The sequence below is a fragment of the Antechinus flavipes genome, chromosome X (assembly GCF_016432865.1).
Source record: "Antechinus flavipes isolate AdamAnt ecotype Samford, QLD, Australia chromosome X, AdamAnt_v2, whole genome shotgun sequence".
Taxonomy (NCBI): Eukaryota; Metazoa; Chordata; class Mammalia; order Dasyuromorphia; family Dasyuridae; genus Antechinus; species Antechinus flavipes.
Genome location: NC_067404.1, coordinates 9560091 through 9632179, shown reverse-complemented (window position 1 = coordinate 9632179; position 72089 = coordinate 9560091). Strand labels below are relative to the sequence as shown.

General features: G+C 39.1%; 1 protein-coding gene and 1 pseudogene across 1 annotated transcript; both read left to right on the top strand.

Annotated features, from left to right (window-relative positions):
* The first annotated feature begins 15677 nt into the window (after positions 1-15677).
* Positions 15678-16390, top strand: LOC127542748 (kelch-like protein 15). Its single transcript, XM_051968519.1, has one exon. It carries the CDS (start codon positions 15757-15759, stop codon positions 16225-16227), a length of 471 nt encoding a protein of 156 aa, XP_051824479.1. The 5' UTR covers positions 15678-15756; the 3' UTR covers positions 16228-16390.
* Positions 16391-43154: 26764 nt separating this feature from the next.
* Positions 43155-44817, top strand: LOC127542747 (kelch-like protein 15; annotated as a pseudogene).
* The last annotated feature ends 27272 nt before the right edge of the window (positions 44818-72089 follow it).

Genomic DNA, 72089 nt, shown 5'->3' with positions numbered 1-72089 from the left:
TTAAAATACTCAATACTCAGAAAAATCCCAAACTACATATTGCCCATGACAAAAACATTTTCAAAAGGATGAAGGCAACAAAACAAAACAAAACAAAACAAAACAAAACAACTATTATCCTTGGAGTCCCTTTAAATAATTGGATCAATACAGTTAATTAAAGCTTCCTATTTTCACATAAAAGAATCTGAAAAGTTCTCAAAAACATCAATTAAACTTTTTGAAATAACCCTTTCAAACTATAGATCGCATTTTTGATCATATTCTTTAAACAAGAAAACCATTATGTTTCAAAGAAACAAATATTCAATCAATTAACACCTTGTAAAAGCAGCCTGTCCCTTTAAAAGATTAAACTGCTTTCTTCAGCAGTTTGGCTGCAGCATGAATAAAGACCCCTTTCCACTGCTGTCCTTCCCCCCACTCAATTTCCTACACAGGAATCTTTCTCAAGATTTAGGCAATCAGTTTATTTCTTTTCTTTTTCTAACTTATTCCTTCTTGATATCATTCAGGCTCTTAATTTGCTCCTACAAATCAATCTTTCATAAATCTCCTGCATTCTCCTCTCCGGTTCCCTTCAAAACTTTTAAGATTCACAATATAGTGAATAACTAGAAAAACTTCATAAAGCATAACTTATGATGTTAACAAATTACTCAATATGTTTCAGAAGGTAACATACTGAATCAAACTAAATACAGCTGTCTTTAAAAGTTTTTTTTTTCCTTTCTTCTGCCAGATTTCTTCTCACAGCAATTAGCATCTTATCTCCAGAGCTTTTTATTGCTCAGGCCAGGCTAAGCTTGCATTTTATTGCTTTTTTTCCCTCTCCTCTAACTAGAGCAGGCTGTTTCTTTTTTTCCATTCTTAAAATAGACAATTTTTTTTCTTTTTCCTCTTTAGTAATAAAGGTATCAATATTCAAACAAATTCCAAGATCTTATACTCAGAATAAACAAATCTAGCATGCAAAGGCAATAGCAAAATTATTTCCCACTAATTTCAGAATCATCTCAAAGTTCCTAATCAAATTTTTTTCTCCTGAGTTTCAATCATATAAGGTTTTATTGACTTTTGCTCTATCAGGCTCTGAAAACTCTTCAGCCCAGTTTTTCCTTACTTACAAATTAGTACATCAGGTTAAAAAGTTTAAAATCACAAGCAAATTTTCAAATAACCAATCCCCAAATTTCTTAATCATTGTTCTTAAAACTTAACAGAGCTTTAAAATCAACAAAACAGACTAGAGGCTTTTCCCAGGACCTCCCTGAGAAGTTTGTTTCACCTTGAACATTCTTTCCTTCCAGAATCCAAAGGGAGCTTCTCTAAACTTCCAAGCCCGTTTAGTGTGTTTCTCTGCCTTCCCAGAGAATGCCTAGATATTCCATTCAAAATCCTTTTCTTTAAATGTTGGCACACTGCTCTTCTATTTATCATTTTTTAACTTTCCAAACTTTCAAATCCCTTTCAATCTATGTTTTTATTACCCCCTTTTCTCCCTCTTCCCCCTTCTCCCCACAAAGCTGAAGCTGTTAGCCAGAGGTAGAGGAAGAGAGAGAGAAAAAAAGATTTTTCAAACTTATTTTCTTGCTCGATCTTGAGAAGCCTAAATTAGCTCCCAAATTACTTTACCGTGATCTAAGACCAATACATTCCAAACCACTCTTGAAGAATTACTATTCTGAATAAATTCCACCTCCCAACAATTCAGGCTGATATTTTTCTAAGCCTGCAACACAGAGGCTGAATTCTTATCTCTTATAAGCTTGCTAACTTTTTAATACAGAACCCAAAATGCAAAGCAAACAAACATACACACACAGACAGACACAGAGCTCTATTTTTCTTGAATTCCCTAGCTAATGCCCTGATACAAATTCTTGGACTGCTTCTATACCACCCTGGATCCAGTCCAGGTGTTGGCAGAGGCACCCCCTCATGCCCTGCAAGCACCCGGGCACTTCTTCAGGAAAGTCCTTTATCATTGGGGTCTAAAGCAATTCCAACACAAAAACAAATTTAGGAGGGCTAATCCCTTGGGGTCTCCCTTGACCCAGTCAATAGACCCCCAGACTCCTGAGAGCAGTTACCTCAAGTTTATATGTGTATATATCTTTCAGGCTTGTGGTGCTGACCATCAGGACTCTACTTCCTTCAGTCTTCAGTCTTCAATTCTACTTTCCACTGAGTATCCCTGCCTTGGGCCATTGTCTAAAAGGGAGGGAGGCTGCACACCCAGAGCCAGAGACCATGGAGAAAACTACTCCATAGGCACCTGCCTGTCCCTGTCTGGGGTGCACAGCCATCTCTCCCAAAGACCCCATCCTGGAGAGCCCCCAACTGTTTGGGACAAAAAGACCTACCCAAATTGACTACTACAAAGATCACTCATAGAAAGCAGAATTATTAGAATCTCAAAAAGCAGACCCCATCTTGGTCTGTGAGCCAAATTTTACAGTAGGAGAGAGCCAGAGCTTTGAAAATGCTTACAGCTTTTATACATTTCAGACAAAGAACCCCCAAAATCCCACCCTCTATATGTTGTAATTGGTCACATAGATCTACTGTTCCCCTATTTGTTCAGTAGAATGCAATAGATAAGGTGATGTACGGCTTCTTTGGCCATGTAATCCCTTCTTTGGACGATGGAATATAGTATCTAAAATCATGTGACTCTGGAGAAGCCGAAACTGAGGCCTTTAAGGCTTCAATAAATTTAGCTAACAGTCTCTGATCCACATGTGCTTGATCTGTAAGTTCTTCACCTTTCCACACACCGAGTACAACGAAGTTCACATGCTTCTCAGTCTGCTTTCTTCAGGTTACTCCTTGGTATGTTCCATCTTCCAACACATTCATTGCATGACCATTAAAATGAGCCTTAGCTCCTTCTGGGAAGGAGAATTTCATACTTATAAGCTAATTGCTCATGAGCACTTCAAAGCAAAGTTTAGGCTCTACCCTACTTTACTATCTCCTAACTTTGTACAGGAAAGAACTACTTGTATCCCTTTTTATCTGGTTCTTCTGCTAACTGCTACTCTGAATTTGTTCAGAGACACTCTGTTGTATCTCTCACAAATAACTAGAACAAAAGGAAGCAAAAAAAGGAACTAAGAAACAAAACTCCAAAGAGAGGGAGGAGAAGGCATGAGAAGAAAAGAGCCATTGGGAATAGGGCTATGTTTAAATAATAACTGAAGTTACATGGTAGTAAGTTTTAGCCAAAGAAGAGAACAATCATATTTTTATAAATCCCTGACAGTATCAATCAAAAAGCTAATGTTCAGCACTATTTCTGCCCTAGGCACTGTGCTCATTGTTGGAGATACAAAAAGAGGCAAAAGATAGATGCTGGATCCTGCTGCCCTCAAGGAGCAGAGAAGAAAACAAAATTCTACAATGTTACTTTTAAGAAAGACATTTGAAATTCAGAGACATACACTAAATAAAACTGAGGAGATGAAGAAAAAACCCAATATAGTGTGCATGAAGTGGTTGCAAAAAAAGCAGACACTGCAATCATGGTTTTAATAAAGTAAAAATAGATATTGAAAAATAAAAAAGGCAAATAAGGAAACTACTTTATACTGACAGGAACCTTAAATAGTAAATCAGTATAACTCTATTTCCTTCCATCCCATTTATAAATTTTTCTTTTTGCCCTATTCCTTGTCAACAGTTTTTCTTCTGACCAATGCTACCCTCAGTCTTTCCTCCAACCTGTCAGCCCCCCCTCCCTTTTCTTTCTTTCCTCTTTCTCCTGCTTCTGCATAAGGTAAGATAAATTTCTATACCCAACTGATTGCTTATGTTATTCTCTCTTTGAACCAAATCCAGTGATATTAAGATTCAAAGAATGCTCATCCCCCTCCCTTCTTTTTCTCTATGGTAATAGGTCATCTGGGCCTCTTCATATAATATAATTTACTCCATTTACTTCCCCTTTACTCTTCTCCCAGTACACTACTTTGGACACCCCTTAACTTCTTTTTTTCTATCATAACATCAAAGTCAAGTTATACCCACACCCTCTATCTATATATACATAGATGTATACTAAATTATGTATACTAAGATACTAGGGAGTGGCTAACTGCCCTAATAAAGACACAGTTCTAAAGAGTTGCAATTATCATCTTCCCTTGTACAGATGTAAAGTTTAACCCTTGAAAATGTGTTTTTTCTTTCCTTTTTACCTTTTTAAGCTTTTTCTGAGTCTTGTATTTGAATATCAGATTTTTTGTTCAGTTCTGATCTTTTCATCAGAAATGACTGAAAGTTTCATATTTCATTGAATGTCCATCTCTCCCAATGTAATATTATGTTCAGTTTTGCTGGGATTCTTGGTTGTAGTCCAAGCTCCTTTGCCTTCTGGAATATCATATTCCATACCCACTGTTCCTTTTATGTAGAAGCTGATAATTCTTTTGTAATCCTGACTGTGGCTACTTGATATTTGAATTGTTTCTTCCTGGCTGCTTGCAGTATTTTCTCCTTGACCTGACAATTTTGGAATTTAGTTACAAAATTACGTGAAGTTTTCATTTGGGATCTCTTTCAGGAGGTGATTGATGGATTCTTTCAATGTCTATTTTATGCTCCATTTCTAGGATTTCAGGGCACTTTTCCATGCTAATTTCCTGAACAATGCTTTTCAGGCTTTTTTTTTTTAATCATGGATTTCAGGTAATTCTTACATTAACTGCTTTGGATCTATTTTCCAAGTTGTTTGAGATGGTTTTTTAAACATTTTCTTCTATTTTTCCATTCTTTTGATTTTGTTTGATTCTTGAGGTTTCATAGAGTCATTAGTTTTCATTTACCCAATTCTCATTTTTAAGGAATGATTTTTTTCAGGTGGCTTTTGTACTTCCTTTTCCATTTGGCTAATGTGACTTTTTAAAAATTCAGTATTTTGTTTTTCCCTTCAGTTATACGTAAAAGCAATTTTTAGCATTCATTTTTAAAATGTTGAATTCCAAATTGTCTCCCCTCATTCCCCATTGAGAATGAAAGCAATTCCATATAGGTTATACATGTGTTGTCATGCAAAACATTTCCATAATACTCATATTATGAAAGAAAATATAGACCAATAACAACAAAAAAAACTTTAAGAAAAATAAAAATAAAGAGGATCAGGGGTTAGCACAAAGACTGTCTCCCAGATCATCTCTTCAAGCTGTGGAGACCAATGGCCATGCTATTCTACTTGGATGACAGAGAGGCAGTCATATCAGAGGCTCACCATGCAGTAGAGTTTAAGGAAATGGACAAGCAACCAAGCCTAAAGGACACGCTTTAGGCAAAAGATTAATATAGCTCACTGACAAAGACAAAACTTGGACAGAATATGTACAATGACTTATCTGATCTATGAAGGATATTTGTTAAATAAAAAGCCACTTGTCAAGACTTGTCAAAACAAGGAAGTCCAAGCAGCGTGTAAAAGAAACATTAACCCTGGAGTACTGGGGGAGACTCTGGATATATCTTTGTGACAGTAATAGAGATGGGACTTCAATCTGACTTTTCTGACTCCATACCTTGCCATTGGACCCTGGCCTTCATCCTGAACAAAGCCTTTCTTTCAGATCTCTTATGTGTATTCTCTATCTGCTGCCTCAATACTCTCTTCACCTACTACTTACCTCAAGCCACCAAATGGGTACATGTGATCATAGACTTAAATCAATCTCTCTCTCGCTCTCATCAGAGATAAATAACATCATGTCAGCACCAAAGACCATGGAAACCTCTGCTAGATATCTTCTCAGTGAATCACCTAATCTAGTAACACTCACACATGCCTCACGAGGACCCTGCAGAGACAAGTTAGCACAACCACGGGCAGCTAGATGGCACAATGGATGGAGAGCTGGACCTGGAGTCAGACTCATCTTACTGAGTTTACATCTAGCTCAGATGCTTATTAGCTATGTGGCAAGTCACTTAACCTTCTTTGCCTTAGTTTCTCATCTGTAAAGGGAGCTGGAGAAGGAAATGGCAAACCATTGCACATCTTTGCCAAGAAAACTTCACAAAGAGTCAGACACAAGTGAAAAATGACCCAATCATAGTTAGACACATCCAGACCCACACTGGTCATCTATCATCACCACAGACAACAACAGATCCTGTATCATGATCAAAGAAAAAAGACAGACGCTTTTTAAAATCTGGGTCCAGGGTGATCACTTTTCAGAAAATGTCACAGTCATAGCTGTTTTGCTATGTTAACAGAATAATGAAAGACCTGGCCTCAAATGACTTTTCATTTCCTTTTCATAATCTAAATGTGATAGACAGTGATAAGATTGATGTCAAATTCACCAAGGTATTTTAAAATTTCAATTCCAAGTTATATGTGATATAACAATGCCTATCAGTAGTTTTCCACGCCGTGGGTTTTATCCATGCTTCTTTCTTCCCTACTAAAACAGAAATTAGTTATCCCTAGAAGGTAATAAAGGTTTTTGTGGAGCTTCAGGGCAATCTTTTCATACTATTCTAATTAACTCACTATTCTACTCACCACCACAATGGCTCTTTAGAAAATTTTCATCCCGCCTCAAACTTCCCATAGCTTCCCTCACCCTCAGCTGAAAACCTTGCCTCATGTTTTATTGAAAATATGGAGTTCATTCCCTGAGAGCTCCTTCAAGAAGAAGGTCCTCTTCCTTTCACACCACTCTGCCACTGTCTCCTCCATCCTGTCTCACACATATGGACGTGCTTACTCCTTATTGAGACAAATTCCCTTTACCTGCATGAATGTTCACCTTCCAGCCCATTTTCCCCAGAAAACTACTCCCTTTGTCATTCCCATTCTCTCACTCCAATACCTCCCCGTGTGCTGGCTGCTTCCCCTGCCTAAACCCATCTATGTCTCTCCCATCCTTAAAAAAAAAATTTCCACCTGGATCCATCCATCCCTCTGATTATCCTCCTATTTATATCACCTCACTTATATGGCTAAACTCCTTAAAAAGGCTATTTACAATATTCACCTCTATTGGCTTTCCTCTCTTCTTAACTCTCTATTGTCTATCTTTTGCCCTCCTTGTTCTACTGAAACTTCTCTCACTCATGTTGCTAACCATTTATTAATGCCAAATTCAGTATCCTTTTCTTGAGCGTCACTTTCCTGATCATTTTGCAGCCTTTTACACTGTGATTCATCCTTCTCTTGATACTTTTGTCTCTCCAAGTTTTTGGGATATTATTCTCTCCAGGATGTTTGAATATGCCAACAAACATTTGTTAAGTGTCTATTGTGCCTGGTATTGTACTAAGCACTGGAAATACAAGGAAAGGAAAAAAGACAGTAACTGTCTTGGAGCACCTCACCATGGCCATTCCTTCTCAGTATCCTCAACTGGATCTTCATCCAGATCCTGCCTGGCAACCATGAGTGTCCCACTGTGCTCTGCCTTAGGTTACCTTTCCTTCTATTTTGATACTCTTTCACTCGGGGCTTTCATCAGTCCCCATGAATTTAGTTATCATACCTATGCAGATGATTCTCATATCTCCTTGTAGTATATGAATCTCTCCACTGACCTCCAATCTTAAATCTCTTGGACATAACTACTGTGCATCCTGTAGAGGATGTAGAAAAAGAATTCCACATTTCCTTAATTGAACTCTTTCTATCACTTTATCCTCAACACTCTTCCCTTTCAAAATTCCTTACTACTATTGAAGTAGTCCTTCCAGTCACCCAAGCCAAAAGCCTAAATGTCATCCTTTACTCTTGATCTTCTCACCATCCCCTAAACAAACATGTTGCCAAGTCCTGTCACTAACACCTCGCATATATGCCATCTTATTTCTTCTGATAGTGCCAACTTGAAACCGTCCCTCATCAGCTCACACAATGGACTATTGAAACAGCTTTGTAGTTGTGGTCTCTGCCTCCATACATCATCATTCCAGTTCTTCCTACCATCAGCTCTCAAAATCATCTTCCTAAAACCGAAGTCTGACAATGTGTTATTCTGCCCTTTCTCTCAATTCCCTTCTGTTCCATCAAACTCAGAGCTCCCTATCAACCCAAGATCAAATATAAAATCTTCTGTAACATTCAAAGACTTTCATATACTACCCACTCTTGCCTTTCTAGTTTCCTTATACCTTACACACTCTCTCTGAGACCCCCTCACCACTAAGATGTATTTTTCAGTCCAGAAACATTGTCCTCTTAGCTGTCCCTAGAACAAGATCCTCCATCTAGCAAATCTGACCATTTTCTTTAAGGGGCTGTCCTCCACACCTTTTTTTTTTTTTAAATATTCTCCCTCCTTATCTCTGCCACCTGACTGCTCCAAATGTCATCTAAAATCTCACCATCTATAGGAAGCTTTTCCCTTTCCTGGAAATTTCTAACACTTTCCTTAGCTTGATTATTTCCAATATTTCCAGTGCTAACCATGAATGAAGAGATTGCACTAGCTCAAGCTTCCTCTAATAGTTTGTCCCAAAAGAGATACTCAGAGACTTCTGGACAGACTGACACTGGCCAAAGGAAGCCTTCTCCTGACTACAGGGTCTGCAGGGCCAAACCTTTTCTTGTCTGTTAAAGTCAAAGAGGAGAAAAATGATAATTATATACATAAAAGAGGAGACTTGAGAACACTATTTCTAGCCTCAAAAATTTTGGGGAAGAGTAGTGTTGATGATTAATAAAATTTGAGTTAGGCAGTTCCTTGTTTATTAGGTTTTGAATCAAATTGCTTTAGAACATAAACCGTTTGTTAAGCTCCTACTGAATGTTGAACAAGGTGTAAATCTGTGCAGAGGAGTGGTGGGGAAAAGAATGAAGAAGAATTGAGGTTTTAGGGAACAGTCCTGAGGCAAGTTCCAGAACTAGATGGTTAGGCTCTTTTCTCGTCCTTCCTATTTCTCTTGCTTTCCTTTGAATCATTAAGGACAGTTCCACCAAATTAGATACCCCTTGGGGAGAATAACATTGAATATATGAACGTGGATTTGTGGGATTCAGAAAGTGGAAGTGGGGTAGCCATTGGGGATATGTAATACAGTGCTTAGTACAGCTCTCTATACATAATAAGTGTTCAACAAATGGTTTTTATTCATTCAGACTGTCAGTCAATTAGTCATGACTAGCAGAACAGAGCTCTCCTTAAATAGATGATGAGTGTGGAACTGGTAAATAATAAGTAGCCCCAAGTATATTTCTCTGGAAAAATTGTAAAAGCAATATCAAAACCATCATGAAAATGCAAGTGGAATGAGAACTTGAGAAGAGGGAATTGCCATGGTAACTTTCTTGAAACTTTCTTGATGGCTATTTTTTACATTATAGGAATAGTACCTGGTATTTATCCTTCAGAATGAGCTCTGCTTCCTTGTTTTAAACAGTTAACAGTATTAGACAGTGATAACAATTTCTTTTCAAAAACATTTGAAGGAGAAATGGGGAGGTGGACAGCATGTGCCAGACAAGCGAACACCTTGTGCAGCATCTCCCCAGAGACCCAGATGGGAATAGACCTGCTCTGAACCTCACTGCCTGGAAAAGAACAGCCCCTAAAAGCTACCAGAGCTGTTTCCAGTTCAATCCCACCAGACATCATAGAGGGGAGAAATCATTGAGAATAGAGCCCACCCTCTTTAGTACTACCAGCACCAACTGCTGACCAATTGTCCCAGTACACACAAAAGCAACCAAGAGTCCTTATGTTGAGGTGTGAGAAATGAGGGTGAGAGATACTCAGACAGCAATGAGATCTCCTGTCCTGTAATGGGCTGAAACTGAGCAGATGCACTGAGGTCCGAGCACTTAAGGCTAATTACCAATTGGACAATACTCAATTAGTATATGCTTGGAGAAAGAATGGCCCTGCCCACTACTCTGTGCAAATTTTATCTGTTGTATAGGAGACTGGGGGGAGGATTTAGGGGGTAGAGTGAGAGAGCCAGAGTCACTGCTGGCGGATTTGAGTCGTGATTGCTCTCACTTCATATCACCATTCCGTTCACGTCCAAAAAGAATAAAGATGAAGGACTTTTGCTGATCCTGACTCCGGCTGATTCTAAAATATCCAGGGTGCTAATGCAGTCTTCACATTTGGCACCCATCGTGGAACCAAGGACTCTACTTTCACTGAAGAAGTCTCTGGTGACTGGGAAATTAAGTGAGTATTTTAATAGACAAACAGGGAACTTACTTTGTTAAGGGCTAAACTAATAACCTTTTCTGGCTGAAATGGGGCAGATGTTAGGAAAAGATTCTCCTCCACCCCCAGCCCCACCCCCACCCTCACCCCCGCCCCAAATGGGTGCTATAGAAAGCATGCTTAATTTGATCAAGGGACAAGGCTTAATTTTAACTTGGGAACAGATCGCTAGACTCTTGGGTACATTAGAATGCACATCCCCTTGTTTCTTAGAGAAAGAACAAATTTCACCAGACAATTGGAAGCTGGCGGGACAACTACTTTGTGAATACTACAATGAAAAAGGTCCTCGTTCAATTTCCATCGAAGCATTCTATGTATACAACATAATACAGTTGGCCTTAAAGAATCCTACAAGTTATAGAAAAAAGAAAAGTTTTCAGAACTGCCAGATGAGGAAGTCTAAGGAAAAAGAGGAAGACAATGAACAGATTAATGACTATATCCCCACAGGGCATGAGATTTAAGTGAGGTTCAAGGGTGTGGTGATTTTTCCTCTCACTAGGCAGGTTCAATCCTGCCTACTGAGCAGATAATTGACCCTCCCCTATCAACTCCACCTTCCAGGATGGAGGGAGGTGAAATAGTAGGAGGGACAGTGATGCCACCAGCACTTGCTCCCCAGCAACCATCCCCTCCTATGAGTAGATTGCAAAAGACAGTACTCAAAGCCACTGAGGATGAGAAGGCTATAGCTGAGTTAAAACTACAAATTTATCCTGTGATTCAACAGTTTAACTCTTCAGGTCAAGAAAGTAGAAGATGCGCTCCTTTTGATATAGAAATCCTCAAAGACCTGAAAAAGGCTTGCACTCTTTATGAAGCTACATCAGCTTATGTTAAGATGTTATTGCAGAATTTGGCTTATGAAATCTTAAACCCTAGTGACTGGAAATCTATAGCAAGGGTATTCTTAGAATCTGGACAAAACTTGTTGTGTTTTCTGAATATACAAGCCCAACAAAATAGTTAGAGGAGTTAATACTTCCATTACCTGTGACCAGCTAACAGGTGTAGGTTCTTATGCAGATATCTCAGTACAGATTAATTACTCCATAGCAGCATATGAGCAAATTGCTGCTGCTGCTATCAAAGTGTGGGCTTCCCTCCACAATAAAAATGACAAGGGTGAAGTCTTCACAAAAATAACACAAGGGCCAAATGAATCCTTTGCTGATATTGTGGGACATTTGCAGACAGCTATCATATGAACTAATGGTGAAAATACAGTAACAGAAATTTTGATAAGGCAACTTGCTAAAGAAAATGCTAAACAAAGAGATCTAACTCAGTTTCAATTGATCAATGATGGACAGAAGCAGCTACACCCAAAGAGAGAACACTGGGAAATGAATGTAAACTGTTTGCATTTTTGTTTTTCTTCCCGGGTTATTTTTACCTTCTGAATCCAATTCTTCCTGTGCAACAAGAGAACTGTTCGGTTCTGCACACATTGTATCTAGGATATATTGTGACATATTTAACATGTATAGGACTGCTTGCCATCCGAGGGAGGGGGTGGAGGGAGGAAGGGGAAAAGTCGGAACAGAAGTAAGTGCAAGGGATAATGTTGTAAAAAATTACCCAGGCATGGGTTCTGTCAATAAAAAGTGATAATTATGAAAAAAAAGAAAATGCTAATAAGGTTTGTAGAAGACTTATACTAGGACTACACAAGGATGCTCCTTTAGAGGAGATCATAAGACGCTGTGCACAGTGAGCATAAATGCCTTTTATAGCCAGGCTTAGATGCAGACTTCCCAAAATCCCAACATGGGAAGACAGGGTCCCTTTTGGCAAGAGACTTCCAGAGAGACTTGTCAATGCTTTCAATGTGGTAAAGTAGGGCATCTAAAAGCTCAATGTTGGCATAGAGACAGAATGAGAAAACAGGGTGGGAGAACAAGACTCAATACCCCATGTCCAAAATGCAATAGAGGCTTCCATTGGACCTCAGAATGTAGACTGATTCAGGGAAACAGGATGAGGGGCCCAGCTCCAGGGCCCCAGGCAAAAAATACCTGGGGCATGATGGCAGCCAATGGTGCACCCAGAGAGTGCCTAGAAGTCCAGTACCTAGACATGACCAATCAGCCAGGAAGCCATCTGATGGGAGAAAGGGATTACAATTGAGGAGAATAGAGTTGTATGCAGCTGGGACAACTGAGATACCCCCTGGAGAGGTGAAATCTGTTCCTCTCCAGCCTATGGATCTCTTGCCTCTAGGCACAGTAGGCTTGACCATTTCACCTTCCGAGAGTACGTATAAAACAGTGCCCATCCAGACAATGATGTGGGAAACTGAGGGATGTGTAGATAATATCCCAGTCACTAATACAGGTAGACAATGTGTGACTTATCACTGGGGAGAAATAGTAGCATCAGGTTTACTGATACAGACTCCTAATAAGCAATCTGGGGATAGTCGCCCAGATTCTGACTCCCAACAACAAAGTCCAGGAATATACTAGACAGCAGCTATAACAACTGACCGAACTATGCTCACTATCTATATAAATGGCAGACCATTGGAAGGATTGGTAGACACAGGTGCAAATCATACAGTCATTAGAGGTACCAATTGGCCCAGTCACTGGCCAAAGATTAAAGCAGACACCTACATGTCTGGCATAGGAGGATCAATAGCAGCTGGAGTTAGTGCTGCCCCTATGAGATGGACTTTTGAAGGCAAAACAGGAGTTTTTACTCCTTTTATAGTTGAAAAAATCCCCATCAATCTATGGGGAAGAGACATATTACAACAGTTAGGATTACAATCGAGTACCTTGGTTTTTTAGGCAAGGCTGCTGTTGAAGGCCTGCCAACACTTTCACCTGTTCCTATCCAATGGAAAACTGATACACCAGTGTGGATAGAACAGTGGCCCTTAGGTAGCAATAAAATTCAGGCTTTATTAGATATAATACAGGAGCAGCTTGAACAAGGTAACTTACAACCTTCTCTAAGTCCTTGGAATTCCCCAGTGTTTGTTGTAAAAAAGAAATCTGGAAAATGGAGGATGCTCACTGATTTAAGAAAAGTGAATGAACAGATGGAAACTATGGGAACTCTTCAGTCTGGACTTCCATCTCCTACTCAGTTGCCTAGAGAATGGCCTCTTTGGGTCATAGATATTAAGGAATGTTTTTATTCTATTCCTCTGGATAAGGAGGATATGAAAAGATTTGCAATCACTTTTTGTTTTTGAGACTGCTAAGTTGTTTTTTCTTCTATTTTTAAAATAAAATAAACAATACTTTATCTTGTTTTTAATAAAAATAACTTAGTTTATTTTATTATTTTTTATGGTTTACTTTTTTTCTCTGAGGCAATTGAGGTTAAATGACTTGCCCAGGATAACTCAGCTAAGAACTTTCTGATAGATTTGAACTCAGGTCCTCCTGACTTCAGGGCTGTGCTTTATCCAATACACCACCTAGCTGCCCCCATATTTCTTACTTTCAATGTCATTATTCTTACCTTTGATTTTCAGTATGTCCATTTAAAAAAATAATTAGAGATTTTTAATTATTCTTTTAAAATTTATTTTTATTTTAAGCTCATTTCCTTTATCAGTTCTACCTATGTTTTGTTGAAGTAAACCTTTAGAAAAAAAGACAATTTCTCTAAGGAGTGCTTTAATTGCATTTCCCCATTTTGAATATGTCGTTTCACTGTTAGAATTCTCTGTAAGAAAGGTGTTGATGTTTGGGGTAGCTAGATGGTGCAGTGGATAGAGCACCAGCCCAGAAGTCAGGAAGACCTGAGTTCAAATATGCCTTCAAACACCTAACACTTCTTTGCTGTGTGCCCCTTGGCAAGTCACTTAACCCCAATTGCCTCAGAGGGGAAAAATATTTGATGCAGGTGTGGTCCCTTTAAGATTCCTTTCTTTCTGATTCCCGACCCCTCCTAGTTGATGTAATTCTCAATCAAGGACCTTTTGATTCACAAATCCTGGTCCCTTTCAATTCCAATAGAAGATCTGGGCCTGTCCCAGCACCACCGGGATCTGAGCCAACTTGGGGCTACACCCACAGGCCCCTCTAGCCAAAGCTCTCATTATAAAAGAACCAAACTAGCACCCCCTCTTTGCAGAGGTTCCAAACATGCCAGCCTTATGCCTGGCATGCCAGGACCCTCTGTCCACTGGAACTCTACGTCCCGTGCCCTTTTTATCTCTACTTTTACCTATTTCCTTTACGTTACTTCCAAACCCCATAATAAACCTCTTTTATCAATCTAGCTTTTTGGGCTAATAAATTCCTTTATTGGGGACACTTGCGCTGCTACTAGACTTCACTTAACTCCGTATCCTGCACTAGACCTCAATTAAACCCTAATTTCATTTAGGTACCCCATATCTAGACCTCATCATATTGATTATTGTCTGTGGCTTACTTTTTGTCCCACAATTAAAACATGGAGTTTTCAGTTACTGCTCTGGACTTGATGTCACAGAGCCCCCTCCCCTCCCTTTTGCCTTCACCCTCTCCTCTGGGAAGCTAGCACAGTTCTGTGGTGATGTCACAATGATCACCCCTTCCACCTTCCGTTAGCTCTTAGTCTTGTCTCCAGGGTAGGGCGTTTGGGGCCCAGAGCAGCTGGAGGTCTGGGTGCTCCTCCCCGCCCCTGCGGTGCGGTTCCCTTCCCTTCAGCCTTTTTGCCCCTCCACTCCGTTAGGTCCATCTTACCGCCATCTTCGAGGCTGACGATCCTAACGGTCCTAACGGTCCTACTGGTCCTCAGTGTCTGTGAGAGAGGTAAGTTCCCCTTCCCCTGCTTTTGCCTTAGCCTCTCTATTTGTTCTCTCTTCTCTGCCCTCCCCCAAACTTTTCATGAAGCTCCCCTCTCCCCCCTTGGTTTCCCTTGGTGCTGAGCAGGATGTGTGTACGAGGGGGTAAAGGGTCCTGGGAGTATCAGCCCCTGGTGTGTGTGGTGGGGCGCGGGGAGGGGGGCTGCCTGTGGCGGGTGTGCGGGTACCTGCGTGTGCCTGACCGTGCCTGGGGCTTCCGGCCGCCCACCCAGGCTTTCTCTTGCCTCTTTAAGGGCAGTAATTTGCCCCATTCTCTCTGTCAGCCATAAGATTTCACCTGCAGAAAGAAAGATGGTGGCGCTGGCGCTGGGGGAGGGGACTGCGGGGCTGCAGTCACCTCAGGAGCCAGGGAGCAGGTTCTCCCTACGCTGGCCTCCTCCAAGGGACCCCGCCATGTCCTGGAGGAAGGGTTGTTTCTAGAGAAGAAGAGGAGGAGGAGGGTGAAGAGGGAGGAGGGAGGAGGAGGAAGGTGAGGAGGGAGGAGGGAGGAAGGGAGGAGGGAAAAGGAAAAGGGTGAAGAGGGAGGAGAAGGATTAGGAGGAGGAGGGAAAAACAGGTAGGAGGGAGAGGATGAAGGAGAAGGAAGATTCAGTCCTCATGGCCTATGGCTCTTCTCTCTTTGATCCAATTGGATCCAATGCAGGGACGCTGATTAATACCAGTGGCGGAGGTGCTGCTCCTCTCACAGACGCCAGCCCAGTCGTAACTGGACCAAGACCAGCAAGGTGACTCATGGAAGGGGACGTGCAACAATTTACTTCCTCCGTCCACGACGCCAGTGTCCTTGCTGGGCTCAAAGCACTGTATGAGGGGGGATTGCTTCTTGATGTCACCCTAGTTATTGACGACCAGCAGTTCCGGGCCCATAAAGCACTCCTTGCCACCCAGAGTGACTACTTCAAGAAAATGTTCACAGCCGAGAGCGGGGAGGGAGCTCAGGACAACATTCCTTTGCAGGGTCTGACGGCTACAGCCTTCAGCCATATCCTAAAATTCATGTATTATGGAACTATAGAACTGAGTATGAATACAGTTTATGAAATCCTGCAGGCTGCCATCAATACTAAACTTAAAGAAGTGGTGAATTTCTGCTGCTCTTTTCTCCTATCCAGAATCTCCTTAGAAAATTCTGGAGAAATTTTGAAATTCTTAGATGATTTTGGTATAACCATGGAGGGAGCCAGAGAGAAGTTGTTTTCATGAATTTTCATGCACTTTCAACCATTTCTGTTAACTTTGAAAATATCTCTTTTCCTAGAAGATCTTTTTTTTTTAACTTTTATGTCCTGTGTCTCACCTGTGATTTGCTTTCCCCCCACAGGATAGAAAAATTGTTTTGACATTACTCAAATTAAATTGACATCTAGTCATATTGTTATTTGTCTGTGCTTTCTTTACTACAGTGATACACAGTCTGTTCCTAAATTAAAACTTTCCCCTTTATTTGTTCTTAGACGTGAAGCTTTTGAAGTGAGATTTGTTTATTAATATAACAAATTAACAAAATCAGAAAAAATATGAAACTGCTAGGCATCATGGTATGTTATATCTTTTCAGGGGGAGTGAGGTAGTGGGGAGAATGTTGAAGTGTCATTAACTATAATATAATCATTTAAAAGAGTTTAAATCGAGTCTAATCCTTATTTGAAATTTGTGAATATAAGAGAAGCATCAAAACCTAAAGACTACCTTACTTCAAAATAACTGATGATAATCTTAAATACCTACCCTTTTCTAAAAGTCTTTGTTCCTCATGCTTAAACTGTAGATTTTCTTTTCATTGATATGTTTTAATATACTTCTGTGTCTAAAATCAAAGTTTTACCTGGGGGTGGGAGACTTGGAGATGTTTTAGTTGTCCACATTAAATGCTAATTCTTTCCCCACTACTACTTTGCATTAAGAAAAAAATTGCAGTTTCACAACGGAATACAAAACATTAATAGAGACAGTCTGGTACATTCTTGTCACAAAACAATTATTGTCTATTTATTTATTTTATTATTATAGCTTTTTATTTACAAGGTATATGCACTGACCCTTGCAAAACCTTCTTTACCAACTTTTCCCCTTCTTCCCCCCACCTCCTCCCCTAGATGGCAGGTACACCAATATATGTTAAATATCTTAAAGCATATATATATACACACATACATATACACACACATATCTGTACAGTTATTTTGATGCACAAGAAAATTCAGACTTAGAAATAAGGTAAAAATAACCTGAGAAGGAAAACAAAAATGCATGTGAACAAAAACAAAAGGATTGGAAATGCTATGCTGTGGTTCACATTCATTTCCCAGAGTTCTTTTGCTGGGTATAATTGGATCTCTTCATTATTGAGCAATTGGAACCTTTTTGGTTCATCTTATTGTTGAAGAGAGCCACGTCCACCAAAACAGATCATCATATAGTATTGTTATTGAAGTGTATAATGATCTCCTGGTCCTTCTCATTTCACTCAGCATCAGTTCATGTAAGTCTCTCCAGGCCTTTCTGAAATCATCCTGTTGGTCATTTCTAACAGAACAATAATATTCCATAACGTTCATATACCACAATTTACTCAACCATTCTCCAATTGATGAGCATTCATTCAATTTCCAGTTTCTAGCCACTATAAAAAGGGCTGCTACAAACATTTTGGCACATACAGGTCCCTTTCCCTTCTTTAGTATTTCTTTGGGATATAAGCCCAATAGAAACACTGCTGGATCAAAGGGTATGCACAGTTTGATAACTTTTTGTGCATAGTTCCAAATTGCTCTCCACAATGGTTGATTGCATTCACAGTTCCACCTATGATGTATCAGTGTCCTGGTTTTCCCACATCCCATCCAACATTCATCATTATCTTTTCCTGTCATTCTAGCCAATCTGACAGGTGTGTAGTATCTCAGAGTTGTCTTAATTTTCATTTCAATGATCAAAAATGATTTGGAGCATATTTTCATATGGCTAGAAATAGTTTCCATTTCTTCATCCAAAAATTGTCTGTTCATATCCTTTGACCATTTATCAATTGGAGAATGACTTGATTTCTTATAAATTAAAGTCAGTTGTGTATATATTTTCAAAATGAGGCCTTCATCAGAACCTTTAGCTATAAAAATATTTCCCCACTTTATTGCTTCCCTTCTAATCTTGTCTGGTTTTTTTTTTTTGTTTGTTTGTACAAAAGCTTTTTAACTTGATATAATCAAAATTTTTTATTTTGTGATCAATAATGATCTCTATTCCTTCTTTGGTCACAAATTTCTTCCTCCTTTAGAAGTCTGAGAGGTAAATTATCCTGTCTTCTAATTTATTTATAATCTCATTCTTTATGTCTAGGTTATGAACCCATTTTGAACTTATCTTGGTGTATGGTATTAAGTGTGGGTTGATGCCTAGTTTCTTCCAAATTAATTTCAAATTTTCCCAGCAGTTTTTGTCCAATAGCGAATTCTTATCCCAAAAGTTGGGGTCTTTGGGTTTGTCAAACATTAGATCTCTGTAGTTATTGACTATTTTGTCCTGTGAACCTAACCTATTCCACTGATCAACTAGTCTATTTCTTAATTAATACCAAATGGTTTTGGTGGCTGCTGCTTTATAATACAGTTTTAGATCAGGTACAGCTAGGCCACCTTTTTTGATTTTTTTTCATTAGTTCCCTTGAAAGTCTTGACCTTTTGTTCTTCCAGATGAATTTTGTTGTTATTTTTCTAGGTCATTAAAATTGTTTTGGGGGAGTCTAATTGGTATAGCCCTAAAGAAATAGATTATTTAGGTAGTATTGTCATATTTCTTATATTTGCTCAGCCTATCCAGGAGCACTTAATATTTTCCCAATTGTTTAGATCTGACTTTGTGTGGAAAGTATTTTGTAGTTCTGCTCATATAGTTCCTGACTTTCCCTTGGCAGATAGATTCCCAAATGTTTTATATTATCAGCAGTTACTTTAAGTGGAATTTCTCTTACTATTTCTAACTGTTGGATTTTGTTAGTGATATATAAGAATGCTGATGATTTATGTGGGTTTATTTTGTATCCTGCAACTTTGCTAAAGTTGTGGATTATTTCTAATAGTTTTTTAGTAGAATCTCTGGGGTTGAACACTGAACAAATATAAATAAATAACTGAAGGAGACATCAAGCCAGTCAAACAAAACCAAAAAAAAAAAAAAAGTCTAAGAATTATTGGACTCCCTTAATACCATTAAAAAATACAAAAAGAGTCTAGACAACATCTTTCAAGAAATCATCAAGGAAAACTGCGCTGATGTACCAAAATAAGAGGGTAAATTAGAAATTGAAAGAATCCAACAATCCTGAAGAGACACAAAAATGAAAATTCCAAGGAATATTGTAGGTAAATTCAGAATTTATCAGATTAAGGAGAAAATGTTGCATGTAGCTAGAAAGAAATAATTCAAATATCAAGGAGCCACAGTTAGGATTACTCCAGACCCATCAGCTTCCACATTAGATGATCAAAAGGCTTAGAATATGATACTCCGGAGGGTAAAAGAAGTTGGACTGTAGGCACAAATCTACTGTCCAGAAAAAATTAATCATTTTTCTAGGGGAAAACATAGACATACAATAAAATAGGGGATTTTCATTTATTTTTGATGAAAAGATCAGTACTGCACAGAAAATTTGATCTTCAAATATAGAACACCAGGGAAGCATTACAAAGTAAAAAGGGAAGGAAAAAAAAACACCTTTTAAATGTTTAGATGTTTACTTCCTTATATGGAAAGGATGACATATTTAATTCTTAAGAATTGTATTTTTGTTAGTGGTATGTATAATTTGGCCTTACTGTGATAATATAAACAAGAAGCTACAGGTGGAAAAGGAAGTATACTGGAATAAGAGGAAAGGGGAGGTAAAATGGGATAAATTACATCACATGAAGAGGCAAAAAAAGACCTATTAAAGTTGATGGAAAAAAGACAGGGGGATGAGCATTGTGTGAACCTTACTCTCATCATATTTGGCTTAGAGAGAATATCAGAAATAATTATTTTAACATAAAAGCTTTTCGCACTCTATAGGGGACTAGGAGGAAAAACGGAAAAGAAAAATGGTAGGTAATACAGGGAAAAGGTTAAAAAAAAAAAAAGGAAGGTAAAAAGGGGAAAACAGTCGTAGAAGGGGAAAGGGATAGAAAGGACAAAGGGTGAAAAAAGGTACTGGCAGATTTAAGGCGGTGATGATCAGAAGACAAACATTGTTGAGGTAGAAAGGAGGAAAAGAAAAATATGAGTTGGAGAAAATAAGATGTTACGAATGCAGTTAGTAATTTTATCTGTGAATGTGAATGGGATGAACTCTCATAAAACAGAAGCAGATAGCAAACTGGATTTTTAGCAGATGAGTTTTCTCTGTCACACAGCAAATCCATAGACAAATAATATTTGGTCAGAAGCTCCATCTTACAATGAAGGATACAGAGATCTTTAAAGGCCTTTCATGTCTGTGACTTATTCTCCTACACTACCAGGCAGTATGGCAATCCACTCCCACCAGCACTACAGATTTTCTTGACAAGCACATGGGCTCACAAGGTTTTAAACTGTAGTAGTTTATTTGGATAAGGAAAGAATGAATGAATGAAAAAAATTGGTTAAGTGCTTACTATGTGTCAAGAAAATGATTACAAGGGGCTTACACATAGATAAAGAGAGGCTGTTCTCAAGGAACTCCTCTTCTAATTGTGGAGAAAAAATGTCCATGTGAAGGGTCACTTTCAAGTTGGCTGAAAAGGCCAGAGCCACTATGGTTGCCTATGGTAAGGGAAATGGACAAAGCCTGAGTCCCTAGAGTACATCAAGGCTTGCAGAGTTGGGAGTCTGCAGGGAATTTCCCTATCACCACCATTCCTTTCAAATAGGCATAAAGGTCATAATGGAACAGGAATTCATGGCTTCCTGCATCAGAGGTGGGGCATGGGAGTACTGGCAGAAAAGTTGAGGGATGGCACTCTGCTGGGTATAAAGTCACATACAGTTTATATAAATACACAATTACTAGCAGTGAACAATTTCCTTTCTTCCTCCCCATTTGCTACCCTCATACTCATTGCCTTTATCCTGGATAGTGTTTGTGGCTTACACTAATGATGTAGGTAGGGTCTGGAAAGTGAGGGCTATGTGTTGCTTCTCAACTCTGGCCCTTCCATCTGCTGGCTGTGTCAGTGGAGTGGGGCTTCCCTTCTGCAATACCACCCAATCAAAACAATGAAAAAATATCTACAGCTATAAAAAAAGAGTCTTCTAAATCATTAATTTTTAAAGCACTGCTCACATCTTTCAGAAATAACAAATAATGTAATGGATGAAAGAAAATAAGGACACTAATGAATTCTTGCAATTGTCTGCTGGTCCTGCCATTTTGGTGAAAAGTGTGAAACTCTGATCAGAAGACTACAAAACTGTGTTAACTGTTTGACCTAGCAATATCACTAACTGCTCTGTATCCTAAGTGATCAACAGAAAAGGAAAAGGAGTCACCTATACAGTTATAATATCTCTTTTTGTGATGGGAAAGCGTTGAGAATTGAGGAGATGCTCCTCTGTGCAATGGCTGAACAAGCTGTAACATATGATTCAATATAATTGAGACAGTTCCACAGAACTCATGATGGAAAAATGCTGTCCTCTAGAGTGAGCACTGAAGTATATACTTTTTCTCAACATACAGACAAGCAAAAAAAAACAAAAAACAAAAAAAAAAACATACAGACAGCACTGTGAGGGACTTCAGAACAATGAATATTTGCCTAGGGAATATAGAATAGAGGGAAGGTTATTTGCCTAAATTCACTTACTTTATGCTAGAGATCTTCCCACTAAGGAACTGAAATTGAGATCTTCTATTGTTATAGTTACCAGACAAATTTCATCTTTCAAAACTAACTAAGGCCAAATTCTTCTGTCCACCATTTGATCCTTGGCAGAACCTTATGTTTGTAGGGGACAAAATAGATCTACAATAAAATATTAATTTAAAAAGCAAAAAGGAATTCTTCATTTGCCAGGTAGTACAAATGAGCTTATATAACTCCAGCAGAGCTTACACTCTGCCACCGTATGAGTGACCGCTGCTAGGTGATTTGGCTCAACCCCTGCAAATTGTTGTGAAATTGAGACATTTAATGAATGTAAATGTGAAGGCATAAACAGCATTTGAAGCCCCCTGTATCAAAAAGCCAAATATATTGACACTAGGATGCTTTCCCTGGCTTATTGAATGGTCACTGAGTCTAATCAGCGTCATACCTTTTCCCATGGAAATCAAGATTAAGTCAGCCAGACCACTGGTGAAACATACCTTTGTAAAGGCAAATTTTAGTGTCCAGCACAGAAGCAGCAGCTGGTTCTAATCATTCGTTTCCATAGTGACTGGTTGTTGTCATGGATACCTGGAATCCTGAGTTGAGGGCACTGCAGTCTACCTCTTTATCAGGCATCCAATATGATCCCTCAGTGGGAGGAATGGGGGAGCCTTATTCAGAGCTTTGTCCTGGACTGGCAGGGGGAAGCAGGTCTAAGTCACCAGGGTCTACAAAGTATCAGGGCATCCCCACATGTATACATACAGGCACTTTGTGTATTGTTCATATTGATAGAGAACAAAGATATATCTAGAGATGCAGAGAAAAGATACAGTCAGAGCCAGAATAAGAGAAATATAGATGCTGATAGCAGAACAGTATGCATAAGAAGAACCAGAAAATAAGCATCTATTGCTATGAGACATATATCAGCAAAGAGAACAAACATCATATTGGCCACTTTAGTAACCTCATTGATCTCCCTGAATCCAGGAGGGAAGAAACTGAGTCTCAACAACAAGTTGTTGCCAGAATCACACAAGTACTAACTCTTAGAACCACTATTCGAATTCAAGACTTCTGACTCCATGGTAACTGAAGTTCTTTCCAGAATACAATTTGGGATCCCAGAATAGCATTTACCAAGAAGCTGTGGTTTCCCCAGGGGACATCTGAATTTGACTTTTAATTGTCCACAAAGTAAAGATAAAGGATGTCAAGTTCATGTGACAAATCATGATAATAATATAAAAATATAGGACAGACTTTATTTTTATCTGGCAGAAAATGAAAACTACAAAGGATTTCTACTTGATCACAGTCCCTGGCATATACACAGCAGGCACTTAATAAATGTTTGTTGGATTGGTTGGGTCCATAAAAGTTAAGATATCGCTTTTTGCTTCTCCAGTGGTCTTCTCTTCCCCCTCCCCCCCGCCCCCGCCTTGCCCCGGATCCATAAATTCTCTTTAGATAAAAAAATCCAGGTCTCTCCCTCTTTTGGAGTCCACCTTCCACTGTATTACTCTCCTGAGATCTCTACATTGGCATGATGATGCTTTAGAGTTGCTCATTGATGAGAAGTCATTATAGACATGTTTTCCCCTCTGAACATTGTCTGTCTTCCATTGAATGCTGTGTTTACACCTCAAAGTTTCTATGCAGCTCTAGATTTTTTATCAGGAATATTTTGGAAGTCCATTATTTCAATTAAAATCCACAATTTCCCTTGGGAGATTATATTGTTTGGTTGGATAAGTTATTTTCATTATAAGTGGTAATAGTCTTTGCAACCGAGAATATTATATTTCAAATTTAAACATTTTTAGGGAAAAGGGTGAAAATCCTCTATATTCCTAACTGTGGCTCCCAACTATGATATTTGAATGCTTTTTTTAATCCTGCTGGCAGCTGTTTGATGATCTATTAACTTGGGATTTTGGATGTAATGATGCTGGGAGATTTCATTTTTGGGGATGCTTTCTGAAGATGACTCTATTCTTTCCCTTTCTTCTTTGCTTTCTGGTTCTGAGAAGTCTAGATTGCTTTCTTATTGGACTTGTTGGTATCTTATATCTACACTCTTTGGCATGACTTAACTTTTAGGCTGCCCAATAATTCTTACATTTTCACTTCTTATCTTTTTATATATATTGCATTATAATTTCTTTCTTTTTAAAACAATAATTTTTTTTTTTTGGTGTAACATCCATCACTGTACTTGTTCTATCTATCTCAACCCTTCTCTCTCCCAGACAGCCATGTGATAGGATGAATTCTATTTATTAAACAGTAAAAATAAATCAACCCAATTCATTGTAAAACTGAAAAGTGTCTGAGGGAGATTCTAGATGTATCTTTCTAGCAGCAGAAGAGTTGAGACCCCAATGTGGCTCCTGGAACTCCATATCCTAGTATTCTTGCCATTGAACTATGCCTTCCACCCTGAGCAAAGCCACTCCTTCAAGTCTTTTATGTATGTTTTTTTTACTTACTTCCTTCATTTAGCTAACCATGAAGAGGGGCTGTGTCCAGAGAAGCTGTGTCACTATATCATTGTTGCATTTTTATGCTGTGGTATCTCAAAATAAACCTATTGTTATTAACTGTCCAAAGATCACCCAGTAGCTTATTGCATCCCAACACTGACTCTGAATTAACAGAGTAGACAGGCGGAAGCCCCCAACAGGTAGAGCTCTCTAGGAGCCCTGAAAGGGGTCTTTTTCAAGGGTTTCCTCTCCAGCTGCCATTTTCTTATCCAGACAATTGTGTGAGGACTGAGATAAACTCTAAGAGGAATCTCACTCATTGCTAACTCCAGACAGGAGTCATTGTCTCAACTTTCCCTATTGTCCTTCCCTTCTCAGCCCCCTGCAGCCTGACTTCTCAACACAAAGTGACCCTGTAGAGGGCAGGAACACTGAAAAAGTGTACTTAAATCTAGGACAGCAGGGTATTTATAGTTAAGTACCTATTCAATGTGAGATAATGGTTCTCTAAGCACATACTTAATGTAATGTAATGATGTAATCAATCTAGTTGGTATATACTTAGGGTAATATGGTGTTCTACATTTTGTTCTACAATTCTACAGTTGTGCATGCTCAGTGTGATGTAGTAAGGTAATCATACTGGAGTATTTAAAGGGAGTCTCAAACTCAGAACGCTCTCAGCCACAGCTCTCAGTCACAGACACAAGAGACGATGCCAGATTGCAGACTCCATCTTTGACCAGCTATGTGGCCCTCCTACCTCATTCACTCCTCCACTAAGACCAAGGACTCAGGCTAATCCCGAGGTTCTCCAGAGAGCTAGTCCAGACAATACATGCCCCCTCCCAAATTTCCTGTGAAGTCTTAGTTGACAGCAGCCATTGGCCTTGTCTCCAGCTTCATGCTTATGGAACTCTGCCCGGCACAGGCATCCGCTGAGCTGACCACACTGTTCCCCAATACTCTCCACTCTGGGTTTACCTGACCCTGTGTTCTCCAGGAAGTCTTCCTGCCTCTCCTTCCCAATCTCCTTTGGTGGCTCAATAGGCCCCTCACCTACATACTCTCTCCTGAACATTCAGCTCTCTCCATTCTCTCCTGGTGACCTTAATGACTCCAATGGGTTCAATGATCACACAGAAGCAAGTGTGAAGGGAGCCACATCCTAAAACAACCCATGATCATGCCAATGCAATTGTAACGGGAGCCAGATACAAAAACACCACGTGATTATGCAGATGCAATTGTAGTGGGAGGCAGATCCAAAACATCACGACCATTGTTAAAAACAAGTCGAATCTGGAAATCAGGAAACAAAGAACTTTTACTGAGAAAGTCCAAAGGAACTGGTAGTTTCTGGCCAGAATTGTAATGGGAAGAGGGAGCACTAGGTACAGAAGTAGACAAGCTTTATGCTGTTAGTTCTTCACAGTTCCCTCCCTTCAGATTATGAATGGGTCAATTCCCCCTAGAGTGACATCATTTCTCACATTCTACTCCTAAACATGTTCCCCCTCCCTCTACATACATCCTATGATCCGTTAATGAAATTGTAATTCCATGCTGGGTGTGTCAGCTTATATGCATAAGGCTGATTAAGCAAGCCCAATAAAGAAAAGCTTTTTCCAAGTCACCCTGTCATCAAATGACCCTGGTCACTTTAAACTGGTTTCTAGTCTAGATATCTTTATTAAAAATTTGGAGCCAAGTCTCTTCTGAAATCTCATTGTCAGAAATATATATCGTCTTAGATCACTTTGAGGATTACAGCATTCTGAGGAAAAATCTCCTCAAAGATTTTTTTTGGGGGGAAAGGGTTGTTTTTTTGGTTTTGGCTTCTTGTTTTTTGTTTTTGAGGAATCTAAACTTAACCATTCTGTGAAAACACAACTTTAGGTTGTCTCTCACAATTCCTTCCTTTATTTCTAGTAAGGATTATGTTTCCGCACATTATGCTGTTAGTTCTTCACAGTTTCCTCCCTTCAGATTATGAATGGGTTAATTCCACCTAGAGTGACATCATTTTTCACATTCTACTCCTAAACATGCTCTCCCTCCCTCTACATACATCCCATGATCCGTAATGAAGTTGTAATTCCACGCTGAGTATGTCTTCCTCATGCTTCCTCAAATTTCCATAATACTAGTTTGCACTTCTCATTGATAGGAGATGAATTAATTCATTAGTTCTTTTTAGCATGAACCTGACAGACCATTTACCTTAATTGTCAACAGAGCCCAATTTTTATTGTGAGTCTTGTATCATTCTAAGCCTCAATGGAATCATGCAGAGAAGAAAAACATGTAAAAGTATTAGACCCCTAAATGCATTATTATTAATTAGACCCCTCTTTGTTTCCATCACTAACCTCTAGACCATGACAACCAATGAATGTTAAAAGGGGAATTCCAAGTCTGGACTGGAATATGAGAAAGTTTTCAGATATTCCATTTTATAGCCTTGACCACTTTTCTGCTGTCATCAATTTTCATACAACCATTTGATAAATTTAGCTTCCAACATACTCCACCTTCTTCAGCTCACACTTGTTAATCCGGAAGTGCCCTATGTGGAAGTACCCCTTTCCTAGTCTGAGTAGCTTTGCTCGCCAATAAATCTAAGGCCCTTGTCTTCGGATTTGTGATGATTTCTACAACAGCTTGAAGTCTAATCAACCTATGAAGGTGGTAGATTGCCATTCTAGAACCCCAACTCCGATCCTGAGGCCAAGGGGCTGGTCCATAATTTTGCATGAACTTTTCTGGGGACTGAGTATCCCCCCACTTATTAGCATCAGTAGTGTTGGTCAAAGATGTGTCAATAGCCCTTTTCTTTATGTCTAAATCATCATACCAGCATAATCCCCGATGATCTTCCTTCTCATCAGGCAGGAAGAAGAATTTAGGTCTAATCATCCAATGTAACAACTGCCTATCCAACTGGCAGGCAAGTGAGTATAAGCCATTAGCCCACAAATCCAATAAGGGCCCCTTAATGCTGGCTGTTCTCGTGCAAAGATTGTAGAAGTGTTCTTCCCAACTGGGTAATACTGTGTGTCTTGGAGTCCTAGGGGCCCACTTTCCATAGTACAAGTTCCACAAGAGAAGTCAGCAATCTCTATCTGCAGGTCATAAAACATATTTACTGATTCAGATGTTGCTTGTGAAAGAATGTACACTTTTATTTGATAAACTTGCTGTAATTACAAAACTTTTATATATTCTGTATGAGGAATGGAATAGAAAGAGAGGTGCAGGGATTTTTACTACAACTGCCTCTCTGACTCCTCATGTCAACAGGTGGCTCCCATAACAGATGTTAGTGGTGTAGTATGTATGTCCTCTTACTGCATCTCCTCCTGGGATGCAGTGCTAACTCCATACATCTCTTTCCTCTGGCTCCAACCTATGACAGGGCTGAGTGGGTGGGCAAAAGCAATCCCAGAAGAGAGGAAGCATAGACAGCTTTGAGCAGAATTCGATCTCTTACTTCCTGCTACCCCCACTGAGAGGATGAATAAATAAAGACAGACTGTTTGCACCTCCTTGATAAGCTTGTCTCCATGTTTATCCAGGTAGGCTCCAAAAACTGGTATGTATGGCCCCGACAGCCTAGAATAGTGTGCCCAGACAGTCTGGCACACTAGGGGCCCACCTTCAATAGTAGAAGTTCCATTCTGCAGTATTTACACTGCCATAGCTGCTGTTCACTCTTCCAGTCACAACTTTGTACAATAGGACTTGATATCATTTTTTCCCTACTCCAATATTCCTGAAAATACTTTCCTGTGAGTTGTTCTTCCAAACCCATTCTATAAATGAATACGGGCTAGTAATCACTCCATCTTCTTTATTTTGTTTACAACATCCTGCCAAATAAATAAAATCTCCTTACAGTAGAGTACTCAATAATTCCTCACAGGTAATGCATGAACTACTGAGAAGTGTTCCCCAAAAACCTGCTTCCTTAATTATCAGGACTCAGAGCCAGTAATTAATTAGACATGAGTCTGACTCCAGTCTCTTCTATCTCTACTGTCTTTGTTGAGAACCACACTTAAATGTGAAACCTAGAAAGCCTGTAAAAAGGTTCACGGGAACTGTACCTTGAAAAAGCAGTTGGGTTCTCCAAAGCTCCCACCCCCACCCCCACCACAGATGTGACTCCCAGTTCCCACAGCTGTCAATCTGAGCCCCAACAGCTGTGAATCCCAGCTGCCAGAGACCTGAATCCCAGCACATTGGAGAAAATAAAGAAGCATTTTGATAATCTTTAGCTAACTCTTTGAGCAGAGCTGACAAACTCCAAGAAAGAAAGATTGACATAACCCAAAAAAGTCAGTGATATCTGTCTGCAGATCATAAAACAAATTTACTGACACAATTGTTATTTGTGAAAGAATGTACACTTTTATTTAATAACATCGCTGTACTTACAAAACTTTTATATATTCTATATTGGGAACGGAATAGAGAAAGATATTCAGGGATTTTCGCTACAACTGCTTCTCCATCTCCTCGTATCATTATCATCTCTCACATGACACGATCTATTCTGCTACCCAGAATGAGAGCCCCAGCAGCTTCTAGCAGGTGGCTCCCATAACAGCTGTTAGTGGTATACTTTGTATTTTTACACTGTAAATCCAACTACATTTCCTCTCTCCCAACCACTCTCCCTTTCCAGTTTGATTCAGGCAATATATGCTTCTTACTGAGTCTGTCATATCTCTCAAATTGTTGTGGACCTCCACAAATCCAGCAATTGGTCACACTAAAATTTTTGGCAAAGGCTTCCATCAGGTTGTGGATATTTATTCCCTTCTTTTCCCCAAGATTGGAATTAGTGTTCTTTCATGAAAGGAAGTCAGGGGATAAATTAGAGATTCAGGGATGAAGGTAATTGCCACGCTGAAGGCCATGGAAACGCTTGGTTATCCCAAAGCACCCACCCTTCTACAGCGGCACCTGGTCTCTGTCTATATAACTTCCAGAACCAAGGATTGTTGTGGACCTTTACACAAATAAGCCTAAAGAAAGAGGGATCTGGGTAAGTTCCCTGCGATTCCCAGCAAATTTCCTTCAGAGGAATTCTGTATCCATTAAGGTTCATCTGCTCCCACCGCACCCGCTTAATCTCCCAATCTACTCCCACACACCAAGGTTCAAACAAGAAAGCTATGAGTGTCTGGAACCGCTGGGCAGGAGTCCAGTCAGGGTCATCATCACGTACGAGAGACATAATACAAGAGAATACTTTACAGGGTTAGAAGAAATGAGGTCACCTTAGTTTCTTAACCTTGTAACTTGGAGTAATCAGTCCAACTGTGTTCAGTAGTTTTTTAGGGCAGTTGCAGCAATGAGGAGAATCTGGAACGGCCCTCTCCAGCTGGGATGCAGCTTTTCTCCCTTTGGGGACTTTATTGGTGCCCAATCTCCTGGCTTGAAAGGATGGACCACGAAATCAAGAGGTGGCGTCTGAGCCAGGAGTCCTTTCCATCAGAGTTCTGAAAGGGAATATAGTCTCTCAGGCTCCTGTCCTTTGTCTGAAATGTCGGTATCTCCTCTTCCCTCCCCGGATAAGGCGTTATATATAAAACCTCAAAGGTTGACATTCCTAGGTCTCTTCTAGGAACTGTCCTAATCCTAGAAAGGGCTGATGGCAACCACTTAGTCCACTACACACCTCTCTGAAATCTGCTCTGCTGTGGTGTAAACCACTACTCATCCAAATTCTCTGAAAAACGTCTGAAATAATGCCTGGGTTCCCCAGGGACCGCGCCTGTGTAAAATTCCCATCAGTTTCCTGGTCATTCCTTTGCTTACAATTTTCTTACCCATCTGGGAGTATCCACCACTCTTTATGTCTTTAAGGGCTCCAAGTTTCAATAGATCCTCTATTTCCTTCTGACTAAAGACAGGAACAACCTTGGGATGATCAAGTTGTGGAATTAGGACTAACATAATAAGAATTACTGCTATTTCCTCTGGCAGTAGGAAATTCTCTAGTATAAGCCTAATTAATTTGTCAGGAGCCAAATCCTTCCCATTAAACTTTATAAGACTCCAATCCTCCCAAATCTTTCCAAAGGTCTACACTATCCCATATGCATTTTTGGAATCTGTATAGATAGTTCCCTTCCATTTAATCACTTCAGGGCCTCCTTTAGGGCATAATGTTCACAGGTCTGTACTGAGCAGGACCAGCTCTACTGCAGGGATCCTGATTCTGGTACAGACCAATCTGTTCCATTTATAATTTCATAGACATTCCTCCTTTTTCCCTGGCTGATTCTTGAGAGCCATCTATGAAAAAATGCTCTCTCTCTTTTTTTTAAATAGTATTGTTCAAGTCCGATTTAACTTTGGTTTGGAAGTCTGTCACATTCAGATAATTGTGTTCAGTTTCCCTCTGATCTGATTCATTTTTCTTAAGGATGGTGGCCAGTCACATAATTCTTGGTACTTAAAACAAACTCATCTTTTTTTTCTAATAATATGATTCATATTTCATATTTTAAATTTCATGAATCAGTCAGCCAATGACTTCTTCTTTGGTTCTGAATATCCCTAACTTGAGGCAGGCACTACCAAAATTCCCCCCAAAACTTTTCGGCTTTCTTGCAACAACAAAGCAATCCAGAAAATTGTTTGTATGCACTCAGGCCATCCCCTTGAGATTAGCTCAAGTAACTTAGACAACAAGGCAACTGGCTGCCTCTGTCTAGCTCAAGATTGAGTCAAAATCCCCAAGGCAGAAAGATTTTTCAAATGTAAGTAAAACTAACTTTGGGGATGTAATGAGAACACACAATTCCCTCTTTCATTAAAGGCAAAGGTTGAAGATTAAGTTCTTAAATTCCAGTACTTCAGAATATTAAAGCACTTGGTCAGAACTTGGGGCTGCTAAAATGACCCAGTAGCTTTCTCTCCCCTTTTAAACATTCTTATTACAGTCATTCAAATTCTTAATCTAATTAACATCTAGATTAGTTTTCTAAGAACACAGCTGACAAAAATTTTAATAACATGGCCAAACTGACCAAATTTAGCTGTGCAAGAAAATTTAGAAACATAACAATATGATAAAACAATGCCATGTATTTTAAATGTGAAAGGGAACTCATTATCGAACCAGACCCATACAACCTGAGGTGATTTCCATTCTGGTGAATGTATTTACAAATTATCTTACCTAGAAAGTCATTCTTCTCTTCTTCACTGATTTTGCATACCAATCACATCCAATTCATAGAGTTATCAAATGGGAAGCAACTTCAACTAATTAAAGAAATCATAAAAACAATTAACATTCATATAGAATTTGCTGAAAACCAGGCACTGTGTAAAGTGCTTTACAACTCTGGGATCCTCAGGACAATCCTGGGAGGTGAGGGCTATTATCTTCTTACAGGAAAGTAAACCTACCTAAAGGGACATAGGGATATTTGGTTCAGTCACACAGATAATATGTTTCAAATCAACTAAAATCCATATTTGTAATTGCTAATGGAAACATATGACAGTTTCTAGGTCCCAGTACTCTAAGCTCTTCAAAAGACAAAAAGATTATTGTCTGTAAATTCTATTTCCATTTTATTAAAAAAAAAAGTGGTGACAATTCCCACTCCATATAATCTTTTCTTATACTTCCTTAAAGAGCTGCATTAATTCTCAAGGCCCTGCCTCCTTCACTTTTGAGTCTTTCCAGACCAGGAAGTAGCCTATGTATTCAGCCAATCCAGACAAATACTTAGAAAAATGGCGTTTTACAGTTTGAATTCACTGGGTAGCTTAAAGGGTGCTGGGCCAAGGGTTATGAGTTATCATTTTTAGAATTTCCTACTCTAAGATTCAAGAAGAAAGACTGCTTTATTCAAGAAGTTCTTCTGGCTCCTGTGGCAGATGTTCCTGGACAGAGAAACCTTTGAGAGCTGCATAATGGGAAGGAATTAAATAATTCTCAGTTAGAACAGTATAAGGAAGCATTTGAGATCTTATAGATCACAATCATATATATACACACATATACATATATATACACACATATATGTACGCATTTACACATGTACACACATGTCATGCCATATCCAATATTTCTAAAGTGTTAGGTGTGATATAGGTTTCCTACAGAGTCTCTGGAAAGTTGGGCGGACACAGTTCCCCAGACCTTTATCTGAACTTTGTCTTTAGACTAAAGGAGGTTCAAGATTAATACTGAAAAGTCTTTTCCTTTGCAGTTTCTAGCTCTTCCCTGAAGTGAAAACTCTGCAGGGTAAAAGAAACGTCAGGCTAGATCCAGAGGATGCCCCATACTGACCCCGCTAATTCGGTTATTGATCTGCTACTGCTCTTTCCCATCATATTTCCAGCAGCCTTTACCCAGGACATCCACAATCCCAAAGGACAAAAGAAGAGTTATATTTCTAATAATTGTCACACTCATTTAGGGACTAACACAGAAAAATCACACAAGTTGGGTAACTTGGAAGACTCACAAACTTCCTGCCCCATATAATCTCAGAGTAATAATAGTAGATAATAATTTCATTGTCAATAAGACCAGAATAAATTAAATGGGGGGGGTAGAAGGAAGAAGAAGAGGAGGAAAAATGGGGAGGAGGAGGAGGAGAAGGGGGAGGAGCAGCTGTGGGGAGCATGGTCAGGGTAAGAATCAGAGGAGAGGGGAGGTTACCTCCTGGGGGTTAAAGGCAGTCATCCCCCTAGAGCCGGGGTTAGGCTCAGAGGAGAGGTGCTCCCTCTTAGGAGGTCAGGGCTGGGGACATTCAGCCTGGTGACAGTCAAGGAAACACTGGGACAGGAAGGAGAGGGAGAGGATCCCTGGTCTCGGGTCAGGGTCAGTGTCCGGATGGTGACCAGCTCTCAACACCTCAGAGGTGGCCCTGGGGGGCGGGGTGGGCCTGGGGGGCGGGGGGGGGGAGGGTGAGGAGGCCCGGACTCGAGGTACTCACTGGTAAGTGCGGCTGCACCTGACAGACGGACCCCTGTAGATGGGCAGACTGAAGGACGGACAGAAGGACACTTCCCTCAGGAAGAAGTGGGGGAGAAGGCCCGGCCCGGACCCGCCTCGCCTTGTCCCCCAGCGCTGCCCCCAAGCACAAGCTGTCCTTGTCCGCTCTCCAGCCGAAGGTCCCGAGGACAATGACCCGACCGTGACACAAAGTCAGTTGGGGCCCGAGGAGAGCTACAGTCAGTCACGTGCCAGGGCGGGGCCAGCCCTGGCGGGAAAGGAGAGGCACGTGGCTGTCACTTCCTGGGGAGGGGGCGGGGCACTGCTGTGGGTAATGACAGACAGGAAGGACACGTGCGGACGATGGCGCAGGAGGACACCGGGAATAGGGGACGGGGGCAAGGGAGGAGGCGGTGGCCGCTAGAGAGCTGTCCTTCTGCTCAGGTGACCCATTAAACTGTTAGATCTATGAGACCTGTCTCCTCCTCTCGGTCTCGATGGTTCTCACATCTCGCTGATGTGTGACCTGCCCCATTACCCACAACGACAGCGGCCCCTCCCCTTCCCGCGAGGGGAGTGTGGGGGGAAAGGAGCCTCCAGGGCCGGCCCGGGGCCGAGTCCTCGAGGGGCCTCTGCCGCAAGAGCAGAAGCCAGTGGTGGCGCTGACCCCGGCGGCCGCCTCAGCAGGGCTCCTTGGGGCGCGCTGCGTCTGTGCCCCAGGAACAGCTCGTGGACAGGGGCGAGGGGCTCCCGTTACCTCCCCTCCCCCACCCCACCCCCACCTTTGCAGGAGGATCCCTCAGGGAGGGGTCCGACGCCACCTGAGGGCTGGCCAACAAGCCCGCGCCCCCGGGGGGGGGGGGGGAGCAGGGTGGGAGACATTCAGCGCCTACTTTCGGGCCGAGCACACATCTGTCCTTTCTCCACACCCACTGCTTCTGCCAACTGTTCAGCCAGGCCACAGACCCACGTGGGCCCTTCCCTCCCCCCAGACTTCCTCCTCCGCCTTGGGGGAAATGAGCACCAGAAATTCCGCGCTCCCAGTGGCCATGCAAGCCCTCCCTCCCTGCTCTCAACCTGGAATGGCTCCTCCTGCCTACAAAACGGTGGGGCTGAAGGCTTCCTGAGGTCCAGGTCTAATGGGACTTCCTTGCCAAACTCCCCCACAATTGGGCCAGTGCATCACGGGACTAATTCTGCCTTCCTGAGCAGGCTTTCTTGATTAGTACAGAGGGACTTCTCCCGTGCTACAGCGCCATGTTCCCATGTGTTCCCATTCCCCGAAAACCTGCTGTTCACCTGCCTGTGTCACCTATGCGCCATTTGCTCATGAAAGTCAACAGAACGTTTGGCGCCATTCTAAGGATGCTGAATGCAATATCCAACTCGCAGCATCCTTCAGTCCTCCCAGGTTGTGTGACACCAGCCTACACTTCCTTTGCTGCCCAATAGTTCTTTCCTCCTGTGATCCTCACTTTCCTTAAACCGCCCATTCAGTCGATTGTCATGTTTTGTCATTTCCACCCGGCCAGGGTGTCTTGTATCCATTGCCTGTTTATTCTCAAACCTCATCCTTTCTCCCCTGGGCTATTCCTATAGCCTCCCCGTGGTATTTCCCATAGCAGATTTTCCCTCTCTGACTGCATTATTCCCTCCGAAGTCAAAAGGAGGTTCCAAATCCCTTGATCAATTAATCCCTTCCATAAATGCCTGTGGCTTCCCAATCCAACTAGCCTGTCATAGAGAGCCCTCTGTTTGTCACTGAGAGCCCTTCAAACATGGCAACTTTTTACCTTTATAACTTTTCCTTTATTAACTTTGATAACCTTATTAACTCTTTGATAATGATATCATTAATCAATCAACATTTCTTAAGCACCTAATATATGCCAGGCAAAGTGCTCAGCCCTGGGGTTCCAAAAATGTTTCTTCCCTCAAGGAGCTTCAGTTCTATGGGGCAGACAACAAGTCAATGCAGACAGACTTCATACAGAAGAAACAGGAAGCATTAGCCAAGTGCAGGCTCTAGAATTCAGAGGGATTAGGAAAGACTTCTCGTAAAAGACGAGATTTAGTTGGCAGGGAATCAGATGAGAAAAAGGAGCATTCCAAGCAGGGGGGACAGCCAGAGAAAATGTGAGAAGCTGAGAGATGGAGGGTCCTGTATGTGGGATAACCGGGGCACCAATGTCACTGTTTGAATGCCCGAGGTGCAAGAAGCCTGGAGAGATAGGAGGGGGCCATTTCCTTTCAGGAGCTCTCTTCAGCAAGATTTGCCTGCTTCCTCTTGCTCACACATGATACTTCATTACCCATCTACATGGGCTATCTCCCATGACTCCTACAAAGCAGGCACCTAATAAATACTCCCTAACCAATTAATTGACCTTCAGCAATTGACCTTCACACTTTTTTCCACTGACATGTGGTTTCTGTAGTTTTTGAAATATTTATGCTTGAGGTCAATAGATCCATTCAAGAAACTCCAATATCTCCCCCGTACATCGGGGATTAAACAGAGGCTCCCATTGTTGCCTTTTAAAACCCTTGACATTTATCCCATTTTTAAAATTTTATTCTATACTGTTCTCTGTCCTGTGTTTTCCTGTAATTACCTGCTTATTTTGTGCTTCACGTGGCTCTTAATTTCTAGAAATCCTCCATGACAGGCACAACATGGCTGGCACATAGTAGGATATCAATACATATTTACTAAATTGAATTAAATTGAAAGTAGGTGCATAATAAAAGCTTGTTGACCAGGTACTTGCCTTTAAGGAACATAATACATGTTCTTTCACTGACATCTGGTGTTCAAACAGGATACCGCAATGTATTTTGAAATTTCAGACAAGGAAAAATACTTCAAAAGTTTTCATTTAAGGACATCCCATAATATCATTTCAGGGTTATTTGAAGGCTACTACCTCATGTCCTTCTCCTAATATTACAGAGTCTAATTTTGTTTACTTTAACCTGTAGGACAATGTACTTCAAGTTAAGGGGAAAGAGGGGCAATAAATTCAGTCCTGAATTTGTGACAGGCAGTGGGTAATGAATTCCTTCATTGTACATAAGAAATGAGGCCAAATCATCAGTGTCGAAATTACCCATGAAACCCTTCATGCTCATCTGATATAGGACAAGAACTCATAACTGTAGAGACACCACTGATTTGCTTTCATCCTTATTTTCACTTCATTCAATAAAATATCGATACTCACAAGAGCAATATTCAGAGAAAATAAATGCAAAAAGGGCAATTTGTCTGAATTGTAATTGAAAGTACTTCAGAAAGTACTATCAAATCTTAGTGAGACTTGGAGGCATGCAAGTAATACTGGCTTTGCTGAGCAGAGTGAGTAAATTAAAAAGAAAACCCTGGGAGTTTACAAAAATGCCTGCATTACGAGTGGCCACAGCTGTAGTCATTGTCCTAAGTAGCAGAGCTGGGATTGCAGTCTAGCTCCTCTACTTCCAGATGCTAAATGATGTCTGCCATCTGTCTCCCACTGTTATATTTCATCTGAACCAAGCCATGTCTCCATCTCTCCTTTTCTTGTGAGATGCCTCTCACGATTCTTTCCTTTATTTCTAGTAAGCATTATGTTTCCGCACATTTTTCCCAATGCCTTCCTCAAACGTCCAAAACATTAGTTTGCACTCCTCTTCGTACAGAGATGAATTAGTCCATTAGTTCTTTTCAGCAGGATCCCAACAGATCCTTTCCCTGAAATGTGAACCAAAGCCAATTTTTCTAGTGAGTCTTGTATCATTCCAATCATCAATGGCATCATACAACCAATGAATAAAAGGGGAATCCCAAGTTTGCATTGGAACATAAGAAAGTTTTCTAATATTCCATTTTATAGCCTTGACTACTTTTCTGCTGTCATCAATTTTCATATAACCATTTTAATAAATTTAGCTTCCCACATACCCCACCTTCTTCAGCTCACACTTGTTAATTTGGAAGTGCCCTATGTGGGAGTACGCCTTCCCTAGTCTGAGTATCTTTGCTGGCCAATAAATCTAAGGCCCTTCTCTTCTGATTTGTGATGATTTCTACAGCAGCTTGAAGTCTAATCAACCTATGAAGGTGGTAGATTGCCATTCTAGAACCCCAACTCCCATGCTGAGCTTAAGGGGTGGGTCCATAAAGTTGCATGAACCTTTCTGAGGGCTGAGCATCCCCACACTGATTAGCATCACCCATGTTGATCAAGAATGTGTCAATGCTCCTTTTCTTCATGTTTAAATCGTCATACCAGTGTATTCCCAAATGATCTCTCTCCTCATCAGGCAGGAAGAAGAATTTAGGTCTAGCCAATCCAATGGAAACAACTGTCTATCCAATTGGTAGACAAGTGAGTATAAGCCATTAACCCACAAATCCAATAAGGGCCTGTTAATGCTGGGTGTTCACATGTAAATGTTGTAGAAGTGTTCCTCCCATTGGGTGATTCTCTGTGTCTTGGAGTCCTAGGGACCCTCCTTCAATAGTATAAGTTCCATTCTGCAGTATTTACACTGCCATTACTGCTGTTCACTCTTCCAGTCACACAACTTTGTGCAACAGGACTTGATCCCATATTTTCCCTACTTCAATATTCCTGAAAATACTTTCCTTCTTGTGAGTTGTTCTTCCCACCCCACTCCATAAATGAATATGGGCTATTATTCACCACGTCCTTTTTATTTTGTCCACAACATCCTGCCAAATGAATCAAATCTCCCAACAGTAGAGTGCTTATTAATTCCTCAGAGGTAATGCATGAGCTACTGAGAAGTATTCCCCCCAAACCTCCCTTATTTATCAGGACTCAGGTGCTAGTACTTAATTCAACATGAGTCTGATTCCAGTCTCTTCTATCTCTATTGTCGTTGAGGACCATGCTTAAATGTGGAACCCAGAAAGCCTTTGAAAAGTTTCAAGGGAACAGAACCTTGAAAGAGCAGTTCCGTTCTCCAAAGCCCCCTACCCTACTCCCACCACAGCTGTGAATCCCAGCCCCCATTATGTGAATCCTAAATAAAGGAACACTTTGGTAGTCTTTAACTCTCTGAGTAGAGCTGACAAAGTTCAAGAAAGATGAACATAAGCCAGAGAAGTCAGTGAGATCTGTCTGGAGGTCATAAAACAAAGTTACTGACAAAGATGTTGCTTGTGAAAGAATATGTGCTTTTATTTTATAACTTTGCTGTATTAAAAAAAACTTTTCTGTATTCTGTATTGGGAATGGAATAGAGAGGTTCATAGAAGCAAGGCTCAGTGCCCACCTTCCATCCCTCTGATGTAACAATTCTTTTGTCCTTCTTCATGGGATACAATAGAGTCTCTTCTGTCTCTTTTTTTCTTCTCCCAGTACAGTCTTTTTTTTTTTTTTTTTTTTTTTTGGTCACCCTGCAGTTGTTTTATATTATCACATCAGAGTTAACATAAACCCATACCCTCTGTATTTGTTTAAGGCTTCTACTAGCCCCAACGGAGATATAGTTTGTCAGAGCTTTTTCCATAATATATTTCTGACTCTCAGAGCAGTTTTACCACCAATGCATGGTTTCCCAAAAAGAAATTAGGTTGGCATTTTTATTCTTTTTTTTTCAAATTTTTAAAAATAACTTTTTATTGATAGGACCCATGCCAGGGTAATTTTTTACAGCATTATCCCTTGCATTCACTTCTGTTCCAATTTTTCCCCTCCCTCCCTCCACCCCTTCCCCCAGATGGCAAGCAGTCCTTTACATGTTGAATGGATTACAGTATATCCTAGATACAATATATGTGTGCAGAACCGAACAGTTTTCTTGTTGCACAGGGAGAATTGAATTCAGAAGATATAAATAACCCGGGAAGAAAAACAAAAATGCAAGCAGTTTATATTCATTTCCCAGTGTTCTTTCTCTGGGTGTAGCTGCTTCTGTCCATCTTTGATCAATTAAGGCTCTCTTTATCGAAGAGATCCACTTCCATCAGAATACTTCCTCAAACAGTATCATTGTGGAGGTATATAATGATCTCCTGGTTCTGCTCGTTTCACTTAGCATCAGTTCATGTAGGTCTCTCCAAGCCTCTCTGTATTCATCCTGCTGGTCATTCCTTACAGAACAATAATATTCCATAACATTCATATACCACAATTTACCCAGCCATTCTCCAATTGATGGACATCCTTTCATTTTCCAGCTTCTAGCCACTACAAACAGGGCTGCCACAAACATTTTGGCACATACAGGTCCCTTTCCTTTCTTTAGTATCTCTTTGGGGTATAAGCCCAGTAGAAACACTGCTGGATCAAAGGGTGGAATTTTTATTCTTCACAAAAACATATGAAGGGCCTTAATCTTGCATGTGAGCATTCAGGCTATTAATAAAGCAGATATAGGAGAACCTTTATTTTTGCCTGATGAAAAATGCCAAGTACAAAGAATTTGTACTTGCTGGTGGTGTCTGGCATATATACCTCAGGCACTTAGTAAATGATTGTCTGATACAGCTTCTCTGGACACAGACCCTAACATCTCCATATTAAAAAAAACCAAACATATAAGTTATCAGAGCAGGAAGCCAAGGAAGAGTATGAGGACCTGTGTGTCCTTCAGAAATCCACCAAGTTAGAGAAGTCCTGACATCCTGTTGGCACTTTTTATGCCCTTGAGGGACTAGGAAGATTTCTTGGGAAAGAGGGGCCAATCTGGTTCCATTCAATAGAGACACTTTTCATGCTGCTTACTATGTGCCAGGCTCTGTGCTACAGTGAAAATAGGAAGAATTGTTGGATAGTCCCTGCTCTCTCAAGGAGCTCACAGACTAATGGGAGAGTAAACAAATAGGATGAAAAAGTAAGTCATATACAGAAAATATTGTAAATGATCAATATAAAGAAGATGCTAGAAATTTGTGGGAAAAGAGAAATCCTCCTACAGACGGTGGGATTCAATTGAGACTTGAAGAAAGCTAGGGAAGTCAGAGGGCAGGAATGATAAAGGAGAATGATCCTGGCTTGGGGCAGCCACTGAAAGAAAATGCTCAAATTAGAAAGATTGAAGATCTTGTCCTAGGAACAACAAGAAGGCAGAAGTTTCTGTACTGAAGAATTCGTCTTAGAACTGAGGGAAAGTGTATAAGGTGTAAGGAAGCTGGACAAGTGGGTGTGGGTAGTTTGTAAAAGGCTTTGAATGCCAGACAGGATTTTAGTTTGGATCTTGAGTTGATATGGAGCCCTGGATGATTCATTTTTTCAGCTGAGCGAGAGAAGCCACATGGTACAACTTGTGTAGACTGTTAAGACTATGCGGCACAGTCTGAAATGGGGGTATACTGGAGGTAAAGACCTTAACTAATTTTAGCTCAATTCCTTATATATTTGAGGAAAAAAATTACTATGTGAGAAACTTGCTAACAATTTCCCCTACTTACCTGTTTTCTTCTACTTTTGATTTTACAATTTTTGTGCCAATTTAATTTCATGTAATCAATATTATCGATTTTGTTTCCCTTGATGCTATTTCTTGTTTTGTCATAAAGTCTTCCCTTATCCATAGGTCAGACAGGTACACTTTTCTTTACCCCCGGGATTAACAGTTTATGTCAAAATCAGGTTACCATTTTGACCTAATCATGGTATAAGACGTGCCATGTAGATTTTTTCTCAGATCTGCCAAACTGCTTTCCAGTCTTCCCAACACTTTTTGTCAAATGAGGAATCTTTAATGGTAATGCTTGGATGTTCAGGTACCAAATATTATATTAATATGATGATTTCCTATAATGTATTGTTTACCTAACCTATATCACTGACCAACCCCTCTAGATCTTAGCCATTATCAGACTGTGTTTATAATCCCTGTTTTGTATTGTATTTTTTTTCCTTTTTTCCTGTGGCAATTTGAGGTAAAGTGACTTGCCCAGGGTCACAGTTAGGCAGGGTTAAGTGTCTGAGATCAGATTTGAACTCAGGTCCTCCTGACTTCAGGCTCTATCCACTACGCCTCCTAGCTGCCGCCTTTGTACTGTATTTTAAAATCTAGGACTACTTCAGTACATTCCTCCCCATTTTTAACTTGATTCCCTTTAAATGCCTTATCTTATGTTCTTCCCAAATGAATTTGATTATTATTTTTTCTACTTCTATAAGTCTTTGGTAGTTTAATTGCTGTGACACCAAATAAGTAAATTAACTTAGCTAGAATTGTCAGTTTTATTGGCTCAGCCTACCAATGAGCAATTCATTTTTCCTCTGCTGGATAGATAGGTCTTTATTTGTGTGAATAGCATTTTCTCATTGTTTTCATGTAGTTCCTGGATTACTCTTGGCAGGGAGGTTTCTGAGTATTTTCTAATGTTTGCTGTTGGTTTAAATGGGATTCCTCTTTCAGGCTCTTCCTCCTGGGTCTTATTGGTAGTCTAAAGAAATGCTGATCATTTATGTGAGTTTATTTTGTATTCTTAAACTTTTATAAAGTTGTTCATTTTTTTCCACTAACTTTTTTAAAAATTGGATTCTCTAGTGTAGTCTAATTATATACTTAGTTATATGATCTATCTTATAATATCATTTGCAAAGAGGATTGTTTTTGCATCTTTGCTGACTTTTTAATGTTCCTATTTGTTATAATTTTTTTTCTTTTGTCTATAGCTAGGATTTCTAGTACAATATGGAATAATTGTGGTGATCATGCTCTTCCTTTCTTCAAACCTGATATTATTCATAAGGCTTCAAGTTTCTTCTTATAATATATAATGCTTGACTAGGTTTTAATACATAGTACTTATCATGATAAGAAAGGTTTTGTTGATTCCTGTGCTTTCTAATAATTTTAATGGGAATAATTGTATTTTGTTTAACAATTTTTCAGAGTTTTTTGATATAACCTCATGGTTTTCTTTTGGTTTTGCTATTGACGTGCTATTGATCAGCTATACTGATAGGATTCTTAACATTAAAAAACCCTATATTCATAGAGTAAAGTCCACAGGTTATAACGAATGGTTTCTGTGAACTACCACTGCAATCTCCTTTTGTAGTATTTGATTTTAAATGTTTTGTTGCTATTCATTAAGGAAAATGATCCATAATTTTCTTTCACTTGTTTTGCTGTCTTTAGTTTAACTATCAAAACCATATTTTTGCTGTAAGAGAACTTCCCATGTTTTATCAAAGAGTCCATCAAGAATTTGGATGAATTCTGTCTTAAATGTTGCCTGAATTCTATTATATATTATTCAGTCCTTGGGATTACGTGCCAAGTGAGTTTTTTGGAAATCACTTATGCCTTGTTCAGTATCTATTTTTGTGATGGGATTATTTTGGTAGTCCATTTCCTCTTGTCTTCGTATGCACAATTTATACTTTTCATAACCACCCATTTCAGTTAGATTTTCATTTTACCTCACATATGACTGTGAAAACTACTTCCTAATAATTAATTTCATCATCATTGGTTATGCAATCACTCTTTTTGCTTTGAGACTGCTGATTTGTTTTTTCTTCTTTTTTTAAAAATGAAATAAGCAATACTTTATTTCATTGTTCAATAAAACTCAGTTTATTTTATTATTTTATGTTTTACTTTCAATGTTAATTATTTTACCTTTGATTTTCAGGATTTCCATTTTTTAAAATTTAATTGGATATTTTAAATTATACATTATTTTAATTTTTATTTTTTTTTAATTTTAGGCCCAGTAACTTGATTTGCTCTATTTCTGTTTTATTGAAATAAACCTTTAAAGAAAGAAAAATTCTGTAAGGACCGCTTTGCTTGCATTCTCCCATTTTGGTTATGTCATTTCATAGTTAGTATTCTAACGAAAATATCAATTGTTTTCTGTCCAACTAATGCTTCAGAATTAGACCATGGAGGTTTCAGTCAACGGTCATGGCTGCTCTGGACCTGATGTCACAGAGTCTCCTCCCCTAGCTCTTCCCGACGCTCTCTCTTCTGGAAGTCCAGCGCCGCTCGGTGGTGATGTCACAATGACCCCCCTTCCCACCTTCTCTCAGTCAGTGGAGGGCGTGTGGGGCCCAGAGCAGCTGGAGGTCTGCGCGCTCCTCACCCAGTTCCCTCCCCCTCAGCCTTTTTGCCCCTCCCCGCCATCTTACCGCCATCTTCAAGGCTGACCCATCCTAAGGGTCCTCCTAGTGCCTCAGTGTCTGTGAGGGAGGTAAGTGCCCCCTTCCCTGCTTCTACCTCAGCCTTTCTGTTCCTTCTCTCTTCTCATCCTTCCCCCCCCCAACCTTTTCATGAAGCCCCCCTCTACCCCCTTGGTTTCCCTTGGTGCTGAGCAGGATGTGTGTACGAGGGGGTAAAGGGTCCTGGGAGTATCAGCCCCTGGTGTGTGGGGTGGGGGGCGGGGAGGGGGGCTGCCTGTGGCGGGTGTGCGGGTACCTGCGTGTGCCTGACCGTGCCTGGGGCTTCCGGCCGCCCACCCAGGCTTTCTCTTGCCTCTTTAAGGGCAGTAATTTGCCCCATTCTCTCTGTCAGCCATAAGATTTCACCTGCAGAAAGAAAGATGGTGGCGCTGGCGCTGGGGGAGGGGACTGCGGGGCTGCAGTCACCTCAGGAGCCAGGGAGCAGGTTCTCCCTACACTGGCCTCCTCCAAGGGACCCCGCCATGTCCTGGAGGAAGGGTTGTTTCTAGAGAAGAAGAGGAGGAGGAGGGTGAAGAGGGAGGAGGGAGGAGAAGAATTAGGAGGAACAGGAGGGAGAGGAGGAGGGAGGAGGGAGGAGAAAGGGAGAAAGGAGGAGGAAGGTTCAGTCCTCATGGCCTATGGCTCTTCTCTCTTTGATCCAATTGGATCCAATGCAGGGACGCTGATTAATACCAGTGGCGGAGGTGCTGTTCCTCTCACAGACGCCAGCCCAGTCGTAACTGGACCAAGACCAGCAAGGTGACTCATGGAAGGGGACGTGCAACGGTTTACTTCCACCGTCCATGACACCAGTGTCCCTGCCGGGCTCAGAGCACTGTATGAGGGGGGATTGCTTCTTGATGTCACCCTAGTTATTGACGACCAGCAGTTCGGGCCCATAAAGCACTCCTTGCCACCCAGAGTGACTACTTCAAGAAAATGTTCACAGTTGAGAGCAGGGAGGGAGCTCAGGACAACATTCCTTTGCAGGGTCTGACGGCTACAGCCTTCAGCCATATCCTAAAATTCATGTATTATGGATCCATAGAACTGAATATGAATACAGTTTATGAAATCCTGCAGGCTGCCATCAATATTAATCTTAAAGAGGTGGTGAAGTTCTGCTGCTCTTTTCTCCTATCCAGAATATCCTTAGAAAATTCTGGGGAAATTTTGAAACTCTTGGATGATTTTGGTATAACCATGGAGGGAGCCAGAAAGAAGTTGTTTTCATGAATTTTCATGCACTTTCAACCATTTCTGTTAACTTTAAAAGTAGTCTCTTTTCCTAGAAGATTTTTAAATACTATGTCCCATGTCTCATCGGTGATTTGCTTTTTCTCCACATGATACAAAAATTGTTTCAAAATTGCTCAAATTAAATTGACTTCTAGTCACATTGTTATTTGTCTGTGCTTTCTTTACTATATTGATACACTGTCTGTTCCTAAATTAAACCTTTCCCTTTATTTGTTCTTAGACATGAACTTTCTGAAATGAGAGTTGCTTGTATTATTAACAAAATCAGAAAAAAAATTAAATTATTAAAAAAATCAGAAAGAAATATGATCCTAGGAACTACAGCATGTGATATCTTTTCAGGGGGAGTGAGGTAGTGGGCTAAATACCTAAGTGTCATAAACTATATTATAGTCATTTAAATGGGTTTAAATTTTAGGGTATAATCCTTATTTGAAATTTGTGAATATATAAGAAGCATCTAACACCAAAGACTACCCTACATTGCTTCAATGTAACTGCTGATAATCTCAAATGGTCACCCTTTTCTAAAGGCCTTTGTTCCTCCTGCTTAAATTTTAGATTTACTTCTGGTTGATACATTTTGATGTTCTTTTGGATAGAAAATCAAAGTTTTGACTGGAAGTGGGGGAGTTGGAGATGTTTTTGTTGTCCATATTAAATGCTAATTATTTCCCCAATTCTAATTGGCATAAAGAAAGAATTGCAGTTTCCAAACAGGATATAAAATATTAATAGAGCCGGTGTGGTACATTGTTATCCTAAAAACAATCATTGTCCCTTGACCTTTTGTTGAAAGTCACTGCCAAACACAATAACAACAACAAATACCTTGTTACTATTGGTCTTCTCTTCTCAGGAATGGCATCTAGACACAATGAAGAGCTCATTTAGTGAATGAAACATGCAGAAACATTTTGCTGAGTTGGATTTTTTTTGGTACAAGACTAAACTAAGATTTTATAATTTAGTAATTATACACAGATTAACTTTTATCACATGGATCATCTCTAGAAAGAAATTCTAAATAAGATGAAATTTTCCATTGGGTGGGTAAAGGCTTTGCTTACAATCTTCATAGATAAACAGTCTTTTAGCTCTTTGAAGAGAGGAGCTATGTCTTTCTATTTTGACTCTTTAGTAAATACATTTGAATGCCCATTTTCTCCAAGGTACTGAGTTAAACTAATTGAAATACTTTGGTTCAAATACTGGCTCTCCCATTGCGGATTTGTATCACCTTAGTAATGTAATTTCACCTCCTATGGTCCTCTCTTTCCATATCACTAAAGGAAAGATTATGAGACTAGGTGATTTCCAATGTGGTTTTTTCCTTTCAAATCCTAACCTATGCTCCATCACTCATAGACCTTCCCCTATACTTTGCAATCCAAATTGTACTTCAAACGAGGACAAGGCCAGTATTGATTTGTTTAAGAACTTTGTATTCTTTGGGAGTCTGAAACATGCACTAGATGTAGACTGCTTCTGAGCACTTCATTTTGTTATTGTCATGAGAAGACCAAGGGGTTTTGTCCTATACCGTGAATAATACGTATTTCAAATAATTTCTGCTAGAAAACCTTGTGCCCACTATTTTAGAGAAAGTGCTCATGAGGTTTGCAGAAGAATTATACTAGGACTATGCAAAGATGCTCCTTTAGAGGAGATCATAAGACGCTGTGCCACAGTGGGCACAAATGTCTTTTATAGCCAGGCTATGATGCAGACTTCCCAAGATCCAACATGGGAAGACAGGGTCCCTTTTGGCAAGGGACCAGAGAGAATTGCAAATGCTTTCAATGTGATAAATTAGGGCATCTGAAAGCTGAATGTTGGCATAGAGACAGCGTGAGAAAACAGGGTGGGAGAACAAGACCCAAAACCCCATGTCCAAAATGCAACAGAGACTTCCATTGGGTGTTAGAATGTAGACTGATTCAGGGAAACGGGATGAGGGGCCCAGCCCCAGTGCCCAAGCAAAAAATACTTGGGGCATGATGGCAGCTGATGGTGTACCCAGAGAGTGTCTAGAAGTCCAGTACCCAGACACGACCAATCAGCCAGGAAGCCATATGATGGGAGAAAGGGATTACATAATCAACCAGCCAGGAAGCAACCTGATGGGAGAAAAGTATTACAATTGGAGAGAATAGAGTTGTGTGCAGCTGGGACAACTGAGATACCCTCTGGAGAGGAGAAATCTGTTCCTCTCCAGCCTATGGATCCCTTGCCTCCAGGCACAGTAGGCTTGACGAGAGTGCTTACAAAACAGTGTCCATCCATACACTGATATGGGAAACTGGGGAATGTGTAGATAATATCCCAGTCACTAATACAGGTAGACAATGTGTGACTTATCTCCGAGGAGGAGAAGTAGTAGCATCAGGGTTAGGGTTAGGGTTACCCTAGCCTACATGTGTGGTGTAGAGGGATCAATAGTAGCTGAAGTTAGTGCTACCCCTTTGAGATGGACTTTTGAAGATGAAACAGGAGCTTTTACTCCTTTTATAGTTGAAAAATCCCTATTAATCTGTGGGGAAGAGATATTTTACAACCATTAGGGTTACTAATGAGTACTTCGGTTTTTTAGGCAGGGCTGCTGTTGAAGGCCTGCCAACACTTTCACCTGTTCCTATCCAATGGAAAACCGATACACGAGTGTGGATAGAACAGTGGTCCTTAAATAGCAATAAAATTCAGGCCTTATTGGATATAGTACAGGAGCAACTTGACCAAGGACACTAACAACCTTCTCTAAGTCCTTGGAATTCCTTAGTATTTGTTGTAAAGAAATCTGGAAAATGGAGGATGTTGACTGATTTAAGAAAGGTAAATGAACAGATGAAAACTATGGGTACTCTTCAGCCTGGGCTTCCATATCCTACTTAATTGCCTAGAGAATGGCCTCTGTGGGTGAATAAGAAATTTGAAATTCTTATATAAAACTTAGGTAAGTTCATTCCAGCCTATATGAGAACGTGACTGTTCCCTGACCCTAGCCCATGAGTGTGCGATGTTTTCCTAATGAACTTAGTCCTTGAAACATACCACCTGTGCTTTGGCCGGTTTCCTAAGAGTTCAAGGAACTAGCCACTCCTTGGAGCATGTGTGGCTCAGTGAGGGTTGGCTCCCCTCCTGATGCCAATTATTGATAATCTGAAAGCCTTCTTTGTTCTCCCACTATAAAGTTCAGCCCCTCCTGAACCTCTTCAGAATCTCACCCATGGAGATGACGATCTGCTTGGGACTTTCCCATTTGGGACTCAGAGGCTGCTGAACCGGGATTCCCTAGCCAAGACAATTTAGAGTTGGTGCTCCCCCGAATTGGTGATGTTTTCTTCATTTTTCTTTGCTGCTTTAATTATTATCCTTATTATTCTCTGTTTGCTTTGTGTTATTTCCTGTATTAGATGTTATTGTAAGCAATCTATCCCATGTATTGTATAATTAAAATTTTGCTTTTGTTTTGATTGAATCTGAGAGCGTCATTTAAAGGAGCGAATCTGAACTTTTCCCTAAAATCACAAAACATTGCGTTATAGACCTTAAGGATTGCTTCTATTCTATCCCTCTAGATAAGGAGGATATGAAAAGATTTGCCTTTTCAGTGCCCAGTGTTAACTTAGCTGAGCCTTATAAAAGATATGAATGGACAGTTTTGCCACAGGGAATGAAAAACAGGCCTACTATGTGTCAAATGTATGTTGCTGTTGCTCTTACTCCAGTAAGAAAAGCATTTACAAAAGTAATGTTGTTACATTACATGGATGTGCACCTGGGGAACAAATGTTAGAAGCATGTCTACAAAAGACCGTGGAAACACGAAGATTACACAAATTGCACATAGATCCAGAAAAAAGTTCAAAGACATGCTCCTTTTCAATATTTAGGATATGAAGTATATCCTAAAGTATTTACAGTACAAAAACTTTCCTTAAGAACAGAGACGCTAAACACCTTAAATGGCTTTCAGAAATAGATAGGAGATATCCAAAGGATGCATCCAGTGTTAGGCTTGACTACCTATCAATTACAATTATTATATGAAATTTTAAAGGGAGACAGTGCTTTAAACTCACCACACCAGCTTACAAAAGAAGCCCAAGAGGCTTTGAGAGAAGTTGAACTGGCTTTATCCAATGTGGTTGAAAAAGTCACTCACAAACCCTTGGAAATATTGGTTTTTCAAAAAGGGAGAACTTTCCACCAATGAAGAGGAAATTAAAGAAATAATAAGGGGTTACTTTGCCCAACTTTATGCCAATAAATTTGATAACCTAAGCGAAATGGATGACTACCTCCAAAAATATAGGCTTCCCAGATTATCAGAGGAGGAAGTAAATTGCTTAAATAGTCCCATTTCAGAAAAAGAAATAGAACAAGCTATTGATCAACTCCCTAAAAAAAAAAAAATCCCCAGGACCAGATGGATTTACATGTGAATTCTACCAAATATTCAAAGAACAATTTGCCCCAATGCTTTATAAACTATTTGAAAAAACAAGGAATGAAGGAGTCTTACCAAATTCTTTTTATGGCACAGACATGGTACTGATACCTAAACCAGGTAGGTTGAAAATAGAGAAAGAAAATTATAGACCAGTCTCTCTGATGAATATTGATGCTAACATCTTAAATAAAATATTAGCAAAAAGACTACAGAAAATCATCCCCAGTATAATACACCACAATCAAGTAGGATTTATACCAGGAATGCAGGGCTGGTTCAGTATTAGGAAAACTATCAGTATAATTGGCCATATTAATAACCAAATTAACAAAAACCATATGATCATCTCAATAGATGCAGAAAAAGCATTTGATAAAATCCAATATCCATTCCTATTAAAAACACTTGAGAATATAGGAATAAATTGACTTTTCCTTAAAATAATCAGTAGCATCTATTTAAAACTAGCAGTAAGCATCATATGTAACGGGGACAAACTACAACCATTCCCAATAAGATCAGGAGTGAAGCAAGGTTGCCCACTATCACCGTTACTATTTAATATTGTATTAGAAATGCTAGCTTTGGCAATAAGAGTTGAGAAAGAGATTAAAGGAATAAGAATAGGCAATGAGGAAACCAAATTATCACTCTCTTTTTTAAAATTTTTATTTAATAATTACTTTATATTGACAGAATCCATGCCAGGGTAATTTATTTACAACATTATCCCTTGCACTTGTTTCTGTTCCGATTTTTCCCCTGCCTCCCTCCACCCCCTCCCCTAGATGGCAAGCAGTCCTATATATGTTGGATATGTTGCAGTATATCCTAGATACAATATATGTTTGCAGAACCGAACAGTTCTCTTGTTGCACAGGGAGAATAGGATTCAGAAGGTATAAATAACCCGGGAAGAAAAACAAAAATGCAGATAGTTCACATTCGTTTCCCAGTGTTCTTTCTTTGGGTGTAGCTGCTTCTGTCCGTCCAAATTATCGCTCTTTGCTGATGATATGATGGTATACTTAGAGAACCTCAGAGACTCTACTAAAAAGTTATTAGAAACAATCCACACCTTCAGCAAAGTTGCAGGATGTAAAATAAACCCACATAAGTCATCAGCATTCTTATATATCACTAACAAAACCCAACAGTTAGAGTTACAAAGAGAAATTCCATTTAAAGTAACTACTGATTGGATAAAATATTTAGGAATCTATCTGCCAAGGGAAAATAAAAAACTTTATGAGCAAAACTACAAAACACTTTCCACACAAATTAAGTCTGATCTAACCAACTGGAAAAATATTAAATGCTCTTGGATTGGGCGACCAAATATAATAAAGATGACAATACTACCTAAATTAATCTATTTATTTAGCGCTATACCAATCAGACTCCCCAAAAACTACTTTGATGAATTAGAAAAAATAACAACAAAGTTCATATGGAAAAACAAAAGGTCAAGAATGTCAAGGGAATTAATGAAAAAAAAAATCAAATGAAGGTGGCCTAGCTGTACCAGATCTAAAATTATATTATAAAGCAGCAGTTACTAAAACCATCTGGTATTGGCTAAGAAATAGACTAGTTGATCAATGGAATAGGTTAGGTTCAAAGGACAAAACAGTCAATAACTTTAATAACCTAGTGTTTGACAAACCCAAAGACCCCAGTTTTTGGGATAAGAACGCATTATTTGACAAAAATTGCTGGGAAAATTGGAAATTAGTTATGCAGAAACTAGCTACTGACCCACACTTAACACTGTACGCCAAGATAAGGTCAAAATGGGTTCAGGACCTAGGCATAAAGCATGAGATTATAAATAAATTGGAAGAGCATAGGATAGTTTACCTCTCAGACCTGTGGAAAAGGAAAAAATTTATGACCAAAGAAGAACTAGAGATCACTTTTGACTACAAAATAGAAAATTTTGATTAGATCAAATTGAAAAGTTTTTGTACAAACAAAATTAATGCAGACAAGATCAGAAGGGAAACAATAAACTGGAAAAACATTTTTATAATCAAAGGTTCTGATAAAGGCCTCATTTCCAAAATATATAGAGAATTGACTCTAATTTATAAGAAATCAAGCCATTCTCCAATTGATAAATGGTCAAAGGATATGAACAGACAATTCTCAGACAAAGAATTAAAACTATTTATAGACATATGAAAATATGCTTCAAATCATTATTAATCAGAGAAATGCAAATTAAGACAACTCTGAGATATCACTACACATCTGTCAGATTGGCTAGAATGACAGGGAAAGATAATGCGGAATGTTGGAGAGGATATGGGAAAACAGGGAAACTGATACGTTGTTGGTGGAATTGTGAACACATCCAGCCATTCTGGAGAGCAATTTGGAACTATGCTCAAAAAGTTATCAAATGTTGCACGCCCTTTGATCCAGTGGTGTTTCTACTGAAATTTTATCCCAAAGAGATCTTAAAGGAGGGAAAGGGACTCACATGTGCAAAAAAAAATGTTTGTAGAAGCCCTTTTTGTAGTGGCAAGAAACTGGAAACTGAATGGATGCCCATCAATTGGAGAACATCTTAATAAATTATGGTATATGGATCCTATGAAATATCATTTTTTTTAAAGAAACGACCAGCAGAATGATTTCAGAGAGGCCTGGAGAGACTTATATGAACTGATACTGAGTGATACAATACAATGACTGTTAAGCCCCTATGGACTACTCTAACCTGGTAGCTCCCCTTTAAGCTATTCTTAATGCCCATTTGTCAACGGCACAGCTAGGCCACACGTATCCGTCTTCAGCCACCAACTTAGATCCCATAGAGACAGATCACCAGGAGGTAGGGGTGGAACAAAAGACAACTTTATTCTTAGATAGCACATATTTATACCCCCTGAGGTTCTGGGGTAAGGGGAGGTCCTCTAGGAACTTGGCATAATGGGATTGGCTCAAGAAGAGGGAGGGAGCCGTGCTAGGCTTTGAGAGCACTAAAGAAGGAGACATGGTACCTGGGGTCAGACACTGCCTCCAGAGGCTATGCTCCACCTCCACGTAGGACTTGCCTGAGCACGGTACCTCTCATCCTTCAGATCCTCCCACATGCCTTGAACTGCATTCCTTGCTTCTAGAGGCTTTTTAACCCTTACAAATGACAAGACTATATGATGATCAATTCTGATGGGCGTGGCTCTCTTCAACGAGATGACTCAAACCAGTTTCAATTGTTCAGTGATGAGAGTCATCTATACTCAGAGACAGGACTGTGTAAACCTCAGTCAGGTGTTTACAACAAAGCCTTTTCATTCTTTTTGCTGTTGATTCCTTGCATTTTATTTTGCTTCTCTTTTTTTTTTACTGGTTTGATGTGATTTTTAAAAATTTTTCTTGTGCAGCATGATAATTGTCTAAATATGTATGCGTATATTGAATTTAACATATATTTCTACCATATAACTCCTTACAAAATAGGTATGAAAAAGAAACCAATTCATTAGAAAGAAAATCTGTGAAATGGTTAAAAAAAAAAAAGGCCAAATGCAAAAGGAGATAAAAATGCTAATTGAACAAAATAATTCACTAAAAATTAGAATTGAACAAATGGAAGACAATGAATGGAAGTAAATGAATTAATGAGATTTCAAAAAACAGTCTAACAAAACCAAAAACCTGAAAATAATATAGGAAAATGTAAAATATCTCTTTGGAAAAACAACTGACATGGAAAATAGATCTAGAAGAGATAATCTAAGAAATATTGAATTTGGACAGCGGAGAGGACACACTTTTCTCTCTGATCTCGTCTTACTTCCCTCAAACTAATTAGCAAATCCAGACTCTGGATTGTCAGAACCCACAGATATTGGGAGTGTAATAAATTACCAGCAGAAGATAATTTCGAAGCTCTTTAGAAAAGGTCTTTTTCAATCATATATTGAGGGAGATGGGTCAAGTGCAAGCAGACTGAGCACAGATGCCAAGTGCAGGCAGCACATACCCAGGGCAGTGTGTGTTCTATGTGTTGGCTACTATGCCCTAGTTGCAAGCCTACTGGCTTGCATTTAGCATTTGAATTTTTAAATGAGTTGTTTTGTTCTATGGATTTTTTTTTTATTTTTTTTATTTTTTTTTAAAAATTTTTTATTTAATAATTACATTATATTGACACTCGTTTCTGTTCCGATTTTTTTCCCCCTCCCTCCCTCCACCCCCTCCCCTAGATGGCAAGCAGTCCTTTATATGTTGGATATGTTGCAGTATATTCTAGATACAATATATGTTTGCAGAACCGATTCTATGGATTTTTTATTCCATTTCACCCTTTCTGTTTAACAGGGAGTATTTTTCTTTTTCCATTTTGTCTAGTCTATCTTTAATGAGTTATATGCTTTTTCCATTTCACTAAGTCTATTATGTAGTCAATTTTCTTCAGATAATTTCTGTGTTGCCTTTCCCAAACCTTTTGCAAAGTTTTCATTTAGTTTCCTCATTTTTCTTCTAGCTCTCTTTTAAGATTCTTTTCAATTTCTTCTAAGAGAGCCTTGTATGATGGGACCTATTTATATCACCCTTTGGGGTTTCATCTGGTGATCTGCTTTTAGCCTCCTCAAGGTTTGAAATCTGTTCTTCTCTTTCACCATAAAAACAAAGTCAGGGTTCATTTTGCTTTTTTACTTATTTTTTAAAAAGTTAAGATATGCTTTTAGGGCAAGGGATATAGTCCAAAATTCCTCTACAAGTGGCAGTGGCTGGGTGGGTGTGGCCAGGTCCCATAAAATTCTGTCATTTTGGTGTTTACTATTTACCTTTTGTGTTTGTGTTGGATGTTTTAAAACTTCTCTGCTGATCTACTGGCTTGCAACCAGAGCAGAGTAGCAACACTATGATAGAGTCCTACCTGTAGATTCTCTACCCCCCAGAGACTGCACCCTACCCTGGGTCTTCTCAGTGTGCACTGGCCTCTGTGCTCTGTTGCCTTGCCTGCGTCTCGCTATCTTCTCCCCCACCCCACCAAAACAGATCTTTTCTGACAATCTTCAAAATTATCTTCTGTTGGTAATTTGCTGCATTCCCAATATTCGTGGATTCTGCCAGTCCAGCATTATTTCAGAGGCTGAATTTAGTAATTAGTGTGAGGATAGTAGAAGAATTCAGAAAGAAGCATGTGTTCTCTCTGCCACCTTGGCTCTGCCTCTCTCTCTATTTTAGAAATGAGACATTTATCAGAACCCTTGAATGTAAAAATGTTTTTAATGTTTCCCAGTTTATTGCTTCCTTTTAAATTTGGTCTGCATTAGTTTTGTTTGTACAAACCCTTTTAAATTTAATATAATCAGAATAATCAATTTTGTGATCAATAATGGTATCCAGTTCATCTTTGGTCACAAATTCCTTCCTCCTTCACAGATCTGGGAGGCAAACTATCCTATGTTCTTCTAATTTATTTATAATATCATTCTTTATGTTTAGATCATGAACCCATTTCGATTTTATCTTGGTGTGGATTAATGCCTAGTTTCTGCCATACTCATTTCCAAGTAGAACTAGCTGCTGCTTCTATGATTGACACTATATTTTGCCTCCAGGAAATAAATTGAAATAATTAGAATCTTTTGTGTAACTAAAAAGCAGATGTATGAGTATTAAGAAGGGAAACTGAGGAAGAAGTTCTCCACCAGTTTGGGCTGTATGCCGGTTCTCCATTTCCACTGAAAATGGTGTGAGACTCCCATTCCACTCCCTACTCTTTGAACAAGCATCCTGGGGCCCAGTGATTGAAATATTTGAAGCATAGGGGCTTCAATCCTTTTTCATCCTTTCTCATGTATACTGATCAAATAATAATCCTTAACAATAATTTTCAGTGACTGAACCAAACCACCTAGCAGCTGTCACTTATACAATGACAGGGGCTAAGTTCTGCTGGTGTTACATAAGCTCATTTGTACCATGTGGGAAGGGAAAAATTCATTTCAATTTTTTATTCATTTATTACTAAAGATCCTCCAGGATTAGGAAGACTGCATTTGCCCCCTTCACATTTTAGGTTTTGTCCGATGTCAGATGGTGGCAGGAAGAGTCTAGTCCTAATTAGCTTTGATTGATTAAACATATTTGCAACTATAACAATAAAAAGATCTTGGAAGTGAATGCAACTCCTCAGTTGCTAACATCTCTTGTACAAACTATAACCTTAGGCATATATCCTTACAGCAATGATATTTAGTGATGGAGTCCCCTCCCAGCTCTGTCTGTCTCTACTCTGAAGACCCTTCCAGTGTGGCCAGTTTATATGTAGTACAAGGTCCTACAGGAATAGTTTTGTTCTGGGTTCAAAGGTCCCTTTCAGCTCTGGCATTCTGTGATGGTGACATGAGTCTCTCAACCTGTGATGTTTTGTATATCAAGGTCCTTTCTAGCTGTGACATTCCATGCTCTCTTATTCCTGGGAGCTCTCAGATCTCACATTTTGTGATCTAAGGATGTTCCCAGCCTTGACATTCTTTGATCTGTTAAGTTAGTACAATGCTACCTTACAACCATGAGCTCATTTGGAAAGTCAGTCTACAGGTAATTTTATTGGGCTTGCTTAGCCTCATGCATATGAGCCGACACACCCAGCACAGAAGTACAACTTCACTAAAGAAACATGGCATGTATGAAGAGGGAAGGATAACATGTTTAGGAGTAGAATGTGAAAAATGATGTCACTCTAGGGGGGAACTGACCCATGCATTCTCTGGAGGGAGCGAACTGTGAAAAATTAACAGCATAAAGCATGCCTGCTTCTGTAACTAGTGCTCTCTCAATTACAATTCTGACCAGGAATTACCAATTCCTTTGGACTTTCTCAGTAAAAGTTCTTTGTTACCTGATTTTCAGAGTCAGCTTGTTTCTAACAATGATTGTGAGGTGTTTTAGGATATGGCTCCCACTTCAATTGCATCTGTGTGATCATTAAACCCACTGGAGCTATTGAGGCCACCAGGAGAGAATGGGTAAAGCTGAGTGTCCAGGAGGGGGTGTGTGGGTAAAGAGCCTGATAAGCCAACAAAAGAGATTGGGAAGGAGAGGCAGGAAGATGGTGGAGAGTGTTGGGGAACAGTGTGCTCTGGTCAGCAGATGCCTGTGCCAGGCATAGTTCCATAAGCATGAAGCTGGAGACAAGGTTAGTGGCTGCTGTCAACTGAAAGGTCACAGGAAATTTGGAAGGGTGCACTTTGTGTTGAGAAGTGAGGTCAGAAGTCAGGGTGCAGCGGGGCTGAGAAGGGAGGGACAGCAGAGGAAGTGGAGACAATGACTCCAGACAGGAGTCAGCAATGAGTGAGATTCCTCTTAGAGTTTATCTCAGTCCTCACACAATTGTCTGGATAAGAAGATGGCAGCTAAAGAGGAAACCCTTGAAAGAGACCCTTTTGGAGGCTCCTAGAGAGCCTTGCCTGTTGGGAGCTTCACTTGTCTACTCTTAATTCAGAGTCAGTGTTGGGATGGAATAAGCTACTGGATGATCATTGGACAGTTAATAACAACAGGTTTATTTTGAGCTACCACAACATAAAAATGCAACAATGATATAGTGACACAGCTTCTCTGGATACAACCTTCTTCATGTAAACACTTCTGATTAGCTAGATGGAGGCAGTAAGTAGAGAATATACATAAGAGACTTGAAGGAGAGACTTTGCTCAGGATGAAGGGCATGGTTCAATTGCAAGAATACTAGGATATGGAGTTCCAGGAGCCACATTGGAGTCCCAACTCTTCTGCTGCTAGAAAGATACATCTAGAGTCTCCCTCAGACACTTTTCAGTCTTATAATGAATTATGCCAATTTATTTGAACTGTTTAATAAAAACGATTCGTCATATCACATGGTTGTCTGGGAAGGAGAAGGGTTGGGATAGGTAGGATAAGTACAGTGACAGATGTTACACCAAAAAAAAAAAAAAAAGAAAATGTATTGTCTTAAAAAGAAAGAAATTATAATATATAGATAGATAGATAAGAAGTAAAAATTTGAGAATTACCGGACAGCCTAAAAAAATGACATAAAAGTTATGTCATGCCAAAAAGTCTAGATATAATATATCAAGACACCCAACAACAAAGCAATCTAGACTTCTCAGAACCAGAAAGCAAAGAAGAAAGGGAAAAAGTCGATAGCCAGAAAGGATCCCCAAATATGAAATCTCCCAGCATCATTACATCCAAAATCCCAAGTTAATAGAGCTTCAAAATATTGCCAAGAAAGAAAGCATTCAAATATCATATTTAGGAGCCACAGTTAGGAATACAGAGAATTTTCACCCTTTTCCCTAAATAAGTCTAAATTTTGAAATACAGTATTATAAAATGCAAAGAATGTTACAAATTATGATGAAAATAATTTAGCCAATCAACTATCATAATCTTACAGGGGAAATTGTGGTTTTATATTGAAATAATGGACTTCCAAAATATTCCTGATAAAAAGCCTAGAGGTACACAGAAACCTTGAGATGTAAACAAAGCATTCAATAGAAAACAGGCATTATGTAGGGGGGAAAACTTGTCTATAATGACTTCTAGGGCTAGAAACTTAGCAATAAGCAACTCCCAAGTGTGGTGTTTTTCTTCTTTAAAATATTAGTAATGGTTCTCTCTGGGAGAAAGCAGGTTTCTCAGGGAGGTTTTCTGGAGGCAGCCTTAGTATCAGTTCAGATCAATAATTACCCCAAATGCAGCCAGGCGATAAAAGTCCAGATCTTTTATTGTATCCAATATTGCCCAGTTAGCTTAGAGGCCTATCTCTCTGCTTGGTTCTAAGAGCTCTTGCAGCTTTGTCCTTTGCTTCTGCCTCTGCTTCCTTCAGGCTCCAGAGCCAGCGCCAAGTTGAATCTGTCTTGCCTCCAAGAGAGGGTTTCTGGCTCTCAATCTCCCAGAGGGCTCTGTGTCTGTCCCAGTGTGCTCCTCTCCAATCTAATTCAGCTGAACTCTCTTCACTGGGCCTCTGCTTTCTTCTTATATATCAGAGAGTGGGATTATGGGTTTTCTCCCATAGTGCTCTCTGGCCCTAAGAGCATCAAGGGAGGTGTGAATTTGGATATCTCATACTAAACCCTGAAATCTCCCAAATGTGTGAACTCCAATGAGTAAAGGTGTGAACACAAGCATTGTATCAATTAGTTCTACTTAGTACCTCTCTCAGGTTCTGGCCCAAAACATCTCCTTGTAAGATCAGATCAATGATACTGAACTATGCTAGATTAGAGAATTACTGTCTCTATCAACTCTAATGACTTAACAGTTTGTAAAGATTCCAACACCCAAGCATCATCATGCTAATGTAGAGATCTCAGGAGAGTAATACAGTAGAAGAAGGTGGACTCCAACAGAGGGAGAGACCTGGAATATTTTTATCTAAAGGGAATTGATGGATTGGCGGCGGAGGGAAGAGAAGATCACTGGAGAAGCAAGAAGAGATGGCTTAACTTTTATGGACCCAGCCAATTCAACAAGCACTTATTAAGTGCCTGTTGTGTATATACCAGTCACTGTGATCAAGTAGAAATCCTTTATACTTTGAATTTTTCAAACAATACAAATAAAGTTTGTCCTATATTTTCATATTATTATCATGATTGGTCAAAGCTTAAAGTCCTTTACCCTTACTTTGTGGACAATTAAAACCCAAATTTGGACTTCCCCTGGGGAAAACATGGTTTCTTGGTAAATGCTATTCTGGGAAACCAAGTTGTATTCTGGAAAGAACTTCAGCTGCCATGAAGTCAGACCTGAGACTTATAAGCTTTAGTACTTGTGTGATTCTGGCAACAACTTGTTGAGACTCAGTTCCTTTCCTCCTGGATATAGGGAGATCATTGAATTATGATGTTTGTTCCCTTTGCTGAATTATGTCTTATAGCAACAGCTGCTTGATTTCTGGTACTTCTTATGCATACTGCTCTGCTGTCAACATCTATATTTCTCATATTCTCACTCCAGCTGTATCTTTCTCTTATCTCTGCATCCCTAGATGTATTTTTGTATTCTGTCAATATATACAATACACAAAGTGCCTGTATATACACATGTTAGTAGGTTCTGATACTTTATAGATCCTGGTGACTTAGAGCTGCTTCCCCCTGCCAGTCCAGGACAAAGCCCTGAAAAAGGTTCCCCCATTTCTCCCACCGAGGGATCATACTGGATGGCTGATAAAGAGGTAGCCTGAAGTGCCCTCAACTAAGGATTCTAGGTATCCATGACAACAACCACATAATATGGAAGCATTGATTGGCACCAGCTGTTGCTTCTGTGCTGGACACTAAAATTTGCCTTTACAGAGGTTATATTTAACCAATGGTGGGCTGGCTGACTTAATCTTGATTTCCATTGGAAAAGACATAACACTCTCATTATACTCAGCCCCTTTCAAAAAGCCAGGGAAAGCATCCTGGTGTCAATTGATTGGACTTTTTGATATAAGGGGCTTCAAATGCTGTCTATGATTTCACATTTGCATTTATTAAATGTCTCAACTCCACAATAATTTGCAGGGATTGAGCCAAACCAGCTAGGAGCAGTCACTTATACAATGACAGGGGGTAAGCTCTATTGGAGTTATATAAGCTCACATATCACACCTGGAAAGGGAAGAATTCCTTTTTGCTTTTTTAATTCATGTTTTATTGAAAATCTATTTCCCCTCTACAAACATAAAGTTCTGACAGAGGTCACATAGTGGTCAGAAGAGTTTGGCCTTAGTTTTGAAAGATTAAATTTGTCTGGCAAATATGAAAAGATGCTCCAAGTCATTATTAATCAGAGAAATGCAAATTAAGGCAACTCTGAGATACCACTACACACCTCTCAGATTGGCTAGGATGACAGGAAAAGATAATGCTTAATGTTAGAGGGGATGTGGGAAAACTGGGACACTGATATATTGTTGGTGGAATTGTGAATACATCCAGCCATTCTGGAGAGCAATTTGGAACTATGCTCAAAAAGTTATCAAAAAGTTATGCATTCCCTTTGATCCAGCATTGTTACTACTGGGCTTATATCCCAAAGAGATCTTAAAGAAGGGAAAGAGACCTGTATGTACAAAAATGTTTGTGGCAGCCCTTTTTGTAGTGGCTAGAAAATGGAAATTTAGTGGATACCCATCATTTGGAGAATGGCTGAATAAATTGTGGTATATGAATGTATTGGGATATTATTGTTCTGTAAGAAATGACCAGCAGGATGATTTCAGAAAGGCCTGGAGAGACTTACATGAACTGATGCTGAGAGAAATGAGCAGAACCAGGAGATCATTATACACTTAAACAGCAATACTATATGATGATCAATTCTGATGGATATAGCTCTCTTCAACAATGAGATAAACCAAATCATTCCATTTGTTCAAAAATGAAGAGAACCAGCTACACCCAGCGAAAGAACTCTGGGAAATGAGCATGAACCACTACATAGCATTTCCAATCCCTCTGTTTTTGTCTGCTTGCATTTTTGATTTCCTTCTCAGGTTAATTTTAATTATTTCAAATCCAATTCTTCTTGTGCAGCAAAATAACTATGGATATGTATACATATATTGTATTTAACATATACTTTAACATATTTAACATATACTGGTCTACCTACCCATTTAGGGGGTGGGGGGAAGGAAAGGAAAAGTTGGAACAGAAGGTTTTGCCAGGGTCAATGCTGAAAAATTACCCATGCATATATCTTGTAAATAAAAAGCTATCATAAGAACAAAAAATTGTCTGGCAACTATAAAAATAGAAGGTTTCAGTCCCAGTTCCTTACTCAGAAGATTTTTAGCATAAAAAAGTGAATTTAATCAAATACCCTTCCAGCAGTGATAGTCATTGTTCTGAAGATCCTCCCAGCTCTGTCTGTCTGTATTTTGAGAAAAATGATATACTTTAGTGTTCACTCTAGGGAACAGCATTTTTCTATCACGAATTCTTTGGAACTGTCTTAGATTATTTTATTGATCTAGGTAGCCATGTCTATCACAATTGGTTCTCCTTACAATATTGCTGTTTCTATTTACAATGATCTCTTGTTTCTAGTCACCTCACTTTGCCTGACTTCATATGTCTGTCTTCTCAGGTGTTTCTGAAACCATGCCCTAGCAATTTCCCATAGCACAATAGTTCTCTATCAGAATCATATGTTACAACTTGTTCAGCTATTGCACACTTGAGAAGCATCTTTTCAATTCATTATTCCTCACCACAAGAAGAGCTGATATAAATACATGACATAAATATATAAATATATGACTCCTTTTCATTTTCTGTTGATCTCTTTAGATATAGACCTGTTAGTGATATTGCTGGGTCAAAGAGTTTATACAGTTTTATAGCCTTCTGATCATAGTTCCACACTCTTTACCAAAATGGCAGGACCAGCAGAGAACTCCAACAATTCATTAGTATGCTTATTTTCTTTCATCCACTATACCACTTGTTATTTCTGAAAGATGTGAGTATTTCTTTAAAAATTAATGTTTTAGGGGTAACTAGGTAGTGCAATGGACAGAGCACCAGCCCTGAATTCAGGAGGACCTGAGTTCAAATCTGGTCTCAGACATTTAATACTTCCTAGCTATGTGACCTTGGGCAAGTCACTTAACCCCAATTGCCTCAGCAAAATAAATAAATAAATAAAGCTTTAGAACATTCTTTTATATAGCTGTAGATATTTTTTCATTGTTTTTATTTTAAGGAATTGCAGAAGGGAAGCCCCACTTCACTGACAGAGCCAGCAGATGGAAGGTCCAGAGTTGGGAAGCAACACATAGCCCTCACCTTCCAGACCTTACCAACACCATTAGGGTAAGTCACAAACAGTATCCAGGATAAAAGCAGTGAATGTGAGAGTAGCAAATGGGGAGGAAGAAGGGATATTGCTCACTGATAGTAATTGTGCATTTATATAAACTGTATGTGAATTTATACCCAGCAGAGTGCCATCCCTCAATTTTTCTGCCTGTGCTCCCATGCCCCAGCTCTGGTGCAGGAAGCTATGAATTCCTGTTCCATTATGACCTTTATGCCTATTTGAAAGGAAAGGTCCTTCTCTATAATGGTGATAGGGGAATTTCCCTTCAGACTCCCAAATCTGCAAGCCAGGCTCCCTGATGTGCTCTAGGGAGTCTTACTGTGTTTCCCCAATAATAAGACACTGTCTTATTTTTTTTTTTGGACAGAAAAACCACCAGAGAGCTTATTTTCAGGGGAGGGCTTATTTTAATGAACATTGACAGCAATGTTCCCTGAATGATCCTTCTGTCCTCCATCATGCCCCTTCACTCCTGCTTACATACTGGGTTTTTATGTTGTCCTGCCTCAGCTCTCCTCCCCGGCACTGCTCTCAATGGCGCCAGCAAGCAAATCACTGGGGAAGAACAGGATGACGCTCTCACTGCTGCAGCTCTGATTGGATGCAGCTCAGAGCGCCGCATGCATTTCATCGGGGGGGGGGGGTGGGGAGAGGGGGTGGTGAGGGGAATGGTGCATACAGAGGGTACCGTAATATAGCGTGTAGTGCAGGGGATCACCTTCACTACAGTAGCAATCTCGATAGGGCTTATTTTCGGGGGGGGGCCACTTATTTTAGAGGAATCTTATACAGTAAGGGGAGGGCTTATTTTCGGGATAGATCTTATTATCAGGGAAACATGGTAGGCTTGTCATTTCTCTTATCATAGGCAACCATAGTGGCTCTGGTCTTTCCAACCACTCTGAAAGTGGCCCTTCCAATGGAAATTTTCCTCCACAATTAGGGGAGGAGCTCCTTGAGAACAGACTCACTCTATCTACATTTAAGCCCCTCATAATCATGGTCCTTGGCACATAATAAGCACTTAATCAATTCTTTTCATTCATTCTTTCTTTCATTTTTTAATTAAATTACTAATGTTCTGAACCTTGTGAGCCTGCATGCTTGTCAGGAAATTAGTAGTACTGGTGGGAGTGGATTGTCAAAAGCTGAAGTTGCCATACTACCCAGAGGTGTAGGAGAATAGATCACAGACATGAAAGGCCTTTAAAGGTATCTGTATCCTTCATTGTAAGAGGGAGCTGCTGACCAAGTGGTGTTTTTCTATGGCCTTTTTTGTGACAGAGAAAACACATCTGCTAAAAATAGTCTTTTATCTGCTTTAATTTCATGGGAAAGTTCATCCTATTCACATTCACAGATTAAAATTATTAACTGCATTTCCCACCATCTTATTTTTTTCCAAGTTTCTCACCTTTCTCACCTCAACAATGTTTGTCTTCTGACTACTGTCTCCCTCAATCTGCCATCACCTTTTACTCTCTTTCTCTTTCTTATCCCTTTCCCATTCTACTTCTATTTTTCCTTCTATTACCGGCTCCTTTCCTTTTCCCTTTCTCCTACTTCCCTATTGGGTGAGACAAACTTTTATATTAAATTAAGTATTGCTGATATTCTCTCTTTGAGTCAAATGCGATGAGATGAAGGTTCACACAATGCTTATCCCCCTCCCTTCTTTCCATCAACTATAGTAGATCTTTTTTGCCTCTGTCATGTGATGTAATTTAGCCCATTTTAGCTCCCCTTTCCTCTTATTCCAGTATAATCCCTTTTATACCTGTAGCTTCTTTTTTATATTATCACAGTAAAATCAAACTACACTTGTAGACTGTACCACTAATGAAGATACAATCTCAAGAGTTAAATGTCATCTTCCTATATAAGGATGGAAACATCTAAATTTTTAAAAGGAGGTTTTTTTTTTCCTTCTCTTTTTACCTTTTTATGCTTCTCTGGAGTTCTGTATTTGAAGGTCAAATTTTCTGTTTAGGTCTGATCTTTCCATTAATAATAAATGAAAATCCCCTATTTCATTGTATGTTTATGTTTTCCCCTGGAAAAAAAATGATTAATTTTCTGGACAGTTGATTTTTGGCTGAAGTCCAACTTCCTTTACTCTCTAGAGTATTATGAGCCAGGCCCTTCAATCCTTTAATGTGGAAGCTGATGGGTCCTGGATAATCCTAACTGTCACTACTTGGTATTTGAATTGTTTCTATCTGCTTGCAGCATTTTCTCCTTGATCTTATAATTTTGGAATTTACCTACAATATTTCTTGGAATTTTCATTTTTGTGTCTCTTCAGGAGATAATTGTTGGATTCTTTCAATTTCAAATTTACCCTCTTGTTTTGGGACATCAGCGCAGTTTTCCTAAATGATTTCTTGAAAGATATTGTCTAGACTCTTTATGTAATGTGTAATGATATTCAGGGAGTTCAATATCTTAGATTGTCTCTCCTGGATCTATTTTCCAGTACTTTTTCCAATGATATATTTTACATTTTCTTAATTTTTTACCCATTTTTTTTGGTTTTATTTAACCATCTTTATGTCTTTTTATATCATTAGCTTACATTTGTTAAATTCTAATTTTAAGTAAATTGTTTTCTTCAGTTAGCTTTTTAATCTCCTTTGCAATTTGGCCAATTGAAAGTTTAAATGAGTTGTTTTGTTCATTGAATCTTTTTTCCACTTTAGAAATTCTGCTTTTTCAAGGAGTCATCTTCTTTTTCCATTTCACCAAAACTATTCTTTAAGGAATGTTTTTCTTCAGACAGAACTGTTGATATTGTTGTAATTATGACCAGCATTACCCAAAATTTTAAAATTAAGTCAAATTATTTAACATCTTCTCTTTCTGAGTAAGAAAAAGAAGTCTGAAGAAGAGATGTTGCCCTGGAAAATGCTAACTTCTACAGAAGCACTGGAAATTATGAAAAATATTTTTTTCATTTAATAATTTCTTGTCATTTCTAAACATCCTTCAAAATCTTATTTTTCTGAATTTCTAAAAATCTCAGTATACGGGATTTCTGTAACGATATTTTTATCCTTTTACTCTTTATTTCACTTTTAATCTCAATTAAAGTGGGAAGGCTGTAGTCAAGATCAGAGGGGAGAGACAACTTAGAATAGAAAAAAAAAGACAAATGTTGAATATAAAGTTTCTATGTATTCAATAAATTTTTTAATAAAAGTTTTGCCAGAGAGAGAAAAAAATTATCCCAAATGTCTTTTCTCTAAAATAGGTGGCACAAGAATTTCTAGCAGAAATTACTTAAAATTCACAATATTCACCTTATAGAACAATATCCCTTGGTTCTCTCATGACATTATCAAAATGAAGTGCTCAGAAGTAGTGTCCATCACTGGTGCACATTTTAGTACTCAAAGAATACAAAGTTCCCAATCAAATAAATACTACCTTTATCTTCATTTGAAGTACAATTTGGACTGCAAATTACAGGGAAAGGTCTATGAGTGATGGGACATAGTTTAGGATTTCAAAGGAAAAGGACACGTTGGAAATCACTTAGTCTCATGCCTTTTTTTTTTTTAAGTGATGTGAAAACTGAGGACCATAGGAGGTGAAATTACAAGACTAAGGTCATACAGATCCATAATGGGAGAGCCAGTATTTGAACAGAAGTGTTTCAATCAGTTTTAATTAGTGCCTTGGAGACAATGAGTATTCAAATGTGTTTACTTCAAGCTCAAAATAGAAAGACATAGCTCCTTTCTTCAAGGAGCTAAAAGACTGTTTACCTCTGAAGATTTTAAACAAACCCTTTAGACTCCCTATGGAAAAAAAATTGATGTTATTTAGAAGTTTTCTTTTTTATCCACATGATAAAATTTTAATCTGTCTATAACTCTTAAATTATAAAGTCTTGGTTTAGTCATTTACCAAAAAAAAAAAAATACATTTCAGCAAAATTTTTCTACACATTTCATTCAGTAAATGAGCTCTTCAATGTATTTCAATGCCATTCCTAAGAAGAGAAGACCAAGCTTAGCAAGATTTTTTTTTTTTGGCAATGATCTGCAACACAAGGTTAAAAGACAATAATTGTTTTTGTGATAAGAATGTACCACACCGGCTCTATTAATATTTTGTATCCCACTTTGAAGCTGTAATTTTTTCCTTATGCCAATTAGTAGCAGTGATAGAATTAGCATTTAAGATGGACATCAAAAACATTTCCAACTTCCTCTACTCCCAGTTAAAACTGGTTTTAGATCCTGAAGCACATTAAAATGTATCAACCAAAAGTAAATTTAAAATTTAAGCATGAGGAACAAAGACCTATAGAAAAGGGTGGCCATTTGAGATTATCAGCAGCTACATTGAAACAAGGTAGGTAGTCTTTAGTTGTAGATGCTTCTCTTATATTCACACATTTCAAATAAGGATTAGACCCCTCAAATTTAAACTTGTTTAAATAACTATAATTAATGACACTTTGGCATTCTCCCCATTGCTTCACTCTCCCTGAAAAGTTATAATATACTGTAGTATCTAGAAGGATCATAATTTTTTTGATTTTGTTAATAATCTAAGCAAATCGGGGACTTCCGGGGGCGGAGCCAAGATGGCGGAGCAGGCACACGACTCTCTAAGCTCCTCTCATTCCTCTCATAACCAACTATTTAATGCAGCCTCAAAAATAACTCTTCACTGCTTAAATTCATGAAGATTAGAAGCACTACAACTCACCAGCCGATCCGGAAGCTCACCAGGAAAGGTTTGTCCTGAGGGGCCAGGAACAGACTAGCACAGGCAGCGAGAGGCTAGCGTCCTGAGCAGACCAGGGGTGGGGGTGATCTCTGTGGCTAGAGAAGTTATAGGGACCACTCTGCTATAGGCTAACTGCTCTGCCTTGATTACAAAGCAGTAAACTGGCAGAGAAGTTAAAGCCTAAAACAGAGGGTCCTCTAAAAAACGCGAGAACCTAACGAGATCTGGCTGTAACCCCTCAAACCCGGAAGTGAACTCAGGCAGACTTTACCGCAGCCCTGCGGCCACATCCGACAGTTTGGGGCTTTTGTGGGGGCAGTTACTAATCTGCATGGCAGGGGGGCACAGCCTGGGCACCCTCTGATCGGCAGAGTGGGGGGCTCGGCCTGGGGCAATAGAACCTTCCCAGCTGACTGTGCTTCGGGGCAGACACTTCCGGTCCCTGCAAATCCATTCACTGCTCAGCTGCTAACACCCACAGCCCCAGGGCAGAATTTGGCTTGGGGCAGTGAAACTCTCACTGCTTTGCAACTAGCCCCAGGGCAGTCGTTATCTCACACAGCAGGGGTTCTTTGAAGGGCACTTTCCCAGCTCAGCCCTGCAGGCCTGAGTTACTTTCAGGTGGGGAACTCTTTCCCAGAGCACTCCAGTACCTCGCTGCTTTTTGTAGCCGGTTGGCAGGACAGCTACCCGTCCATATACCTTTTCACTGCTCTGCAGAGGAAGCTGGTAATCTCCTGGCTCTGAAGGCAGACCTTACAGGCTTTAACAAAATGAGTAAAAAAATCAAAAGAACGATTGATAGTTTCTACACAGAAAGAGAACAGCTTTTCAACCCTGAAGAGACTAATATCAGACAGTCTCCAGACGATTGTTGGTCTCCAATACAAAAGGCTCTCCTAGAAGAGATTATTAAAAACTTTAAAAGAGAGCTAGAAGAGAAATGGGGAAAGACACATAATTCATTAAAAGAAAAATTTGATAAAGTGGAAAAAGAAAACAACTTCCTGAAATGTGAATTGGAAAAGGTAAAAAAACTCCCAAGAAGTGCAGGGAAACAGAGTTTGCGAATTGGAAAAAGAAAATAAGTCACTAAAAAAAAAATTAGTGAAATGGAAAAAAATTCCATAGAGCAAAACAACTCAATTGGACATATACAAAAAGAACTAAAAGAAGCTAATATAGAAAATAACTCACTAAAAATCAGAACTGAACAAATAGAAATGACTGATTCATTGAGACATCAAGAATCAGTCAAGCAAAACCAAAAAAAAAATGAAAGATTGGGGAAAAAATGTCAAATATTTACTTGGAAAAGCAACAGACCTGGAAAATAGATCTAGGAGAGATAACCTGAAGATCATCGGACTACCAGAAAATTATGATGAAATAAAGAGCCTAGATACTATTTTACAGGAAATCATCAAAGAGAACTGCCCAGAAGTAATAGAACCGGAAGGGAAAATAGGTGTTGAAAGAATTCATCGAACACTTTCTGAAAAAGACCCTAAAATAAAGACTCCGAGGAATATTGTGGCCAAACTTCAGAATTTTCAGACTAAAGAAAAAATTTTACAAGCAGCCAGGAAAAAACAGTTCAAATATCGAGATAAGGGTCACGCAAGATCTGGCTGCCTCAACATTAAAGGATTGAAGGGCCTGGAATCCGATATTCCGAAAGGCAAAAGAACTTGGAATGCAGCCAAGAATAAACTACCCAGCTAAACTGAGTATTTTTTTCCACGGAAGAAGATGGACATTTAATGAAATAGAGGAATTCCATCTGTTTCTAAAGAAAAAACCAGACTTAAACAAAAAATTTGATCTCCAACAACAGGACTCAAGAGAAGTAGAAAAAGGTAAAAGGAACTCTTGAGAACTGTATTTCTGTTGTGAATATACATAAAAAACATATGTATAATTTGATTTTACCGATATAACATAAAAAAGGGAAGTAGAAATGGAAAGAGGATAATGTCAGAAAAAGGGAAGAGGGGAGATAAAAAGAGGGAAACTACATGTGACAGTGAGGCAAAGGAAACCTATTATATATGAGGGAACTTAGAGAGGGGGAGGAACATTGTGTGAATCCTACTCTCATCAGAGTTGGCTCAAAGAGGAATCAATTTACATTTTGTTTTACAGAGATTCTTCTCTCACTTCATTAAAAAGTGGGAGAGGAAAAGGGAGAAGGAAAAAGAGTAATAAGGGAAAAGGTACAAGAAAGGGGAAGGGATACTAAAGAGGGAGAGCTGCGTGATGTTAGTGGGACCAATAAGTTTAATACTAGGGAAGAAGGGAAGGAGGGCAAGAAAAAGAAAAGTATAATCTGGGGATATTAGGATGGCAGGAAATACAGAATTGGTTATTTTAACCGTAAATGTGAATGGGATGAATTCTCCCCTAAAGAGGAGGCAGATAGCAGACTGGATCACAAGTCAGAACCCTACAATCTGTTGTTTACAGGAAACACATTTAAAACAGGGAGATACATACAGAGTAAAGGTAAAAGGCTGGAGTAGAATCTATTATGCTTCAGGTGAAGTAAAAAAAGCAGGGGTAGCCATCCTTATCTCAGATCAAGCAAAAGCAAAGATTGATCTAATTAAAAGAGATAAGGAAGGAAACTATATCTTGCTTAAGGGTACTATAGACACTGAAGCAATATCAGTATTAAACATATATGCACCAAGTGGTATAGCATCTAACTTCCTTAAAGAGAAGTGAAGAGAGTTGCGAGAAGAAATAGACAGCAAAACTATAATAGTGGGAGATCTCAATCTTGCACTCTCAGATTTAGATAAATCAAATCATAAAACAAATAAGAAAGAAATTAAAGAGGTAAATAGAATATTAGAAAAATTAGGTATGATAGATCTCTGGAGAAAACTGAATGGTGACAGAAAGGAGTATACTTTCTTCTCAGCAGTTCATGGAACCTACACAAAAATTGACCATATATTAGGACATAAAGAACTCAAAATTAAATGCAGGAAGGCAGAAATAGTAAATGCTTTCTTTTCAGATCACAATGCAATAAAAACTACATTCAACAAAAAGTTAGGTGTAAATAGACCAAAAAGTAATTAGAAACTAAATAATCTCATCTTAAAGAATGATTGTGTGAAACAGCAAATTATAGACACAATTAATAATTTCACTCAAGATAATGACAACGGTGAGACATCATATCAAAATTTATGGGATGCAGCCAAAGCAGTAATAAGGGGAAATTTTATATCCTTAGAGGCTTACTTGAATAAAATAGAAAAAGAGAAGATTAATGAATGGGGCCTGCAACTTAAAAAGTTAGAAAAAGACCAAATTAAAACCCCCCAACCAATTACTAAACTTGAAATTCTAAAATTAAAAGGAAAAATTAATAATATAGAAAGTAAAAATACTATTGAACTAATAAATAAAACTACGAGTTGGTTTTATGAAAAAACCAATAAAATCGATAAACCTTTGGTAAATCTGATTAGAAAAAGGAGAGAGGGAAATTAAATTAGCAGTCTTAAAAATGAAAAAGGAGAACTTTCCACTGATGAAGAGGAAATTAAAGAAATAATAAGGTGTTCCTTTGCCCAACTTTATGCCAATAAATTTGATAACCTAAGTGAAATGGATGACTACCTCCAAAAATATAGACTTCCCAGATTATCAGAGGAGGAAGTAAATTGCTTAAATAGTCCAATTTCAGAAAAAGAAATAGAACAAGCTATTAATCAACTCCCTAAAAAAAAAACCCTAGGACCAGATGGATTTACATGTGAATTCTACCAAACACTCAAAGAACAATTAGCCCCAATGCTTTATAAACTATTTGAAAAAATAGGGAATGAAGGAGTCCTACCAAATTCCTTTTATGACACAGACATGGTATTGATACCTAAACCAGGTAGGTTGAAAACAGAGAAAGAAAATTATAGACCTATCTTCCTAATGAATATTGATGCTAAAATCTTAAATAAGATATTAGCAAAAAGACTACAGAAAATCATCCCCAGGATAATACACCACGATCAAGTAGGATTTATACCAGGAATGCAGGGCTGGTTAAATATTAGGAAAACTATCAGTATAATTGGCCATATTAATAATCAAATTAACAAAAACCATGTGATCATCTCAATAGATGCAGAAAAAGCATTTGATAAAATTCAACATCCATTCCTATTAAAAACTCTTGAGAGTATAGGAATAAATGGACTTTTCCTGAAAATAATCAGGAGCATCTATTTAAAACCAGCAATAAGCATCATATGTAATAGGGACAAACTGCAACCATTCCCAATAAGATCAGGAGTCAAACAAGGTTGCCCACTATGACTGTTACTATTTAATATTGTATTAGAAATGCTAGCTTTGGCAATAAGAGTTGAGAAAGAGATGAAAGAAATAAGAATAGGCAATGAGGAAATCAAATTATCACTCTTTGTTGATGATATGATGGTATACTTAGAGAACCCCAAAGACTCTACTAAAAAGTTATTAGGAACAATCCACACCTTTAGCAAAGTTGCAGGATACAAAATAAACCCACATAAGTCATCAGCATTCTTATATATCACTAACAAAACCCAACAGTTAGAGTTACAAAGAGAAATTCCATTGAAAGTAACTACTGATTGGATAAAATATTTAGGAATCTATCTGCCAAGGGAAAATCAGAAACTTTATGAGAAAAACTACAAAACACTCCACACAAATTAAATCTGATCTAACCAACTGGAAAAATATTAAATGCTCTTGGATTGGGCAAGCAAATATAATAAAGATGACCATACTACCTAAACTAATCTATTTATTTAGCGCTATACCAATCAGACTCCCAAAAAACTATTTTAATGACCTAGAAAAAATAACAACAAAGTTCATATGGAAAAACAAAAGGTCAAGAATGTCAAGGGAATTAATGAAAAAAAAAATCAAATGAAGGTGGCCTAGCTGTACCAGATCTAAAATTATATTATAAAGCAGCAGTTACTAAAACCATCTGGTATTGGCTAAGAAATAGACTAGTTGATCAATGGAATAGGTTAGGTTCAAAGGACAAAACAGCCAATAACTTTAATAATCTAGTATTTGACAAACCCAAAGACCCCAGTTTTTGAGATAAGAATGCAGTATTTGACAAAAATTGCTGGGAAAATTGGAAATTAGTATGGCAGAAACTAGGCATGGACCCACACTTAACACCATACACCAAGATAAGGCCAAAATGGGTTCATGACCTAGGCATAAAGAATGAGGTTATAAATAAGTTAGAAGAGCATAGGATAGTTTACCTCTCAGACCTGTGGAAGAGGGAGGAATTTATGACCAAAGAAGAACTAA

Coding starts and splice junctions, on each gene's coding strand:
- LOC127542748 (XM_051968519.1), top strand. CDS start 15,757: ATGGAAGGGGACGTGCAACAATTTACTTCCTCCGTCCACGACGCCAGT.